At 29.0% G+C, this 60,741-nt stretch overlaps 7 protein-coding genes across 18 annotated transcripts in view; 3 read left to right on the forward strand and 4 right to left on the reverse strand.

Annotated features, from left to right (window-relative positions):
• LOC114179688 (L10-interacting MYB domain-containing protein) overlaps nt 1–1,110 on the reverse strand; it is a 3,245-nt gene extending 2,135 nt beyond the window's left edge. For 3 of the 4 annotated variants that reach the window (XM_028066127.1, XM_028066118.1, XM_028066104.1), the window contains exons 1-2: nt 897–1,110; nt 2–336 (exon numbers count right to left, since the gene is read on the reverse strand). In XM_028066127.1, coding sequence (XP_027921928.1) covers nt 2–316 — 315 coding nt within the window. In that variant the 5' untranslated portion in view covers nt 317–336; nt 897–1,110. Of the gene's footprint in view, nt 1; nt 337–630; nt 678–896 lie in introns of all 4 variants that reach the window. The other variant, XM_028066110.1, reaches the window with a different exon arrangement.
• Nucleotides 1,111–1,739: 629 nt separating this feature from the next.
• LOC114179731 (transcription factor DIVARICATA-like) lies at nt 1,740–3,519 on the forward strand. Of its 3 annotated transcripts, XM_028066165.1 has the most exons (4): nt 1,742–2,051; nt 2,200–2,239; nt 2,318–2,639; nt 2,762–3,519. In XM_028066165.1, exons 3-4 carry the CDS (start codon nt 2,407–2,409, stop codon nt 3,210–3,212), a joined length of 684 nt encoding a protein of 227 aa, XP_027921966.1. In that variant the 5' UTR covers nt 1,742–2,051; nt 2,200–2,239; nt 2,318–2,406; the 3' UTR covers nt 3,213–3,519. The 3 variants fall into 3 exon arrangements, with proteins under 3 accessions (XP_027921959.1, XP_027921973.1, XP_027921966.1); XM_028066158.1 differs by having other exon boundaries at nt 1,740–2,051; nt 2,200–2,639; XM_028066172.1 differs by lacking the exon at nt 2,200–2,239 and having other exon boundaries at nt 1,741–2,157.
• Nucleotides 3,520–8,019: 4,500 nt separating this feature from the next.
• Nucleotides 8,020–12,575, reverse strand: LOC114177071 (coronatine-insensitive protein 1). The gene is made up of 3 exons (XM_028062306.1): nt 11,948–12,575; nt 9,891–10,362; nt 8,020–9,057 (listed from the first exon to the last, which is right to left on the reverse strand). The coding sequence occupies exons 1-3, from the start codon at nt 12,424–12,426 to the stop codon at nt 8,239–8,241; spliced, it is 1,770 nt and encodes a 589-aa protein (XP_027918107.1). The 5' UTR covers nt 12,427–12,575; the 3' UTR covers nt 8,020–8,238.
• An 8,641-nt stretch (nt 12,576–21,216) lies between these two features.
• On the reverse strand, nt 21,217–26,159 carry LOC114196053 (peroxisomal nicotinamide adenine dinucleotide carrier). Its single transcript, XM_028086553.1, has 11 exons — nt 25,795–26,159; nt 25,607–25,684; nt 25,430–25,504; nt 24,466–24,596; nt 24,092–24,146; nt 23,338–23,445; nt 22,989–23,057; nt 22,831–22,923; nt 22,641–22,709; nt 22,279–22,333; nt 21,217–21,867 (listed from the first exon to the last, which is right to left on the reverse strand). Exons 1-11 carry the CDS (start codon nt 25,873–25,875, stop codon nt 21,674–21,676), a joined length of 1,008 nt encoding a protein of 335 aa, XP_027942354.1. The 5' UTR covers nt 25,876–26,159; the 3' UTR covers nt 21,217–21,673.
• Nucleotides 26,160–30,216: 4,057 nt separating this feature from the next.
• LOC114185957 (wiskott-Aldrich syndrome protein family member 2-like) lies at nt 30,217–32,964 on the forward strand. 4 transcript variants are annotated; one of them, XR_003604950.1, is made up of 3 exons: nt 30,217–31,253; nt 32,276–32,409; nt 32,506–32,964. XR_003604950.1 is itself a non-coding variant. In XM_028073951.1 (2 exons), the coding sequence occupies exon 1, from the start codon at nt 30,294–30,296 to the stop codon at nt 31,221–31,223; it is 930 nt and encodes a 309-aa protein (XP_027929752.1). In that variant the 5' UTR covers nt 30,217–30,293; the 3' UTR covers nt 31,224–31,253; nt 32,276–32,488. The 4 variants fall into 4 exon arrangements, 2 of the variants coding, with proteins under 2 accessions (XP_027929752.1, XP_027929763.1); XR_003604953.1 differs by having other exon boundaries at nt 32,311–32,409; XM_028073951.1 differs by lacking the exon at nt 32,506–32,964 and having other exon boundaries at nt 32,276–32,488.
• An 881-nt stretch (nt 32,965–33,845) lies between these two features.
• Nucleotides 33,846–38,403, reverse strand: LOC114185977 (C-type lectin domain family 17, member A-like). 4 transcript variants are annotated; one of them, XM_028073972.1, is made up of 7 exons: nt 38,272–38,403; nt 36,740–36,817; nt 36,365–36,442; nt 35,995–36,072; nt 35,619–35,696; nt 35,241–35,318; nt 33,846–34,062 (listed from the first exon to the last, which is right to left on the reverse strand). In XM_028073972.1, the coding sequence occupies exons 1-7, from the start codon at nt 38,354–38,356 to the stop codon at nt 33,983–33,985; spliced, it is 555 nt and encodes a 184-aa protein (XP_027929773.1). In that variant the 5' UTR covers nt 38,357–38,403; the 3' UTR covers nt 33,846–33,982. The 4 variants fall into 4 exon arrangements, with proteins under 4 accessions (XP_027929773.1, XP_027929779.1, XP_027929793.1 ...); XM_028073978.1 differs by having other exon boundaries at nt 36,034–36,072; nt 38,272–38,402; XM_028073992.1 differs by lacking the exon at nt 36,365–36,442 and having other exon boundaries at nt 36,034–36,072.
• Nucleotides 38,404–54,443: 16,040 nt separating this feature from the next.
• Nucleotides 54,444–56,385, forward strand: LOC114185953 (uncharacterized acetyltransferase At3g50280-like). Its single transcript, XM_028073938.1, has 2 exons — nt 54,444–55,125; nt 55,482–56,385. The coding sequence occupies exons 1-2, from the start codon at nt 54,459–54,461 to the stop codon at nt 56,225–56,227; spliced, it is 1,413 nt and encodes a 470-aa protein (XP_027929739.1). The 5' UTR covers nt 54,444–54,458; the 3' UTR covers nt 56,228–56,385.
• Nucleotides 56,386–60,741: the final 4,356 nt, after the last annotated feature.

Below are 60,741 nucleotides of genomic sequence, written 5' to 3' on the forward strand. Positions count from 1 at the left end.
CCTTTATATAATTTTGCCAGTCTTCCTCAGAAGCACCAAACGTCCGCGTTTCTGGATCCCACTTCATGTTGCTATCATCAATCAACTTGACCCAGACTTTCCATAGTTTTCTGGTAGAATCATAGTGATTCTTAAATTGCTTTTTGTCATATCTCACACCAGTCTTCGCATAAAAGGATCCAACAATGTTCCTCCAACCCACCTTGGTAATTCGCGTTGACCCGGGTTCATTCTTCAACATTTCTCCAAGGCACAAATCAACAAATATACCATGGAACACAGGTGTCCAAGTAGCTTTAGAAGTCGGACTGGACATTCTTGTATAAAGAAAATGTTCTGATAATTTTACACGCAATTAACTAGTGAGAATCAAACCAACCAACTTCAATTTCATAAAATACAACAAGCTCCTATCCTAATTGTCAACTCTCCCATCTGAACCCCTACCAATCACACCGCAAAGAATAATAAGAACAACTTGCCAAGACTAGCATATAAGGAAATAACTATTAACAAATGAAAAAAAATGACATTAAACTAAAATAACTCTTGAGAGGGTACAATTGCACAGGCCTTTGCTCCTAAGATGAATAATAACACAAAATTGACAAATCAAGATATTTTTACAACCTCAAATGGAGAGACTCTGAGCCGTGATATCTATAATTCACCTTCACCTACATGCACGTGCATGCTTCGATTATAGAAGGGATCAAGGATGGGGAAAGGGGGGTTTCAGTGATAATGGGACTAAAATTGAAAGGAAAAAACGAAAGATTAATTAAAGACGATGAATTGGTACTATCTTTGCATGCGCGACGAGGTATAAGAGCCGAAAAATATTTGGGGGAAAAACGGGCAACAGTTAGTGAGAGCGAAGAGGCGAAGTGTTATACCTGTACTTCATCGACAATGCCGCATTCGGAACAAACGCTAATTTGATCGTCGTAAGTGCTTCGGAAACTCAAGACTCGAGATACGTATGTTCTTTTTCTCTGGGATTATTAGCTTCTGAAACCTTCTCTCATTGTTTCTTTTTTTTTTTTCTCATTAATCGAAGCCCATCAGTAAATGGGCATAAAGCTAACTCTATTCAGGACCTAAGTTGAGAGAGCCCAATATCTATTTTCAACTTTCTACTGAAAAAAAAAAAACATATTCTTTAAGTAGACACGTCTGTGTTTATCTATCTTTTAAAATTGGACTTAATATCACAAGAAACATTCAGTTTAGCATGTGTAAGAGAGTCATAGCATTAAACAATTGGAAGACATATGCGAATTGGGTTACGCACTTAGGGTATTTTTATCAAGGATACTTTCCGTATACCAACTTTTATATAATATAAGGACTGGTTTTTTATTTAATATAAAATTATTTCAGAACAAATTAAATTAAAATGATTTTTTATACTTTTTCCTTTAGCTATCATCGTCCTGTAATTGATTGTGAGAAGTTGAGTTGCTCTAACTAAAATATGAGAAAATATTTGAGATTAGGAAATTGTCCCCGTTTTCAAAATGTTGTATTCTTGTAGAATTTTTACTTGTACTTATTTATTATTTGTAAAATTCGTGATCATATTGATTACAATAATATGTTCATGGGTATTTTAATACTGACATTATTTACATATATTTATTATACGGGATGAAGAGAGAATAGATAATTCCCCTTTCCTTGGAAGTAATTTTTTTTTTGTTTAACATAATTAATCGGAAGTTTATAAAAGAGCGCTGAAATTTGTGACCAGTTCTAATTGCTAGCAAATGATTTACATTTATCCCAAGCCATTTCTCTCTCACACCAGTTCCACACAAGAGTTACCAACAGATGCAAGTCTAAACCATTGAAACTCACTCACCTCCATTGTTCTAGTTTCTTCACCAGGAAGAAATAACAAAAGAAAACACCTTCTTCTTGGTTTTCCTTTTCTGATTGTAAAGAATCTCTCTTTTCTAATCTGGGACTTCACTGTTCACTATCTTCGTCATCTTGCTGTGGATTTATTATTTATTTCTGCTATCATTCTACTATGATCTCATTTCCAGGTACGTCATGATATTTCCAAGATTCCCTTCGATTCTAAAGGGTAAAAGTAGAGTGCTGACAACACTTGAAGGATTGTTAATATCTTGCCCCTTGAATCATAGTTGCGTAAGTTCTTTGTTGTTGTTGTTCATTTTTATTTTTTTTCAGTTTCTCGTTCGTCTCGAGTGTAGGGGAATTTTGTTGTAAGGTATGGAATTCGAGACCCCATATCCATCTTGTTTTATGTCGAATTCGAATTGGTTTGTTCAAGAGGGTCACTATACAGAATGGAGCAGAGAAGAGAATAAGAAGTTTGAAAGTGCCCTTGCCATATATGACAAGGATACCCCAGACAGATGGCTGAGGGTTGCGGCCATGCTCCCGGGAAGAAGTGTCTGTGATGTGATCAAACAGTACAGGGAATTGGAAGAAGATGTTTGTGAAATAGAAGCAGGGAGGGTTCCAATTCCTGGATATCTTACCTCTTCTTTCTCATTGGAAATGGCTGAGAACCAATGTTATGATGCCTGCAGAAAGAAGCCTGCTACTGTCAAGACTTCTGATCAGGAGAGGAAAAAAGGGGTCCCTTGGACAGAAGAGGAACACAGGTCATCACTTTCATTATCTTCATTTCTCTTTCTTTTTAATGTTTTACTCTGCATCAAAATGTAGTCTGTTTAACTTCTTATGCAGTTTTAATCTCTGTGATTTTTGGGTGTTGAAATTTCAGACGTTTTTTGATGGGACTTCTAAAGTATGGTAAAGGGGACTGGAGAAATATTTCTCGGAAATTTGTGATCACAAAGACTCCCACCCAAGTGGCAAGCCATGCTCAAAAGTATTACATAAGGCAAAAGCTTTCTGGAGGGAAAGACAATAAGAGGAGGCCTAGTATCCATGACATCACCATTGTTAATCTTACATCAGACCAAGAGAAGCTCAATGAATCTCACATTCCCTCTCAGAAACTGAAGCTGAATAGCATGTCAAAATTACAACTTGAATGGATAAATCGCCACAACAATATTGGTTCACTCATGGCTTTCAATCCAAATTATGATACGTTGATGTCACCTTCATCTGCTCAGGATTTCTATGAATGCGCCTTTCATGAGACTTATGCCAACCTTAAAAATCCAGGTTTCAACAAGGAAGCTATTTTTGGTATTCATGCACTGTAATGCCCGCTCTGATCATGTGATGAACCACACACCAGTTCTGCTACATAGATAATATTAATATATAACCCTGAATGAATACAAGTATATATGAACTAAGGGTACTTGTTTTATGTTATGAACTTAAATAATGTTTCATTCCTTGAACTGTTTTGGAGTGAACCCTTTTCAAGTTTTCTTGTCTATCACATAGTCAGACAATTAAGGTGTCTATTTGTTTGTATAGACTCAATCTGCATCAGACGATGCACCATTCTGCTATTCTAAGCCTCGGGCAACGAGACAATGTTTATTGAACTCCATTAGATCACAAGTGTGTAAATATGAAGGTTTTAAAATGTAATTTATTTTGGAAGCTTTTCATTCCTGTCCAATAAGCTACAGATTAAAGCACATAATGGTATCAATGTTCTGTCCTCAAAACCCGAGACCAATATGCTGCTGTTGGTTTTCCACTCAGACCAATATGAAAATATTAACCCCAAGTCAAAATAATGGACTTATTAGATACTTATTTATATAAAATGTACCTTCATAAGCATAGGTTGTAATAGTATATTTTGGTACCTTGCTGATTTGGATGACTCAGTTGAGCACTTGAATTGAAATTTTGGGTGTAGATTCTGATGATATAGTAAGCTTTTATGTCTTTAGAGACTTTCCACCATCTCTAATCATATGCTTTGTGAGAGCAAGTTGACCAGATTTGGTAGTAGAATCTGAGTTTGCATTCCACTTAACCAGAATCCCATGCTCATTGGATCAGAATACAGGCATATTCACGTACCAATTCCAATGTGGCTCACACTATCATACTCATCTTTTGTTGATTTCAATTTTCAGCAAATCCACCTTTTTGTGGTGACAATACTGTTGTGCCAGCCACCATTTTTTCTTCTTTTACTGGTCACTGGAACAATCATGCTTTATTTTGATTCTTTGTATTACTTGGGAACCCAATAACATATTATAGATAGCCTTGTGCATTATGCGGATTTTTGTTTTCTCTACAACTATTAGTAATAGTAACAAAGGAAGAAGCCAACTTTAGATACGTGCTGTGTATGTGTATTATATATATGTACTATATATTTAGATGTGGAAATAAGTTTCAGGTTTCGATATATGATCCATATATTTGTTTGAGTATTTATTATTATTTTTTAAATTAAATACTTAATTGATTAAACATTTATGCTGAAAAAAAGGAGGAATGAAAAAAAGAAAAGGACTTAACTTGAGTTCCTTCCCACCGTACAAAATTGATGTTAGGAATAAGTAGTTCTAGTTATGCATTTTTATATATGTGATCTATTGATATGAGTATTTGATTATAATTAAGCTATTTACATTCAAGGAATCAAAATTTGTATAATTAAATAAGATATGAATGTACTAAACTGTTGAGATTGTTTGAATGAAAAGTGATTTAGTAAAAATAGAACATTCACTTATCATTGAACAATCAAATGTTGTTTTACGTAATTATTGAGTTAATTCTTTAAAATTTGGTACTCGAACATATTTGTGAATTTGATATATTTTCCGAAAATTATAGCACCTAAAAAACGTGATAAATAATGAAGAGTTACTAATTATGTTATTTTAAATTTAAAATGCGTGACTTAAAAGATTATTAGGGAAATAAATCAAGTTATATTTCAAAGACATCTACTGAGTTCTCATATAGTGTGTTTGAATAAGGTATTTTGAGAGTTTTTTTTTTGGAGAATTTAAAATGCTTTATGATAAAAGTATGTTGATTGAGTAAGAAATTTTTGAAAGAAATTAAAACTTTATGATTTCCTTAAGTAATCAAATTAGTTAAATTAAAAAAATTTAAATTCCACAAAAAAATAAATAAGAATTTGAAATTTTGGTCAAATACATATTTTGGTTTTGAATAGTTTGGATAAAGTTCAACTTGGATAAATTTGACTCAATCTTAAATGAGATCGACCAAAGTTAATCTGAGATGATTTTGACTTGATGTTTAATTCAATTTTAAATTAATTCTTTGCTAATGTTAGTACATATATAATACATCATCATACATCTTAATGTTAGTACATTGATAGTTAATGTTAATTCTTTGGTCAAATACATCATCATACATTAATTCATCTTCCTAATTCACAAATTAATTATTATTTTTTATTCATAATAAAGATTATTTTAGATACATAATTTTTAGTTTATAAATTAATATTTAAATTAATTAATATAGTGACTAATTATATTTTGTTTCTAAATTGGTTGTCATTTAATGATTTTCTTGTAATATTAGACTCAGACCAACTTAGCACGACCTAAACCAACTCAGCTTTCGAGTATACTTGACTTAACTCTTATCTTAGCTAATTTTACTCAATCTTACATAAGTTCAATCAAGTATTAATTTACTTGTATCTAGCTAGATTTACATTTTATAACTTTTAAAAAAATTAAAATATAAAATAAAATATTAAAGAACTTTGATAAAAAAAAAGAAAACAATATCAATCAAGATTAATTAAAAAAATCAATATTACTATTTTTAATTTTAACAACTACTTTATGTTTAAATAATTTTTTGAATTTGGTAATAATTAAAATATTTTATTCAGACAAAAATAAATAAAACTACTCAATTTAAATTATATTACCTAAATAAAAATTTAAAAAATAAAATAAATTTAAATTTAACATATTAACATCTAGATTTTAGAAGATAGTTGCTTAAAATATGCAAATGTAACATAAAATAATTGTCCTTTAAACTTTACAAAAATTAAACTACAGAGAGTTATTAAAGTATAAAATTATCAAATCTGTATATGATAAAAGAAATAACACGACATTGAGACTCACACATCGTACTTTGCTTTCATCGAATCTAAAGAAAGATGAAAACGTATTAGTTATCTCTTTATCGTTCTTTTGATATCTCAAAAGATTTAGGACAAATCTTTTACTTGGGCAACTTTATTGGACTCAACTTTACACCGAAGATGCATTCCCCTTCTTAGCTATCACCATGCAAAAACCTCTCTTTTTCGTACACTTTGTTTTGGTTCACCATCTCCATTATTCATCTTTTCACACATCATCGTACTTCTTCGCTAATTGTTTTTATCAACACCAAATTGAATAAATGTACACTTCAATAATAGTGAACAATTAGATCAGAAAATGCATTATTATCAACTCTTTGAATTGTTTTATCATTCAAAATTGGAGAGTAATGTAATGATAGATTTTATTACGATTAATTTTGTTCAACGTATACGTCAACGTTTGTTTTTTTAATAAGTTTGTATTTTCATCATGATTTTTTTTTACCCATACAATTTTTGTCTTATCTATTTAATATATTAACTTCTAAACATTTCGGTGATATTATTTAACTTTAATGTCATTCGCCGTATTTCTCTTACTATTATAAATAATTAATATTTCAATAAAAATATTTTTGTCATGGAAAAATTCTATCCTCTAGTTCTTAAATTTCAAAATAGTAAATTGTTTTTTTATTATTTCACCTAATATTTAATTTTTTAAATATGAAAAACAAAATTGAAAAATCATAAAATAGAAATATTTTAATTTTTTCATTACAGTCAAGAAAAGTTATAAAATTTATTTCTTTATTTTAGAAAAGAAATATTATTATAGTAGTAAAATTAGAAATATTTTTATATTATTATATATTTAAACAATACTTAAGGATTATAATTTTTAGTCGATTTCAAGGGTTAAATAGATTAAGATGAAACAGCGTTCACGTACAGTGGCCGAATAGCACGATATTTTCACTTTAACTCCCTACAATGGCCACAACATTATAGTACGACTTAGTGCCCTGCTTCAGCCATTGTGTCGCATTGTGCCTTTTGCGCCTTATATGGGCCACAACATCATCATCATCCCACAACATATTACGACATTTGCATCTTACTCCTAATCCAAAAATCTTTTATAACAACTCTTCATATCAAACAATCTTATTTGCTCTTAACACCTAATTACAGGAACAAATTTATATTAGACAGATCATAGTCCCTAATCCTAGTAATTTTACCTAAAAAATTAAGATAATAATTAGTAAAGTCGGAAAAATAGTTAATAAAAAAACATAAATTAAGACACGTGATAAAATCTCTTAACAGTTATAAATGAAGCCCTTGAAAACCAAGATGGAACAAAACTTCAATGTTGCAAAGGATCACAGTATCTTTTGGTTAGAAAGATAAAGATAAAACTTAGAAAAATGTAATTTATCTAAACTAGGATACGGAAAAACTTCAGAAAAAAAAATTGTATCCCTTTGGCGCTACAGCCAAGTGAAACAGAATAAAATGAGTGAATAAGATTGGCAACTCGGGGAACTCCGGTGCAGAGGATCATATACACGTTACAAAGGACAGTTTCTTAATAAGATTATCATTTCATACCATTTTTTATAATTGACGCGCACTTTGGATAAGAATGAACGAGCATCGTTCAATGAGGAGACTACCTTCGACAAAATGACAAATGTGCCAATTGTAAATGCCAATTGGTGGTGATGAGATGTGTGATAACAGATATTTTTATTATATCCTAATGTGACACTAGCCAAGAAAGACTTCGTAACTAAGTAGTTTCGGGGAAGAAAGGATTGATTTTCTTTAAGTTTCCACTTACAGTTTTCTTTGTGGTCCGTATCGAATTAGTGTTTTGCTTTCTGTGTGTTTTGTTTCTCTCTGAAGGGTTAAAGTTGATGTACCAAATCAAGGTCATGATAGTGACTAAAGAATGCAGATCTACCATTTAGTTTGATGGGAAAATATGAAAAAAAAAAACTACCCTGGCTTTTTATTCACAAAATTGAGAATGTTGAGTTTTAAAGGGAACCAACTGCGTTAGGGGAAGCGTTTCTGAATGACAACAGGCTTATTACAGGAGTAATGGTCTAAAATGAACTAGAAATAGAGTAAGAACATACATAGATAGAAGCACATATGAAAGTGGAGAAGAAAAAGAAAAGAAAAATGGTATATACAGAAGTCTAGGCGTCAACAACACGCGTGGCAGCTTCCAAAGGCACGACAGTATCTGGAAAATCTGATCTCTGGCCTGCAAGAGAATAATAGGCAAGAATATGAGCTGGATGTTCAACAACTACAGTCTCATCCTGATGGTTAGGCACCTTTCTAGAAGGAATCAACTCAATGTTCCAAAAGGGGCGAGCCATTGCCAAAAGATCATGCCCAGATGAAGATGCTCCATACCCTTGCACCCACAAGTACCTCAGAGAAGTTAATCGCGTTGCAGCCACAGCAAGTGCACGCTCACTGAAAAAAGAACACCCTCTCATTTCGAGTTTCTGAAGATTAGGACACCCATTTGAGAATTCCAAAAGCCCTGCATCAGACTCCCCCACATACCCCAGCAGCATCCATCGAACATTTGAACTGTACTGTCCTATGTAACCAAGACCTGCATCAGTCAAACCCCCCCGCCTCAGATACAGAGCAAATCTTTTCAGCTTCTCGCAGCCCCTCAGAAGAGCCCTCACTCCGTTGTCAAGTGGCAAATCAGTTATTTTCTTTTCATGATCAAGTAACACTAGGCGAAAATCGCATAGTTTTTTCAAGTGAGTTCCAATATGTTCCAGAGATGCATTTGTTATATCGGACACGTAAACAGCCATGTATTCAAGCTCTGAACAGCCCTGTGATAAGGCTATTAGCCCTCTATGAGACACGGTACCTTCTTCATCCTCCATTCCTTGATCATCATCACCCCTTTCAATCCTAAGCCTTTTTAGCCTCCTACAACAACGACCAAGAACTTCTAACCCTCTATCGCCAATTACATTCCTCGTCTGTCCATAAAGAAAGCTATCAACCATAAACGTTTCAAATGTAGTTCTGTTAAATTAAAAAATATTGTATATACTCCTCCATACTCAAATTTAAAAAAAAAAAAAATCATATATTATCATTCCTAGGAACGTAGTACCATGAATAAAAAAAGGGGTCTCCAGAAACAGAATCACAATTAAATGAAAGGTATTTTGGGGCTGGTATCATTATACAAAGTGAAATTAATTATGATTACTTATATTTGGACAATTGTGTGTGAGTGTGTGTATATATATTTTTTCATGCTGGAGTGTTTTAACAAATTTCCTTCAAAAGACAAATGAAAGTATATTATCAAACCCTTACATAAAACCTTCGATAGACACGAGGTTTAAATATGTTCTGGTTTTTATAAAATGAGTGTATTTTAATTTTAGTTTTAGTCTCTCTAAAATTTAAAATCATTCCTTAATTTATCTGGCACCCATATACGTTTTTGTTGAATCATGTCAATTGATTATTTCAAGTAATGACTATTGGTATAGTGATATAATTTCACTATAGGATGTCTTCAAGAAAATTTTCAAAATTTATGAAATACATACTACGTATCTATTCTAATATAAAGGTTAAACACTAATAATTTTGAAAAGGAGGGAAAATAAGAAAAGAAAGGAAGATTTTACAAAAAGATGAATATATATATATATATATATATATATATATATATATATATATATATATATATAAGAAACAAAATCAAAAACCGCTTGTATAGGAGTAAAAACGTGTTGAGCAAAGAGGAAAAGCGGTTAACTTGAAATCCTTGACAAGTACAAGTTGGGGAACTTACCTCAAGGACTTCCAGATTTGGACACTTTCGGATTAAGGTACAATGATCCTCCGTGTCCAGCATTGCATAGAGGAGATCCAATTTTTTTAGTACGCCTGCAAATAAGAACACTATGGGCAACTCATTCTTTCCAATATACGTTAAACCCAATCGACATAACTTTGCTGGTAATGATATAGCAGAGTAATTTTCTGGTTCCGCGTTGTAGGTGCCTCCACAAAACTCTTCTAGAGCAGAAGCATGCTTAAAGAAGTTCACAAGATCAAGTATTTCACAATCAGTAAGTTTCACAGACACTAAGTTCGGGCAATTTTTAGCCAGGAGTTCAAGGTCCTGATTCCTTATACAAGCAATGTCTGTCAGATAAAAATTCAGATCCTCAAGAACTGTATTATTCGAAGCAAGTTCGTGTAGCCATTCTCCGTCCTTCTCAACAATAGAACTTTCCTCCAGAAACAAAACTCTCAAATTCCTGCCACAGAAAAATTTACAGTCAGAGCCACCAAAATTTGATTAGCTGCAGGCATAAGTTCTAGCTTCCAATGAACAAGGTACATCGTACCAATGTACTTATAAATTGTAATATGCCTAGAATTTATTCCCTAAAACAAAGATGTCTGTTATCATGTAATTTTTATTCTAAGAAAACAAAATGAAAACTAAAAAAGTAATAAGATTCTTTCTCCTTTAAATGAAGCATAAAGTACAAGAATGGCAATACTTCAGTTTAAAAAGAAACGCATATACTAAGAGAAGAAGAAGACTCATATCTTCATCCTCTAAGTTACAGAAACTGATGACCACAGTTTTAGTCAATAAATATACGAACTCCATCCTCTTAACTTACTCCATAAATGACTAATCACCAGAAGAAATACAATCAATTTGAAGATTCGAAACTTCAGGAGAACGAAATTCAAACCATTTAATCATTTGAAACTGTTAGGAAAAATAAAAAGCTAGTAACCGACATTGAAACAAAAACGAAATTAAACCAGCTACCTCTTCCCCAGGATACACCAATAAATAATGAATGTAGCTAATACAAATTCGTACCTTTTCTTTCATCTTATCTTTCATTCAATTTCTTTCCTAAATATTTTTCTTCACATCATATCATTTTCCCTAACATCCTACATTTTTTATTTTCATTTTCTTTTTACCTCTTCTCTTTTTCCCCTCATACACTCATATAATGGGTATGTTGGTCATAAATTTAGGAATCCTCAACAGTTAACAGTAACTGATATCGTGACACAGAACAATTTATTACCCAATGTCATTAAAACAAAGCTTCTTGCCAGACAACTGGAACGGATACATAGCAATAAAAGCAGGGAGGATTAGCAAAACAAGTAAGAACACTTGGCGTTTCTGGTTAACCATTCAGGGCTCTGTGAATAGTAACTAAACAGTCATCATCACGCAAATTCGAATAAATAAAAAGCATCATCCACAGCTCTAACTACACACGAATCTTAGGTCAAAGAATCCAACTCCTCAACGAAGAATAACACACAACTGAACATATTCAAAGAAAAGGAACTCAAACTGCTAAACCACTTCAACAAAACATCAGTATCGGAACATTATATATGCAAATTTCAAGTCAATGAAATTTAATTACTGCATTTTTCATCACTATGTTTGGTATTAATCCAATGAATTTGACATGAACCTGCCAAAGCCATGTTATTTTTTGGTGCATGGAAAGAGATAAAAAAGGGATAGTTAACTTTCAAAGAAAATTAAATGATTTTAAACACAACAATAGTTAGGGCAACTAAGCTAGTCACTGTTAAACCCCTTCATCGATACATAACTTTCCAAATATCCGTCATAAATTAACCCTTTCGTGCAAACACAAACCAATTACTTACTAAATCTAAACAATTCACAGATAAATTTAAAAAGTTCTGTCCCCAAAGTTAACTCCATGGTTAACAAGAGAAAATCATATTTTGGTCATTAATTTTTATTACAGGATGCTTAATTAGGAAAGAAAGCAAACTAACAGAAGTAATAGCAGTTATAATAAAGGGAATTAAGTTAATTACTTGCAAAGGCGACCAATATGAAGAAGTCCATCTGTGGAGAAACCGGAGCACTTGTCAAGCTTGAGAGCGTGCAGCACGTGACCTCGGGAGCGAGAGAGGAGCAGAAGATCGGAATCAGTGACAATCATGCGGCGGAAGTGGAGGCTCTTCAGGCAATCAAAGTACTGAGAGATTTCCTCAACCCAGGGGGTGACGTGGCCTCCCCAATCCTCGGGAATCAGGTTGAACATTGCGGCGCGGGGTTTCCCCTTCAGTTTAAGTGACTCCAGATGCGGGAAGCGACGTCGGAGGCGTGCCGGCGTTGTGGTGTAGCAAAGGGCGATGGTGACGTGCTTCCGGGTGAGGGAGTCGAGCTCGTACCAGCGTCGACACACTTGAGAAACGGCGTCCCGGTCCTTAGGGTCATCGATGTAGGGTATGACGCAGTCGAGAACCACGTCGACCACACGTGTTTTCCGCACGTGTTTCTCCTCCGTCATGGGTTGCTATTGGATCGGAACCTGAGGAGTGAAGAGAAGAAAAAGAAAGATGGAGGAGGCGAGAGAGATGACGAGAGAGTGTATGTGTGTGTCTGAGAGCGAGAAAATGGTAGGGCCAATAAAAATGGAATGGGTGAAAGGACAAAACTTGTTGTGAGCTTATTACCTATATTTACGTGATGTGATGTAACACGTCACTGCTTCAAAGGTCTTTCTGTTATAACAATGTTTGATATTTTCATCTCTGGACGAGGAACACAGTTTCCGGTTACCGTGTGAGTGGCTGTGTGTGACGTGTGTTGTCTTGAAGCAAGAGAGCTGTAATAAATGGTGCGCATAAAAACAAATAAATATGTAAAAAATGATTATATAATAGAAAAAAGAGGTTCAGAAAAGACAAATAAATGAAAAATGATAATGTTTGAAATTGTTTAGTACGATGGAACAAATTAAATTAAGGAATAAATTTAGGAACAAATTAATTTAAGGAATAGATTTTTTTATCATGATTTGTGAATCAAGTAAGATAATGGATTTACATTTGAATTTTATTCACTTCTTGACATACTGTGATTTACTGATTAAGATTATTTTTATAGATGATATATATATATATATATACTAAAATAAATACTTCATATAAAAGAAATTGTGAGACTTCAAATTAAAAAAATTATCTTTTTTATTTTTATTAAAAGTCAATTTTTTTTTTGTTTTTCTCTTTATCCGTATTGGAATGGATAGTTTCCTTAGTCACATGTGTATTGCATTTCTCTCTCCCTTTCCTACATAATTTTAATATGTAAAACAACATGTATTCACATTTTTTATGTTATACTAACCGTTTTCTTTGTTAAGGTTTCATGAAATTATACAAATCCTATTAGAATTATAATGTAAGAATAAGAATGACAAATTATATGAGATGACTTTGGCACATGTTAATACCTCAACAACATCTACTAAATTATCTCACATGATCAATGACTATTTTCGAACTATTTTTGAAGAGTATTATAGGAAAGTAGTTGGTCCTCACCTAGTTAACTTGTCCAATAAAAATAATACAAATAGGTACACATTTTAAGGTGAAATATTAGGTTCCTATAAAAACTATATTTATAAAACTTAATCCTTTTTTATAAAAATCTTTATAAAAAGAATTTTAATTCGTATAAAATTATTTTTTTATATATAAAAATTAATGGTTAGCATTCTTTGAAATCAAGTCCTAAAACTAGGATAAAATGTCCCATAATATAAAATCCGTAGAAATTTTTATTCGGGACATAATACAAACATAAAATATTTATAGAACATTTTTACATTAAGTGTTTTATAAATATAAATAAATAAGTGTTTTCATGTCATTCTTGGATTGAATGTACTTGAATGGTTTCCATCTTTTAAAACACTTTGCACCTTTATTTCAATGATCTTACCTACTTTATTGATTATATATTTATTACATATTTATATTGATGAGACTTATAACATATCTATTATATATGTTCTATAGGCAAGTGAAATTTTAAGGTTGTTACATCATATATTTACTTATATATCCTAGATAAGAGTATACATTGGGTTTTTAATAAAATAAAAAATAATCAAACAAAATAAATAAATAATTAGTTGAGACTTAATATTGTGTAATATTTGAACAAAACACTTAATCTTGTAAAAATCTTCTTTTCCTTTATTGCTATGCTCATTTAAAACAGTACCATAAGAAATTATAAACTTTTTATAATTAATTAATTTCATATAACTTTGTATAGTAAAAAATAAACAATAAAAACATGTTTGAAAAAAATGATTAAAAAATTATTTCTACTATTTAACTTTTGTCACGTTCAAAATAAATCAGGTGTAACACCAAAACGTATAGGTATAAATAAAATGCAACCTCATCGTAGTAATTGAAATCTTGTTAGGTCGAACAAAAAAACAGATAAAATTTCAAAAAACTATGATATTTAAGTATCTTATTTGATCTGAAAGTATATATTTGATTGTATTTAATACTTTTGGAGTAAGAAAATAAGTTAGGATTACAATGAAATAGTACTTTTCTAAATAATTTTTTTCATATAAATAAGTCAATACTAACGAAATTATATAAATAATAGGCGTAAAGATTAATACTTTAATAGTTTAATCTTATATAGTAAAAAATATAGGTTAGAAGAGATACAAATTATTAACATGATATTTGGTGGTAGATATTGTATATCATATTACTAATAATAATAAAGATAAAGATTGACATTTTTTTTTTCTTTCAAAATATACTTTTTAGAGTTTATAATTAATATATATATATATATATATTTAATTATAAATCTATAACTAATTACAATTATCTTGTTTATATAATTTGGGATATACACAATATAATTTAAAAAAAAAAAAGATTACCTCATACTCATACCGTTATGATTAGATGAAGAGTTAACTGAAGAATCTAACATATATTGATAAAGTAATATTATTTGAATTGTATTTTCATCCAAAATTGCTAAAAGTTATTTCAAGTTAGATGATTTATGGCTCATGTGGGTATGTAAAATTTAATTTACCATGTATGAGGGAAGATAGATGTTCCAAATTTTATCTAAATAAATTTTTCAAGTTGTACTACAATTGATGAAGAAAGATATTCCTAATATAGAAGATGTGATGATGGTAAATTTGTTGGAAAAAATGGAATTAACTAAGATTGAGACAATTATCTCTCTTTTAAAGTGAATATTAGTGGAGTCGCTCAAGTAGTGAAGTGGTTGTGGGCATGTAATTTTGAAATGTGTGGAATCATAGAACTTCCGTATTAAGGTTTAAGCAATAATATGATCTTTCAATAATTGTTAAAGCAATGACTAGCGATGTTGAAACTTATTGAGTTATACAATAAGTGATATTTGTCAAGTGTTATAATGATGATTAATTAACTATCAGACATTATGTGAGTATTAAGTCAATCATATGTAAAACCATTTTTTTATCTAGAGTTATATTACTAAAGTAAAGTTGCTTAAGCAATAAAGTCTTCGTCGTTGTCGTTTTAAGGAAGTAAAATCATTAAAGTTGAATGAATACGTCAAACGTGTCTATATAACAATAAAACAATAAGGGTGGTGGTAATGAGGAATATGTGATGTTATATGTTTATATGCGTCAACGATGTTTAAATGTGTGTATAGTATGATTATTTATGACGATGAAATACATGCATATGTAAACATTGTATTTTCTAGGGTCAAATATGATTTTAGTCCCTTAACTTTCGGTAAATTTTGGAATTAGTCTATTTCAAAATTTTGAACTAATTTAATTATTGATTTTTCAAAATACATAAATTTAGTCATTTTAATCAAATTTTAATCGTAAATCTCACATTAATTTATCGCGTTTTGTGATGGATTATATACACGAACAGTTAAAAGAAAGAAAACAAAATAAACTCGGAAATTTGCATGATGAGACAGAAAGAATAGTTGAGAAAAGAGACGACATTGATTTTTAAGCAGACTTTTGGTGTTTGAGTTAGAGGAACGATTTAACCCTGTGTAATAAGAGGAATTTTTGAGCAATAATAATAATCATCATCTAGAAGGTGACACTGTTATTTTGAAAAGCACGTTAAGTTTACTTCAACTTTAAGAAGATGGAGATTACGGGCAGTGGCACCGTGTTTGGCAATAATGCAACTTAACCCGCCGCACCTAATTAAACCATTATTTTATGAAATCAAACGTAAATTTGGGGCTCTAACCATTGAATTTTGCTCTAAAGGATCTATCATCGCAAGTAGATCGTACTTTATCATAAATAAATTATATATTTCCATACCAATCAATAATGGAGAATATATTTCTTGTCCATAAGGCATTTCTAATTCATCTTTTGACATTTTAAATCTACTTTACATAAACTATTTTTTTTCTTTTGGAATCTAATTTAAAGTATAATCTTTTGTTGCATCTCAGGGTCCACTATACAACACGACTCAGCGGTTTGTCAGCTAGATCCTCTATACCCTAATTTTTTTTTGGATTATTACTTTATCAAAAATATTACACACTATCAATATAAAATAATTTTATATTTTTCTTAATTGTAAATCACGAATATATACTGAACTTACTTTAAGAAAATGCGCGTAATAGTTTATAGTTACTTAGCTGTAAAATTATTTTTCTTGTATCATCGTTAAACTCTTCGTTTTGTTAATTATTGCCACTCCAATTTGTTTATTTTATTTTATTTTTGTGGCGAAAGATATTTATAATTTAAATGAGGGCAAGTTGGTGTTTGACAGATCATTATAAAAACTTGAGCATATTAAATAGATTTGTTACTGTCATGTAGCTCTTGGTTTTTTTCTTGGTGGTTGGCTTCTATTTTGCAAGTACATAAGGGAAGAAACTCTAGCTAGATAAGACATTATTTTCACATTCTGAGCATGTCTTTATATAATAATGGCAAATGCAAGTTTGGATTTCCTTTGGTTAATACATATTTTGTGCCAACTTGTATACTATATTCTAGTTTTTGAATTTGTTCTTATTTCTAGAAAAAATATTTAGAGGTTTAGAGCATCTATCGATTTTTATAAAAGTTTTAAGTGAAATTTGATATTTAGTCGTTATGTTTTAATTAAATTCACTTTCTAAATAAACGAATTAGAAAATTAAGATTTTTTAAATTTAAAATTATTAATTTGGGAAAATTTTACCATGAACTTAGTAGTTAAAATAGTGAAATGTGTAGTCAAAATACATATAAGCCCAATATTAACACATGCATCCTGAGTTAAATAAAAAATACACTCAAAAGTTTCAAGTTGGAAATTTTTAACACAATTTTTTTTCCAAACTTTAATAAAAAGTTGGTGATTAAAATTTAAAAAGAAAGAGATATAGTCTTCTTGCACCAATTATATTAAATATTTATCTTTAACATATCAAATTGCATTCTAGATAATGTTTCATTTATTTACTTGACACTTTATATTTCAAATCTCAGTTTAAAATCTCAATTAATACATACAAAAATTTAACGATGTTGAGTTAAAAAGATTATATTTATCTATTTTAAAAGCTTAAAAATCAAAATATTTCAAAAAAATTTAGCTAAACAAATTTTAATTTCTGCTTCCAAGTTTCTGAAATACAAACATATTTAACTCATTGTTTTACTATAGTTGTATGTATGGGATAGGACCGAGATTATGTGATCCTTACATATGAATATCATACAAGCCAAGTTAAATGCGTCATTAAGATAATTAGATGATCAAACACTCACATTAAGATAACCTAATCAGACTTAGCTTATTTGGTGCGGAAAAATCCATAAAAGTTTAAGAGGTTGTCCTGTTTAAGATTTCACTCCATTAGTACTATATCTACTGTTCCTGTAAAATTTATAATTTGAGCATTGCGCGACTTAAGTACGAACTAAATATTAATCTTAAATACCAAATAAAAAGGTGAAAGTCATGGGAAATTTTCACAATATTGTTGAAGAGTCAAAATACTGTAATTATAGAAGTTAAAGAAAAAACTAATCTTTATTTTCACGTTCGTAATAATTCTCAAAACGCGACATCTTTTTATGGAGAAATTTGAATGCAGTTTGTAATATAATACATCAACTTATTATTTAATGTATCATGTATGTTGAATATTCGTATTCAACAATAATTAAAGTTAAAAGCACGAATTTTTATTTTTTATTAATTTAATAAAAAAAACAAATGTTGTATCATTCATTCAGCATGCAAACTCATGAAGAAAAAAAGAGAAGATGCAGATTTATTTATAGAAGGTTCATTTGAATAAATTTAGTTAAAAACTCCCAACATAATTTTGGTAGAGTTTTCCTCTTTTATAATTTGGAAAAACATGTTAATGTGTTTTAAAAAATAATATATTTAACTACAACAACAAAGAGTTGAACATATTTTAATGAAAACATTTTAAAGAAATATAATCAAACTGTCTTGAAACGACTTATTAAAGACTATTTTAATATTAATTTTGTCAATAATATCTTATCAATGTAAATTTGTCTGAATCATTAACTAATTAGATAACTAACATATTATTTTTAACGTGATTATTTAGCAAGCCAATCACATTTTTAAATGCAATAGTCCAAAATTAAGTGCCTTTTTTTTTATTAGTTGAAAAATCTGCCAACTGTTTATACGCACCAAAAGAAGAGAGTTCCTTGATCCATCATTGTCAACAGAGTTACAACTATCTCATCTAATTTTCTAAATATTACATACTTGATAGATTCACATCATTTAATTGATCCAATATAAGAAGTAAATTTTCGTTGTTCATAACGATTTTATCCTATTAAAATAATATATTTTTCTTGAAAAAGTAAAATTAAAAAATAAAATAAAAGCATAGCATGTTGGAAAACCAAGATAATTAAACTGGTGACAGTTTGAAAGTGGAAGACATGAGTTCCGTGGATGACGAGCTTCTTCCACAAAGAACACTGAAATGATTTTTTTTATAATAATATTTTGATTATTTTTAATTTATTATTTAATTAATTTTAAATGATTATATTATATTATTAAAAATAATGCATTAACCAACTCCATGTGGGACACCCCATGGGAACAATTGGACAAAGACCTCACTAGTGTATGAGTGGTCCTCCACCTAAGACACCAAAGCACCACTTTTTATATATACCTATGTGTCTCGATAACAATTACCTTTATCTTTTAACCCATTAGGGACGTGTTTGGACACCGATTAGATTAACCCAATGTCCGTTCAGTGAGATGAAAGAAATGATAATCACTTTCGTACATAAACGTGAGTTTGGGGCCATGAAAAAGTAAACGCATTAATTACAGGACATCGGAACTTGTCTCATATTTTATTCAGGTTTCTTACATACAAGGGTTTCCACTTCACTATCCAACCTCTATAGTAAGAGTTTGTGCTTTTCTCTTATAATTTGTCTTTTTTTTTTTATTTCTTTTAACTTTAACTTTAAAAATTTGCTATATAATAAGGTTTTTATTTATTTATAAATAATATATTTGTTTTATTTTTAATCGATGTTGATGTTTTATATATAGTAATTTTATCGATGCATTATATATAATAAATTTATCATATTTTTCATCGATGTGTCATATATCCTAAATTTGCTATATAATGTAGATCTTTAACACACTTGCTTCTAAATAATTTTGATATTATATTAAAAATTTGACTTTAAACATAAAGTATAAATTAGTTTACAAAATATATATATATATATATATATATGATAAATTTATCATATTTATAATTTAAGTTGACATCCAACAAATATATTTTAAGTGCGTAATTATATATTTGTAGATGTTCTAGCAAGAGATACAATAAAAACAAAAATCTGGTTAGAATAAAACTCTAATTCTATATTAAAGAGCAAATTTTAAACGTAATTTTCTTTTTTTAAGATGATGTTTACTTTTAGTTATATATATATATATATATATATATATATATATATATATATATATATATATATATATATATATATATATATATATATATATATATATATATATATATATATATATATATATATATATATATTATATATATTATATATATATATATATATATATATATATATATATATATATATATATTTGCGGTTTCTACACTGGATGATTGAATCCGGGGGCATTCCATCAAGGTTTTGCACTTTAAATATCTAAATTAAATGGGATTTCATTTCACCATTAACTTCTCATCCACTTAAACTATTCCTTCTATCATGACTAGAGTCAAATGATATGGCTACGTACTATTGCTGATTTTGAAGAAAAAGGTTTATTTATTATACTAATTCGTTTAGTTTGATTATTCCTCTTGGATATAGTCAAATTTTAATTTTAGAATGAAACAATTTTTGTCTCATTATTATCTCTGCCTCACTATCCAAACACTACAAAACAACCAAATTTAATTCAATTACTCTCAAGTTTCCAACATTATTAATTCTCAACATGACCTAATTCGTAGAGGTACAACTATTTGAATTGATATATAGTAACAGTAAAACCCATTTTTAAGTTCAATTAGGTTGATCAATTATGATGAGTTAATTTTATTAATTGGGTCCAATGTTTAAATAGATGCGAATTAAACAGGATAAGCTATAAAACGTTAGTCTTTTTAAAATAAAATAAAATAAAAATAAGTTAAACTTCAATAAAAAAATATAGATTGTTATTTTATTTCAGTATAATAGAATACAACGTGTAATAGTAAATATAAAGTAGAGTCCATATATAAACTTGAAAATGAACGTCAATAACGTTTAAAATATTAGATTTATTGTTTATGATTTTACTAATGGTATGAACAAACAAATAGGCACAAAGTAACAACATGATCTGAGCTAATAAAAATTCTAGTCAAACTATAAGTGTAAAGTAAAGTAAACCATCCTGCGGAATAAGTATTTACTCTATAAACGTTTGAAGTTTTCAATATATTAATTGTTTATTCATTTAGTTCCAGCAACGAATAATTCATAATTATATCATTATTTGAGAACTGTATTCTATGAGACATTAAACTAATCCTTTCACCACCAACTTGGTGCTGAAACAGTTATTAATTTATGACCAGCAACTTCCACTTCCATGGTTGTGATTCACCCTAGAACTATATAAAAACACGCCAATTATGAGTAGTTGTAGTCAGCCACCATGACAGAAACGTAACCATCAATCATTATTACACCAACTCCTCCTCGCCTCCAGCCAAGAAAATCCATAAGCATCGTACATTGTATTGGGATACCAAGGAACATGTTTGGTGGGCTTTAGGGTTTTTGGTTCATATTGTTCCCAGATAATGAACGAGAATAGTAATTTTGGTTTCAGTTGAATTGAATTTTGATAAAAAAAAAAAAAAACTCAACTACCAATGAAATCATCAAAAGGTGATACTCATTAGTAGAATGAATACTCGTTTCACCAGCATACTTCAAACCCACAACCCTGCTTTGTTCATAAAATGAACCATGAATCCAGGTTGTGATTATGGCATGAATTTCCTACCTGGAAACTACCCTGATAAAAATAATGAAGATGCAGCAGCCATATTCTAATATATTGTTTGAATCACTACCATTTTAGAGCTATTTTGCTAACTGAAGATGGTAAACGAAATATTGATGAAGCTAGTGAGTGACCTCCAATCAATCACACACGCTTTAGCTTTACAGGTTTGGCAGCGTCCTTGGCAAGCAAGAAGTGAATTCCCCTAACCAGTTCTTCTTTCATCGTGAATATAACAGCAGCAGCAAGCACACTTTGTACAATTTTTGTGCCCATACCTTTGTAAAACCCATTCAACCCTTCATACCGGATCATTTTTATAACAGCATCCCTAGTACCTGGATTTAAAGAAAATTATGTAACTTTAGAGAGGAAAGGACGAAGAGTAATATTTCTAAAAGTTGAGTTCACGTTGCTTTTAAAGAGATTTTTTTTTTTTTTTGAACTTATACTTTGTGGTGCAACTTATTTGAATTTGTTTTTTAGAAAAACTAAATTTATTCGCACTAATATTGTAGTAAGCAGTTTTATTTGGATTATACTTTCATATTAAACTTTTATTTGAGATTATGTTTTAAAGAATTGTTTTGAAATAATATTATTTAATTTTTTTAAAATATCCACAAGTATCAATGGTTACTTTTGTATAAAAAAAAAAACTCATTTTTTATTCAGGTAACAAGACTGGCTCACAAGTCCAAAAATTTCTAGATCAACAAGGTAAAACAAAATATCATCATAACTTATACCTTTGTAATGGTGCCTCCTGTCTCCTGTTTTATCCTGTCTAGCCTGGAGCCTCGCCTGGGGGAACAAGATATCATCAAGTAAGAAATTGAGAAAGCCATTTTTCAGAGATAGTATTCTCAGTCCTCCCCATTCACTATATCTAGTGAATAATGGAAATCATTGTGACAGATCAACAACATGCTAACACAATTTTAAAAATAAGGCATTTAGTATTATAACAAATTGTCTACTATATCTAAAACAAGTTATCTGAATTAAATTTAAAAATAAAGTGACAGATTATTACAATGCCAAACACATTAAATCACGCTATATGATATACTTTCACAATCATAACCAAGAGAAAGCTAGTATAGTATACCTTCACAACAAGGAGTGGATAAGTTACAACAGTAGCTCCAAGCTTAGCCAAAGCTCCAAGAAGAAATATCTAGCCTCATAGGGAAGTTTCAATAGCAATATAGTAACAAGGCAATATAAGAGAAAATATATGGAAAGGACATCACTGAATGAAAAGAGATTTTATGCAGAGTGGCGAAATGACATAATACCTCTAAAGCAGTTACTCTGTTGCTATTACGTCTTTTTCTTATCTTTGACAACATGGCTTCATACAGCATGAACTGTATGGAAGGATTGCTTACCTGAGTTAAAGAACAAACGATTAGTAATACTCCCTCAGCATGAAAGATATTCACTTTCAACATACCATGATCAGTGATGGTAATACACCTTTCCAGAAACCCCGAATACCAGCTTCATCAAAGATTTCTTGAATCTGAAAAATTGTATTTAAAAATTAAACAAATAAAGGAAACAAGAGGGTTTGAAAAGTATAAAGCATTATCAGGACTAGTTAAACTCTGCATATTATAGGAGGGGGGAGAATCATCAATCAATTTGTGTGAACACTTTCAGACAATCTATTCTAACTGGAATATGAAAACCCGGTATATGAAACAAGACTGTAAAACGAGTTTTTCAAATATATCATATCAGAATAGCCGAGTTGAATAACTTCTCTAAATTACTAAGATTCCAATACAGGCTTTGCTTACCACACGGCTAGTTCCATAAGGAAGAGGCTCAACTGCAGAAATAGTTGCTTGCTCAGTGGCAACTAACAAACCCTGATCAGGTGCATGGTTCGACTCTTTTCTATGTGCCTGAACAGTAAAAAAGGGTTTTGAAATAAAATAGCAAAGTCAGAATCCAAGACTTACTTGGGCAGGAGAAAATCAAAGAGAGAAAGACAGCTTTTGTTTATCATTTATTCTTCTAAATTACAAGAGAACACAATTTTGATTACTACAAGAAAAACAAATAGTAAAACGAAATCAGTTACAGACCTTGTATTATATATTATATACTGAAACAATTTAAAGCAACAAAATAATCTTTTGTGCGTGATACAATATTCCCAAATAGTTCCCCAATCCATGAAAGCTCTAAACTTTGTGAAGTCGAGACCAGCATTCAAAGGTATCTTTGACAACTTCTCTTCCAAGTTTATCTACTTACAATTCTGATTACTTATGGAAATGTTTTAGCTTGTTAGAAAGGAAATAAAATCCTCAACAATAGTCTTAATAATTTATTTACATTCTAATAATCATATACAAAAAATAAAAAATAAATAAACAAAAAAAATTAGGAGAAAAGGAAGTTCTCCCAGGAGTTAATCAGTATTAACTATTTCATTATAATTAGTGTATACCAAGAAACAAGACAAAAAAGGGCTAGGATAAGCAACAAGAGAAAGGAAAGCATAAAAAACAGAGAACAATAGATGAATAACAAAAAGCAAATTACCTGCATACGGGTAACAACTACCCATATGGGATTTGTCAATAGCACGTTAACACACCTACACAAAGATTTATCTAGCAATTAGGTAATACCACTACACATGAGTACGGAGACAGTGAGACAATTCATAATCATTTCTACCAACATAATCGGCATTTAACAGTTTGCGCTTTTATTAGAGGAATGTAAATTCAGCTGTTCTTTTACGAAGTCAAATTTGAAAAATGTCGAAATAGAGCCTTCAGAACTAAACGATGATGTTAATATGCCAACTTAACTGCCGTAGCTGAAAGAAAAGCTTAACAATAACTTATATTTGTTGGGGTGATAGCAGAGTAGAACCAAATGGGTTTGTACACTAAGAAAAAGTAAACTACCCGGATAAAGCAGCAGTGAGAAGAGAGGAGAGCATGCCAACTGATCCATCACTGACACCCATTTTCTTTTTCTCTAGTGCAGCTGCTTCAGCCATGTTCCTGAATATTTGATAGAAATAATAGTAAACACCCTGTACAATAAAATTGAGATATTAAAACATTGAAACCTAAGTCAGAACATTGCACAAGCAAGTTACCAGAGAGTATATCACGCAGGAACCAATGATAGTTGGAAAACTTCCATCCTTTTTTAAAAAGATAGCAAGCTACACTACAGACCATCAACAACATCAAACACTAGGATTTTGGTTTACAGCAATAATCAATTTCCCGTGCAGTGGCATATGGTTAAATGTAGAATTCGTGGCTAAGATTAATTTGGACGCACGTTTCAATCATATCCAACGGATTAAAATTAATGCTATCAAAATCAATTGTACCATATATCTGAAACAACTGGGTGTGAATTCTATTAGTCAATAATTATACGAGATAGTTGATAGTTGAAGAAGTAACTAGTTTTTACTTGCCTATACTATCAAGCCTCCAAACAATCAAACTGAGTGTTTGACTACTCCCATTACATGATTACATCAAAGTTTGGAACACAATTAAACTGCTTTCAATTTTATTTGTTTGGCATTAACCATCAAGGTTTCAAATTTTGGTCACAGTCACAGTTTTTATCATGATCCTTGATATTGCAGCAAATGCAGTCACAAGTCGTAAAGAGCTCAAAAACATAAAAGTTGCAGCCAAAATCAATGTCAAATACAGATGTTCAAGACCTTGTTAATCTTGTAGTCATCTTGGGTATAAACACACATGTGATGACGATACCATCCTCAAAATAAATCCACTTCAATCATTCATAACTTTAGTTTACTCACGGATTCAGCAATCAAATCCAGAACTACAAAAAATAAATAGCAATATTACCAAACACGCGCTAAAATGAGCTCACCTGAGACGCAGCGGTACCCACTAGAGATGGCATCAAGCCTCCATACAACCGTTCCCACCCTTCTTCTTTTACAACCTATACATAAACACGACCACAATCACCTTCTCTCTTTCCATCACCGCAGCAAAGAAAAAACAAAATTAAATTCAGATAAACAATCGTGTGATCCTCGCTAACCTGGCACATTCGTTCAAGGGCACTTTGGCTCCTCTTCTCTCTCTTCGGATCACGCTCGGTTTGTTGACGAGTGTTTACCTATAGATCACGTTAGACAAATTAAATCTTAGGATCCTTGCACGACGACCCTGACGAAATTTTTTCAACGAAAAGGTAAAAAAATGCGATTTTTGACACCGTATTCGTACAGTTGAAAGTGGGTATGTGATGAGCTGAGCAATGATCCCGCCTCCAGCTCCGGCCAATCCATTGATCAAAGCGTCCGACATGTTCGTCTTCCTCACTTTTTTTTTCTGTTTTCCCCACTGGGGGGAAACGAAAATCTGAGTTTTAGTGTAAAGGGGTTTACACTATAACTTCGGTCTCAGGGAAGAAGCTGGAAATGCACCCACTCCCTCCTCGTGTTTGCTACTTGTCTGTGTTGTAGTAATGGCGATCTCGCCGTTGGCACAAGAAAAATGGTGTTGGATTGGTACCAATCAATGAAAATGAATGTGATGTCCCCCACGACACGATTCGACTCAACTATAAAGTTTCACTTCGGTTGTTGCGTCTGGGAAAAGAATATGTCAAAATTGTGAAATATGCACAGACCATTCTACCCTTCACTCACCTAAACCTATTTATTATTACCAGTATATCCACTTCATCTTCTTCAAATGCTTACTTGTCTCTTTCGCGCATTTTTCTTATAGTTTATTTAGTTAACCAAATTTATTATATATATAGAGAGAGTAATTTAATATATTATTTAAAAATATGTTAAATTACAATAAATTAAATTTAATAATTACTTTTTTTTATACTGTAAAGAGCCACGAGTATCATGTGCTTCGTCGTAATATCGCTTACTCATTTAAAATGATAAACAATTATAAATAATTAAATTGGAAATTAGATTAAAAATTAAAATCATAAATTATTAAAAACTAAAACACTTAAAATTAGAAAAATATATTAAAAGTCAAAATTACACATTTTACAAAATTAGAAGAAAAATAGTGACCTCAAATTTATTGAGATAACATCCACAATCTAATTAAATTAAAATCATTTATTAAGTTTAACCTCATATATCCACAAGCTATTACATAGTAAGATTCATTAAAACTTAAAAATATCTACTTAAATGTTAAATCAAAGTCATTTAGCATATTTAACTAATCTCGAGTACAAGTCATGTGATGTTTACTTAACATCTTAAACTAAAGTTCTTTAATATATTTCATTATATTTAAATCGAAGTTATTCGATGAATACTTAAAATATGTTAAATAAAAATTATTTAACATGTACCGTTAATCAAATGACAGTAGTTTAAGATAAATACGTGAAAGTCATTATTAAATAAATTGTCACTTAATGTAATGAAAGTAATATTCAAAAGTCATTTTAAAAATACAATTAATTATCCTTGTTAATATTTATTGAATGATAAAACTCGTTCGTTTGATCAAATTGAGGTGTACCTACTATCTGAATAAATATTAACAAATTGTATTTCAAATTTCTGGATTTCAAATTTAGGAGCTTATGTACCTACTATATGACTTTAGGATATTCATAGATATATTTGTAATAGGATATATCAAACAAATTATTTGTCAGATAGTTTTAAAACAGCTGTGTAAATAAGATATTATAATATAAGATATATTGGTTAAAATTATGATATCTTTCGTAGGTACTTAATAACGAATCTATCTCATATTTATTTTGATTATTTTTCCAGCTTTATTGAAGGGTCAAAAATATCCTTTCCACATAAATTACTCACCAAAATTATTTGTTATCATTAAATATACTAACATATACAATACTATTTACTAATTTGATAGTCGGAAAAATCTTTTACAAATAAATCTATTAGGATGTGTTTGTATTAGAGTATGATATTGTTAATGATGTTGTGTGAGAACAAATGAATGAATTTGGAAGAGCAAATTTGTGAAGGAAGCTTTTATCCATCCATACAATTCGATTAAAGGAAAAAAATTCATCTGTTGTATGAAATTCTGTGAGTTTGAAAGGGGCTTCATGTGTGGAGGGATATAATTAATCATATACCAAAAAGTTGAATAAATTCTTTCCTATGTTAAAGAAAAGAAAACCAATTCCGGTGCATTTGAAATGTTGATGAAATCGATTTTGGGGTGCTTGATACTGGACGAAATTGATTTCACACGTCTTCAAAAAAAACTTTGAATCGGTTATGGGCTTCTTTGTGATTTTAACAAAAATCAAATTTTGGATCATTTAAATTGAATTCGAGTATGTTCGTGATTGAAATCGATTCTCAATGTTGAGTTTGGAGCTATAATATTTATTCTTTGGTAATTATGTATATACACTTTGATCGCAAGAAGGGGTCTTAGGTGATATGCATATTTTATATTTTTTTTAGAATTGAATTCATGCATTTTAGTATATTTCATTGTAATTCTTTTATTTAGTAATTTAATTTTATTAAACATATAAAAACAAATGGTAATTATAGTTTAGATAAATTTAGTTTAATTAGAAAAAGAGCCTAACTTCACATTAATTTTGTCACATGTATTGTATTTCATTAGAATTATATTCAATTATTTTAATACATACAATTTTAATTACCTTATTTTAGAATTTAACTTAATTTAATTTATGTATAAAAATATAATAATCATAATTTAGTTAAATTAAGTTTAAATAAATGGTATCAAATTGAGTAAAAATATACAAATTATTATTTAAGAAAATATATTTAAAAATTATTCATGTATATTTTTTTATAAATTTTATTTTTATTTTTCCAATTTTATTTATTTTTATTATAAATAATACATTTTATTTTATTTTAATACAATTTTCACGGCATACATTTAAATTTATATCACATCTCTGTAAAGTGTAATGATAATTATATATTTTTATCAATTAAAATAATTTTTTTATCCATCATACTCTTCACCTATATCCAATCCAAAGACTACATGTGAAATAGACTATTCAACTCTTGAAAATCTTATATTTCATTTCGGAAATATTCCTTATTAAGAAACGAGGTGCCTTTTTTATAACACGCGAAAACATGTAAATTTTTTATTTTTTCTTACTTTCTCCATATTGAGAAACGAGGTGCCTTTTTTATAACAACATAAAAGAATACTTTAATTTTCATTTTTTTATCTTATTAATTTGTTGATGGACCGTTTTATATGTAATTTCCTTTTGGTTAAATTATACTTTTAGTCTCCATTTTCGTAGCAAAATTTGAATTTGGTCCCTCAATTATTTTTTATCTCAATTTGGTTCCTATTTTGGGAAATTTGACCCAATCAAGTCCTTTCCGTTAGGGGTGGAGTAACGGTGTTAAATGGGGTGTCACGTGTCAGCTTCTGGATTTTTTGAATTTTATTTTTATTTTTTATTAATTTTTTTAAATTTTTTTAAAAAATTAAATTTTGCCACGTGTCAAGCGGACATCGTGCCACGTGGCAGTGACAGTGCCACATGTCACTATTTGGGAGTTGTCATTTTCTCATTCTCAATTTGATCATTGTATTTTACTTTTTGTCTTAATTTAGTCCCAATTTTTGTAAAAATTATGCAATTTTGTCCCTTTCCAAATTGAAACCAAATTTAATTTCTATATAAATATACACAAATATTTCTATCAAAATTGATATTTCAAGTAAATATTTTTAACAAGATTAAGTTTATTTTAATTTATATTTTACGTTAAACTTTATTTAAAATTGTTTTAAAGTTGTTAATAGAAAATAATGTTAATAAAAATATTCATAAATTATATTGATATTTTATTACATTATACTTTAATATTGTTTTTTATTTGAATTTATATTTTAAATAATTGCATATTTTTAAAATGTGTAAAATTCAATAATTTCTATACAAATATTTTAGTTAGTATAAAAATAACAATTATATAATTTAAGAAAAATTAACTAGTTTATGTAACAATAAAAAATAAATAAATTTAAAATTTGAAAACAATTTTAAGTAAAATTTAATGTGAAACAAATTTAAAGAAACTTGGTTTTATTGAAAATATATAATAAAAATATCAATTTGAATAAAAAAATCAAATTTAATAAAAATATTTGTATAACATTTTATAATTTTTGTTTCAATTTGGAGGGGGACGAAATTGCATAATTTTTACAAAAATTGAGACTAAATTGAGACAAAAGATAAAATACAGGGACCAAATTGAGAATGAGAAAATGACACCTCCCAAATAGTGACACGTGGCACTGTCACTGCCACGATGTCAGCTTGACACGTGGTAAAATTTTTATTTTTTTTAATTTTTAAAAATATTAATAAAAAATAAAAAAAATAAAAAAAAATTTCAAAAAATCCAGAAGCTGACACGTGACACCTCATTTAACACCGTTACTTTACTACTAACGAAAAAACTTTGGGTCAAATTTCCCAAAATAAAAATTAAATTGAAATAAAAATTAATTAAGGACCAAATTCAAATTTTGTTACAAAAATTGAGATTAAAAATATAATTTAATCTTTTCCTTTTTTATGTTGAGCAAGTGGATAAGGAATGATGAACTAAAAGTTAAAAGGAAAATAACATAAACAATATCATATTTAACAAAACTTCTGTTCTGGTTGTTTTCTGAGTACTGAAAGTTGTAGCTCTTGAGAAGCGCACAGAGAAGAAAGAAAGATGGCGTCATCGCGTCCCCCACCGTCGAAATCAGTGGATCTGGACCTCACCATCGTGGCGGCGAAGCACCTCAAGAACGTCAACTGGAAGAACGGCGATCTGAAGCCCTACGTCGTTTTCTGGGTGGACCCCGAGCGCCGTCTGGCCACCAAATCCGACGACTCCGGCAACACCTCCCCCGTCTGGAACGAGCGCTTCGCCCTCCCCCTCCCTCTCCCACTCCACGACTCCTTCCTCACCCTCGAGATCTTCCACTCCAAACCCTCTGACACCCTCAAACCCCTCGTCGCCACCCTCCGCCTCCCTCTCAAAGACCTCCACGACCTCCACGACTCCACGCGCCTCCGCAAGTTCCCCCTTTCCCGCCCCTCCGGCCGCCCCCACGGCAAGATCCACCTTAAACTTGGCCTCCTCGGCCGCCCCCAATTCCAATCCCTCGACTATCTCAACCCTAACCCCAACCCCAACCCTAACCCTAATCCTAACCCCAGTCCCAATCCCAATCCCAACCCCAACCATAACCCTAATTTCGTCTTCTACAGGGGATATTCCCACTCGCCTTCTCCACCACCCTCCCCATACCCATCGTACCCCTCTTACCCCGATTCCTATAATTCTTCTTACTACCCTGGTTACTATTCTGGTGCTCCTCCTCCTCCTCCTCCGAGACCCTTCTTCGACCGTTACGCTGGGCCCAGTGGGCCTTCCGCTCCGCTTGATTATTCCACTTCCTACGACCCCAAGCCCAGACCTTCCAAAATGGGCCTAGGTGCTGGCCTCGCTGTTGGCGCTGTTGCTGGAGCGCTCGGTGGGCTTGCTCTTGAGGAGGGGCTTAAATACGAAGAAGACAAAATCGCGGAGAGGGTCGAGAACGACGTCGCTGCTAGTATTGCGCGCGACGATTACAGCGATTATCGAGTGGATTACTGAACCAAACAACTCCTACTGGCTTGTGTTATCGTAAGGTTTCAAAATTCATAAGCTATCTCCGTTTGGACTCGCTCTAATACTATTCCAGTATAGATTATAGATATATATAACTATTACATCTCTGTGTATATAGTTTGACTGGGTGTTGGATTGATGAATGCATCAGTGTTGTTTTACTTGCTGCTTGTCGTGATTTGCTACCGTTCTTGCGGCTTTTTATATTTGAAGTGAAATAAAGCTGATTTCGTCTGATAATAGCAACGGGTTCCTTTCGTTTTCGTTCAGATATTCGGCGTAGTTCTGTGTTAATTACAAATTTAGCGTTGTGGGTAGGGGATAGGCTTGCAAAGTACTAGTATGTTTATTTTTGTTTCATTTTAGTCAATGAATTGGTGAATTTGTAATTTTCTTCGGCCTCTATGGTTATCTGGATTCAAATAGGTGTGTAGAATTATGTTTTGATCGTATCGTCTATTACAACTTGCAAGCATTGTAATGGGGGAAGTAAAACAATATGCTCTTTTTTGAGGTTTGTACTAAGTTGAATGGTGTATAGAGTAATACGGGATTGTCTCATTTCACAAACTCTGTTAGTTGCTTCCTTCTGACCTTCTTTGGATTGAACTTACAATATAATGAAATTTTAAAAAATTTAAGTTCATCGGATAAGGACAATTTTATTTTAGTTTGAGAGGGATTTACATTTTTCCCCTTTTTATTTCTCTGTAAGTGCGTATAGAAACTAATTATCCAAACATGGCCTTACTCATCATAAAACTAGAAGTGAATTATCTGGGGTTGATGAGCAAATTGTCCCACTACAGAGTACCTCTGTTTAGTGCTATTGGATCAATCATTAGGACCGTGTAAGGGTTGTCAGCGTGTCTTATTATGTTCGCCTTTCGGTTTTAATGGATACGTTATCATTTTTTAAGAAAATTAATAACCCTGTACGTGAATCCTTCCAATGACCTTTTTTTTATGAGTCCTGCACTAATTTGCTGTTTTGGAGTATGTGAAAAAGAACAATTTTTCTTTATTTTGTGATCTAGATTTTTTTTGTGGGGATGACTTGGAGCGTGCTCAGGCATCCGTAGGTGTTTCGTTTTTCGAATTTGGTGGTTCAGCGAAATGGAGAGTCGTATGTTCGGCATATATGCAGTTTTTCTGCAGAAATTCTCAGCAGGTGAATGCATGTATTATATTTTCTTTCGAATTTATAATTTCAAATTTTCTGTCAATTGAAAAAAATGTTACTTTTTCGACCCCCTTTTTTTCTCAGAAACTAGGCTAGAGACTCGTGATTCTCACGGTTCGAGAGAGAATACCAGAAAAAGAGAAAATACAAGAGAAACGGTAGAGGAGAAAGAAAAAACTAGAAATAAGTGTGCTCGTCAGAAAAATAACACGGAGGGAAAGTTGTACCCTTTTTTATTAATGTATAAAATATATAAAACATCACACACTCCTATTTAGTATGAAATCGTAGCTGTTGTTAATTCTTCACTAATCTTTAGATATAAAATATTTCCTCCATTTTATTTTTATTAATGTGTAAGGTTTTTTAACACGAGGAAAAAAAAGTTGTTTGTAGACTAGTGGAAAGGGAAGATGATTCCGGAACAGGGTTTTTCTTTATGTGGAAAGTGAAAATAATGGACAATAGCCCCTCAACAAATACAAATGCTACTCTGATTTCAGAGTTAACATATTTAATTGGATGCCGTTTGTTTTAATTCTCCATCGACGATGGTCTTATTGTAGTTTAAGTCGATGCTTCCATCAAAGTAATGATGCGTGCATGCACAATGTCTCATACAAAATAGTTACAGAGAAATACAGACATCTGTGTCAGTAATCTACCCTCGTCACCTTCATAAAAGAAATCAGTTTTTGTACTCCATAAGTTAACAAGCTTTGCACCAACGGTAAAATAGCTTATGCTGCTGTAGTTTGAATTTCAAATATCTTACCCATAGGCTAACGGCTCACTAAGTTCCTAATCTTTTTTATTAAGCATATCCCAATGCTACAGAAACCCCACAAAAGAACGTTACACTATCAATATGCTCTAGCTTCAGCTTCAACAGCTGATTTTTTTTCTTCTTATATTCTTTACCATTCGTGGAGTTGTGATTTCTACCCCACTAGTTCAAAACAAATGCGACGCACTGTTACAGTTCTGTCCTATTTTGGTGGATTAAAGAATAAAGGTGTTTATACTTTTCACCATAATTTCTAATTTTTAAGTGAAGTAAAACTATGTAAAGGACAAGTTGTCAACAGAATCTTTTATTTGATGAAAAATATCATGGCTGCTAAAAACTACGGAATGATTTATTCATAAAAGAGAAAAGATAAAATCTTTGTTCTTACACTTTTCATCATTACAAGATAAATATTAAAAAGTTTAGCTGCTAACTAAGCACTAAAACTAAAAACTTTTTCATGCGGACTATTTCAAAATCTAAATATGAAAAAAATAAAATAAAATCATAGATTCAAAAGTTCTATTTTTTTTTTCTTTAATATCAAACTCTTGCTCGTATGAGAACTGTTAAAGTTATGATATCCTTTTAAATTTTGCAGTAGTTTTATTATAATCTATAATCACCCAAATCATGAAGTATAGTAATTTGTTTACATAAAATTGTTTATTCTTTATAGGTGATAATTTAATATCACTATAACTCACTATAACACTTCATGAAACATGATTACAACTCAATGAGAATTTGGATAGTTGTATTACAGGATATTCACTCATCAAATTTGGACAGTTTACGTTTAGGTTTTGTTACTTCAAAATCGTCTTCGTTGATCTGCATCTTTCCGAAACCTGTAAAAGGATCACCCCAGTTACATTACATTACACTTTTATTTCCCTAGACTAATGTACTAAAAAAATTGCTAAAATAATATAAGTGAAAGAGAGCTTTTAGAAAAACACGGTTTCAATCGATCACCTAACTTCTTTTTTATTTGTTTGCTTAGAAACGTTAATGTTAATATTTTAATAGTAGGACTTGATTAAAACATAAAGAAAATAAGAAAGAGAGCACGACTTGGGGTGAAGACGTATACTTAGGATTGAACCCTGTGCTTGAATAATTGTCTACTTCATAGTGGTTATTTAGGTTCTCTATTAAAATTAACATAAAATACGTAAATAATAAGAATTATGTCAGTGAAATATATAACATTTTGTTAGTATAACGGTAAGATTTCAATTAGGGATGGTAATTAGGACCTGACCCGCGGGCCCGGCCCGCAGAAAAAACGCGGGGCGGGTCAGGGTAGTGACCCCGCAGGCCTACGTGGGCCCGACCTGCATAGGCCCGTAGCCCGCATGGGCAAGCCCGCGGTCCGTGCGGACCGGCCGGCAAGCCCGCATAAAATTAAAAAAAAAAATTTACACTTGTGTATATTAATTACTTCTTTTGTGAAATCTTGCATTAACGTTTCAAATTCTTGTATAACTGGAAAAAACAAGTATTATGTAATTTTTAATGTGCTAAAATTTAAAGAATACATTGTGTATGTCATAGTATGAATATGATGAAAATGTTGAATTATCAATTTATCATCTAATTCCCCAAAGTCTTTACTTAATTTTGTGAACTTCTTAATGTTTCCCAATTTTTAAACATTGAAAGTTTTATCATAAAAAAAAATTAAAAAAAATTAAAAAAATTTTAAAAAATTTTAAAAAAAAGGGGCCCGCGAGTCAAGAAGTATGTGAGGTTTTGGGCCAGTGTTTTCAGCCCGCGCAAAGTATGCGGGACGGGGCGGGCCAGCCCACGTTGTGCGGGCCTTATGCGTGTCGGGCCTAAACGGGTTGGGTCGGCTCGCATTGCCACCCCTAATTTCAATCAAATATAGATATATGGAAAATGTTGGCTTTTTATTTTTATTTTTTCTTATTTGTTTGTTTCAAAATACTAATGTTATATGTATAAGATATTTTAACAGTAGAACTTAATTAAAACATAAAAAGGTAAGAAAAATAACACTGACTTGAGGGTGGAGGCTTATGCTTAGGATTGGCTCCTGTGCCTGGATAATCATCTACTTCGTAGTGATTATTTAGATCCCCTGTTAAAGTTAACATAAGTTATGCAAATAATAATAATAATAATTGTTAGTAAAACAGATAATTATGTTAAAGTTAACATAAAATATGTAAATAATAACAATTATGTTAGTGAAATATGTGATATTTCACTAGAACATATGTAAGATTTCAATCAATTATGGATAAAGTATGTAAAAAGTCATGTTTCTATTTTTTTCTTTCTTATTTGTTTATTTAAGAACATTGATGTTATGTGTATAAGATATTTTAACAGTAGAACTTAATTAAAACATTAAAAAAGTACGAAAAAGAGCACCAACTTGGGGGTGGAGGCTTATGCTTAGGATTGGATCCTGTGCCTGGATAATCATCTATTTCGTAGTGGTCATTAAGATCCCCTGTTAAAGTTAACATAAGTTATGCAAATAATGATAATTATGTTAGTAAAATATATAATTATGTTAAAGTTAACATAAAATATGCAAATAGTAACAATTATATTAGTGAAATATATAATATTTGAAGAAGTATAACTGTAAGATTTCAATCAATTATATATAGTGTATGTAAAAAGTCGTGTTTCTATTTTGTTTCTTTCTTATTTGTTTGTTTAAGAAAACTGATGTTATGTGTATAAGATATTTTAACAGTAGAACTTAATTAAAACATAAAAAAGGTAAGAAAAAGAACACCAACTTGGGGGTGGAGGCTTATGCTTAGGATTGGATCTTGTACCTGGATAATCATCTACTTCGTAGTGGTTATTTAGATTCCCTGTTAAAGTTAACATAAGTTATGCAAATAATAATAATTATGTTAGTAAAACAAATAATTATGTTAAAATTAACATAAAATATGTAAATAATAACAATTATGTTAGTGAAATATATTTCACTAGAATATTTGTAAGATTTCAATCAATTATGGATAAAGTATGTAAAAAGTCGTGTTTTTTATTTTTTTTCTTCCTTATTTGTTTGTTTAGGGACACTGATGTTATGGGTATAAGATATTTTAACAATAGAACTTAATTAAAACATAAAAACGTAACAAAAAGAGCACCAACTTGGGGGTGGAGGCTTATGCTTAGGATTGGATCCTGTGCCTGGATAATCATCTACTTCGTAGTGGTCATTTAGATCCCCTGTTAAAGTTAACATAAGTTATGCAAATAATAATAATTATGTTAGTAAAACAGATAATTATGTTAAAGTTAACATAAAATATGTAAATAATAACAATTATATTAGTGAAATATATGATATTTCACTAGAACATATGTAAGATTTCAATCAATTATGGATAAAGTATGTAAAAAGTCATGTTTTTATTTATTTTTCTTTGTTATTTGTTTGTTCAAGAACATTAATGTTATGTGTATAAGATATTTTAACAGTAGAACTTAATTAAAACATAAAAAAGTAAGAAAAAGAGGACCAACTTGGGGGTGGAGGCTTATGCTTAGGATTGGATCCCGTGCCTGCATAATCATCTACTTCGTAATGGTTATTTAGATCCCCTGTTAAAGTTAATATAAGTTAGGCAAATAATAATAATTATGTTAGTAAAATATATAATTATGTTAAAGTTAACGTAAAATATGTAAATAATAACAATTATGTTAGTAAAATATATAATATATCACTAGTATAATTATAAGATTTCAATCAATTATAGAAAGACTATGTAAAAAGTCGTGTTTCTATTTTTTTTTCTTATTTGTTTGTTTAAGAACATTGATGTTATGCGTATAAGATATTTTAACAGTAGAACTTAATTAAAATATAAATAAAAAGAGTATTGACTTGGAGGTGGAGGCTTATGCTTAGGATTAGATCCTGTGCCTGGATAATCATCCACTTCGAAATGGTCATTTAGATCTCCTGTTAAAGTTATATCATCATTTTTATATATTTTTAACTTTGCTATAATAATCGAATTTAACGTAACTTTAAACCGAAAATAAAACTCAATTCTATTTATACAATTTGCATCTCCCTTTAAGCTCACATTATGCATTTTAAAATTACAAATATAATGAAGAAGACATACAAAGAAATATCTGTACCAACTTAAATCCTTAAGCATTGGAAATAGCACGACTAAAAGAGGGATGTACAAAAAATTATTATGTAAAATTTACCAAAATTTTCTTTTTTTTTATCTGTGCTGCAACACCAATTTGATTTCCGATAATAAATTATTATAATTAAGAGAAGATGATTTTATAATAATGTTTAGTTTGACTTATAATGACATCAAAACATCATAAATAATGTTATTAAATTTGGAATAGATAGGTGAATTTGACCGATTGATATATACTTGATTGATTTGGTTATAATTATTGTACTTAAAATTGATATTTAATTCCTAAAAAAATATTAAGTTATTACGATTTGATATAATATTTTGATTCAGATATTAAAGACGATCGTAGCATAATAAATTTTTTAGGGTCATCCAACAAAATTATTAAATCGCAAGAATCATTGATTTTTCTAAATTGTCTCCATTAAAATAAAACTTAAATTTAATTAAAATTTAAATACAATTAAAAATCAGTTTTAATATATAAAAGAAATTAAAATGTGTTATGATTAAACACCTAATTAAAAATTAATATTATTTATTTTTCAATTAAAACAAAATTCAAACCGATCTAGTTAAAAGTTAAAGAAATTTTCTGTTGCTTCCTTCATCTTCTTAATTAAATAAATTTTAATTAAAATAAAATAAAATGTAATTAATATATATTTAGACATGTATATTATACTTTTATAAAAAGTAATACCGATTTTAAGTATCTTACCATCATATGTCTACCAAATTAGTTATAAATTTTCTTTCACATGATAATCCAGATCTATCAAACAAAAAGTACTATATTTTCATTGTAAGAATAAAGTAAAAATACTTTAAAAAGGAGATGTTTTCAATCATTTAAGCAAAGAACTATATAAAAAAAATTACCTTTGGGGCTGTTGATTGCAGAACACATCACTGCAGATGTGAGCAAAAGGAAGAGCAAGCACACGCGTGTCTCAAAAGCCATCATTCTCAAACTCTAAAAACTCAAATTTTTGTTTGTGTTATTGAAGAAACTACTAAATTATTTGTATATATAGAGCAAAAAATTACTTAGGGCATTTATTACTTTGTTTTGTGCCATGAATGCTCTAATTAGTTTTCAGCTATTTATTAATGAAAAAACGGTAACAAGTGTTTTAAGGTGTAAGATATAATTAATGATTTTTTTGTTTTAGTGTATTTAAATTGAAATCTGAAATAATTAAAGTTATTAATTAAAATAATATAAATTTATGGATTTTTGCTAATAAGTGTCCTAATGATATTGGTTAAGGATAATTAATATACACGGAATCCTACAAAAATACATAATTAAATGTGATATTAAATAAAACCGGACCTAATAACCATTAATGCAATATTAGTTTAATTAAAGGACAAAAATGTCCATAAATATTGTATATGTGTGTTTAATATTTTATTTAATGCTCATCAATAAAAATTAAATAATAAAATAAATATATTTTTAATGTTCCTAAAAACTAAATATAATTAAACATAAGAAAGTTTAAATTAACAGAGAAATCAAAAAAAAGAAAATAGTGTTAAACATATAAAATTATAAAAAAAAAGAACAATTAAAGTATCAATTTGAGTAAAGACTTTAAAAATTCCAAAATTTTTATTTTTGTATCAAAAAATTATTGTCTAAAAATTAAAAATATATTTTTGTCTTGAAAAAGTATATTATATACATTTATACTATTTTAATTAATGTATTTAATTATTTTAGTTTTTAATGTAAAAATAATGATATTAATGCATATTAATTATTCTTTAACCAGTATCTAAAGACACTGATCAATGTTCTCCTAAATTTATAAGTGTTATATAAATATAATTGATTCTGATAAATAAATTCTAACATCAATAATTATTAATATAGTTTTACTTTATTAAAAAAGTAAAAATGCCTATAAATATATTATAGAATTCATTATTTATTTGATGCACACAAAACATTAAATAATAAAATAATTTTAGATGTTTAACACTTTACTATTTGTTAATTGATATATGAAATTTCTTACTTTCTTTGATTTTTATTTATTGTTTTCTCTATTAATTTAAGTATTTTACATATAATTATATTTTAATTTTTAGTAACATCTATGAAAGAAAAACGGTACAATAATGTTGTTTTTTTTATATTAAATAAATTATGAATTAAATTTTTAATATTTATAGATATTTTTTTTAAATAAAGTAAAGTAAAGCTGCCTTAATGCAAATATGAGAAAAATAAAGAGCTAGGACACGCGTGTCCGAAAAGCCATCTACGTTCATTACTTTGTCTTGTGTCATGAATGCTCTAATTAGTTCTCAGCTATTTATTAATGAAAAATTGGTAACCAGAGTCTTAATAAGTAAGATATAATTAATAATTTTTTATTTTATTGTATTTATATTAAAATTTAAAATAATTAATTTTATTAATTAAAATATGATCATGTTAACCGATGTTCTAAAAACACCTATTAAAGATAATTAATATATATTAAAATATACAAAAGTTTATAATTAATAATAATATTAAATGAAATATGATCTAATCAAAATTAATATAGTTTTATTTTATTTATATTAAATACAAAAATATCCATAAATATAATACAATTGTTATGATATTTACGGATAAAATTTAAAAAATAATTAAAAAATAAAATAATTATATTTTAATATTATTAAAAATTAAAATATAATTAAATATAAAAAAAATTAATAAAAAAAATAGTATTAAAAATGTAAAAAATTTACAAAAAATTAAAGTATGAATTTTAGATTTTATTGAGTTTTGAAAATACTTTTTTTTTATTGCTTGGAGATTTAAAAAATATTTTCGTCTTTAAAAATTTAGATATATACATTTATATTATTTTAGTTAACAAAATTAATTATTTCAACTTTTAATATGTGAAAAAATAAAGCCAATGTACATTTATTATTTATTAAAGAGTGTTTTTAGGACACTGATTAACATTTTTTATTAAAATAATATAAATTTATAAATGTTATACAATTAGATGTTTAATGCTTTACTACTCAATAATTGATATATTAACCTCATTAATATTATTAAGATAAAAATTCATTTAATGTCAAAATGAAATATTTATTAATTATTCTATTAATACACCCCGTTAGCAAAACCTTTATTAATGAAGCATTGACGTTTTGGTTTGTAAACCCTCTCAGCACATTGTTTTGCATTTGGTACAAAAATAGCAAGAACAAAAATTTTTCAATTCAGGTTAAGAAGTTAATCTTTTAATTAAAATCACTAATTTTAAATCTGTGTATATGCACGAGATGTATTTTTTTGTTTTTTTAATGTTATTAAATATATATTACATTAAAAAAATATTTAGATATACATTATGTTAAAGATATTTTTAAAAAATAATAATATTTTTAAGTTTATAAATAATTTTTTATTTTTAATAAATATATAATATTTTTTAAATAATATTATTTTAAGAAATTAAATAAAATATATTTTTTCTAAATTTAATTTTATTAAATGATTGATTAATTAGAAAGTAAAAAAAATAAAATGAAAAATGAAAAAATAGAATAGAAAATAATTAATACTTTAATGTAAGTTATTATTTAATATAAGAATAAAAAAATAATATAGGCAAATTAGTTCAAAAAAAAATAAATTGATAAAAAAGTAAAATAAGTTTTATAAACATGTGACACCAAAAATAAATATAAATAAAAAATAAATTATAAATGTGAAATGACTAAAATACTAACTTTTTAGACACTTAAATGAATAATAAAGTAAATCTCTTAATAAATTATTTTCTCATATTATAATAGATAATATATATTTATTATAATGGATGACTAAAAAACTAGCTTTTTGAAAATTTGTCAACATAATAAAATGAATAATAAAGTAAACTTTTAATATCTTCATTTCTTATATTACAATAGACAATAGATTATAATAGAAGTGATTAGATATCACAAAAAGGAAAAAAAAGTAATATATAAGAAAATTTATGAATTTAGATATAAATTATTCTTTAACATATATATATATATATATATATATATATATATATATATATATATATATATATATATATATATGTTATAAATAAGTTAGAAAGAAATTTTAATAGTCGTTAAAATGTGTGTAAAAATACACCTTAAAAGAATTATTTATTTATGATTAAAATGAATCTAAGAATACAAATTAAAAGAACTAATTATTTTTTATTTTAAAAATCAACTAATTTTTAAAATAACTTTTAGTGATGTCAATCATGACTTAAGTTGATTAAAAAAAATAAAATTAATAAGAGAGATAATTTTTTGTATGGCACTTGTTAATAAATATATATTATTTTTTAAATAATACTATTTTAAGAAATAAAAATAAAATAAAATTTCCTAAATTTAATATTAGTAAATGATCAAGTAATTAAAAATCATAAAAAATTAAAAATAAAAATGAAAAAAAATAAGTATAGAAAATAATTAATACTTTAATATAAGTTATTCTTTAATACAAGAATAAAAATAATATAAAGAAATTAGTTTGAAAAAATATAGATGGTTAAAAAAGTAAAATAAATTCTATGCACATGGCAAAAAAATAAATATAAATGAATAATATTAAGAAATAAAATAAATAGATAAAAAAGTAAAATATTTTTTATTATCAAATTGTAATTTTTAAATTTTTAAGTTTAAGATTACTTTAATATATTTAAATTGTAATTTTTTTTATAAATGACTGGTTTTAACAGAAAAAATCGTACAAAAGTTATTTATTTTTATTTGAAATAATTTATTTTCCATTATCAAAATTTCATTGAAAACAATAGTACGATATATTTTTTTAGATGCATTTACATAAGATGTTACTAAATATATATATATAACTCTTCTTTGCGTGTTTTAATACAATTTTGATGAAATTTATAGAATGGAAACATATTTATGTTTGTATCTTTAAGAAATGTGGCTTTACATGAAGAACTTATGTATCATTAAAGGCCTTTTGCATCTACAACCAAGCAGCAGGTCTTAATTCATCCATAAATACAAATTAAAAATGAATATGAAAATCGTAACCCAAACAATCAAGGAATTAAGCACTAAATTTACAAATTTAAAAAATGTTAGGATGAAATTAACTAACATAGGGATGAGAATAGAACTCTCTAATTACAAAGCCCATAGGCTTGGTTGGTTGGGCTGAAGAAAGTTGGAATTTTTGGCTAAGGAAATGCGAAACCAAATATCACAATTCATTTGAGGGAAGAGTCCCATATTTATGCTATACATTCCCTATCTAATTTGTCTTCACATTTCCTTAATATCTGAAACAATGTTATGGACCATAACACCCACTTACATTATTTCATATATTTCACTCAAAATTAAATATCTGAAAATTTTATTTCCCACCCTTCCTCTTAAAATGGAAAATGCCTGGTCAAGGAAATAACAATTTTTCAATTCCAGTTCTCATCTCATAATAGTAATGTTGTGTTAACTCGGACATATTTATTGATTATAGAGAGGTGATATAAATGATTTGTAAGTGATGTAATTATTTATTTCAACATATTTGAGAGAGATGAAGGGAGAAGAAATTTCTCTATTTTTTAATTATTTTTCCTATGCTATGATTCTAGGAGATATCAGTCAAATTACATTTATATGTTTAGCTTATTTTTTTTAATTTAATTATGATAATATTATAAAAATATGACTTTTAAAATTATGTTTACAAAAATAATTAATACTGACAATCTAAAAATTATAAAAAAAATTTAAAAAGTAATTATTAATTTTAATTTGTTCATTAAAATTTTTTATAATTTTTTTATTAAAATATGTTATTTTAATTTATTCATTTTAATATTTTTTCTAAATTAAATATTACTCATCTAATTATAATTTTAAATTACTTTTAAAATTAAAAACAATTTAATAATTTTATTTTTTTTTCTATTAAACTTAATTTTTAATCTATCATATCCATCAAATCATTCATAAATTTTCACAAACTTTATTTCTAAATCTTCTCATTTTCACCTCTAAATCTTTTGAAGTGAATAAGGTAAACTTCACTTTCTAATCGACTCAAATCTATCTCCTCCATCTCCCTCAAATCAATAATCAGAAATAAACACATATAAAATTTTTTGGACGAGACATATATGCTCATGATACATCGCTCTCTAATCTATATTTTAGTCAAGTAAGGAGAAAACCAGTTGAGTGCAGATTAAATTCCGACTAAACAATAAACTATGATAGTTTTAACTACCTCTATTCTCTTCATGTTCCTTTATTCTCTTAACTTTTCGCCTTCATTAAATACTACCAAAATAGTTTTAAAATGTTAAATGTATCAATAAAAAAAAATATGATTACCTCTCTTTTCTTATATTTAAAAAAATAAAGTGAAACTTAGAAATTATATCTCAAAGTCTTTAAAATATATGAAATAAAAAAATATTATACTTCATAAATATAAATAATATCAAATATGAATACTTTTAAATTGTCTTCTTTATTTAGTAAGAAAACATGTTAGGTGATGATAATGATAATTTAAAGGCATTTTTGAGATGGAATCCATAAATTACATTTTTTAAATTGTTTGTACTTTAAAATTGAAATATATATATATATATATATATATATATATATATATATATGTATATATATATATGTATATATATATATGTATATATATACATATATATATATGTATATATATATATATATATATATATATATACACATTAAAGTTTCTCATTTATTTTGTTATATGCATACAAAATGTAATGACCACTATGGTGCACTCTATAAAGACAAAAGCGTTTTGAGAATCTCAGAAAGAGAATAATGCTAGCTAGCACATATCATCCTTCAAAGTAGTAGATAATATTTTTGTTTTCCCCTTTATATATCTAGATAAGTTTAAGTTACACAAGTAGACACTTTACGAGAATAAGCCAGGAGTTTAGGGGTTAGATCGAATTTTAGATAAGCATTATATATAATAGTTCATAAATATATTATAGATATGATAGTTTATAAATAACAGTATAAAAATGATTTATATAGATATATATATATATATATATATATATATTGTTGAATAATATTGGTAGTAGTTTTATGAAGTAAAATCTGCATGCATGGTGCACCAGTGGAAGTGAAGAACAACGTGGAATTCCACAGGATATGGTTGTGGTAGGAGCTAGTCTTAAAAGGTTACCGTACATATATATGGTGGTGTAATCTTTCTCCGATACGACCATGTTCTGGCAACATCGGTGGTGGAGATCACATGAAATATTATTGATGGTCCACACCAACATTTCATTATTCCCACCACAAATACACTTTCCACGTTTTGGAGATATATGTTCTCCCTTGCTGAAATATTTTTCACATGGAAACAAAATACGAGAATGTCTCTTATTATAACAAAATCTTTTGTATACAACATGAAATTAGACAATAATTAATATTTTTAAGAATGTATTATTTGTTAATTTTGTTATTGATTCTGCAGCTCCACAACACTGAAATAACGTGCGATGTCTGTTTGGTGCAGTTGCTGTTCCTGTAGGATAAATGTTGTGATAATGAGCATTTTGGTGTTTTAAAGAGAGTGGAATGCATGCATCTTGACATCTTTTTCTTAAATTTACTGTTATGTTTTTGTCCTATTCTTTGTCGAATCGCTTGTATGGCATCTTATCAGAACAATGGCAATAATAAGAAAGATAGTTATAGGCCTGCAGTTTCTGCGTCGCACTTATGCTCGGCTAAGAGAAGTAGGTAAGCAATTCTCACCAACTTCACATGCTTTGCTCCTACACCACTAGATTACACCAGGGATCATTATCATGCATGTAAATTCTATTCTCATAGTTTTTATACCTTTTCATTCAGTATTACACACTTGGTAGTCACTGTATTTATACAGGATTATCCTATATCCGATAATCATGGATTCTTTCATCAACAAATCATCATTCTAAACAGGCTTCTCAAAGAACCTTCTTCTACTGGCTTTCAAAGATAACTATATTTTCAACTAAATAAAGCCCTTGTGAAAACCATCAATTAGGTTTAGTTTCTAATAGACTGAATTGGTAACAGAAAGACATTCTTAAAATCAAAATTAAAAAATTTCTGCAAATCTTTCAAATTCAAGAAGTTGAGCTTTTTTATGTAACAAGTGATAGAGTTTCTTGTTTTCTTTTGAGATTCTTTAATCTGTATTCTACACTGGTAGTGTGTTTGTTAGGCAATTGATAATTTCATTGTCTTGAGTTGTTCTTTATATCTTGAAAGAGTCTTTCAAGAATATTGCGTAATGTTTTAGTCTAGTTTGTATTGGAGTTTCCAGTAAACTTAGTTAATTGAAATTTTTACTGATATTCCAACTAATTTAAACTAAAATTTCTGAATAATCCTGACATAGATTCTTAAAGAATTCAACTAATATAAAAATTCATGTGATGTTCTGTTATTTTTTTTTAGAAATTGTTGCTGAATTAAATATTGATATTACGAAACATTAATCTAAACTTATCAATAACTTTCAAGAAAAATCAATTAATTCATAACTCTTAATTTAATATTAACTAAAGTTTTTTATACGTATAAATTTGTGAGTTGTAGTTATAGTGTTTTACTTTGATTAATATTATTTAGAATTGATAAAGTTGTTTGTGGATGTCATAAAGTAAAATGTATGTACTATATATCATAATATTTTAAAACTTCATAAAATTTTGTCCAGGATCTAAATATGACTAGCATTTATATATAATGTTAATGATATTAGAGTTAATACTCATGTTTTAAGAATTGTACTAGTTGTAAGCAGTATTAAAAAAGGGTTTTGATAATAAATAGGAATTATTAATATATGGCTCGATTATATATATATATATATATATATATATATATATATATATATTTATTTATTTATTTATTTTAAGATATCAACGACGCTTTTAATTTAAAATCTTAAAATGATATATTTATTTTTTTAATATGATGTTCATCTAACTTAAAAATTTGATACACATTTTCATTATTTTCAACAAATGCAACATTTGATACGGTTAAGAAAAAGTATCTCCCCTAAAATAAGTAAAAGAAAAACAAAATCTAATGCATATAAAAATTAATGATACCAAATTAAATTAAGATACAAAATTAAATTAACAAATAAATATTTTCAACGTGCTGATATCTTTTTCAATTTTATATAAAATATAGATTTCATACATTAAAGTATATTAAAAATAAAAATTAGATTAGTGTTTGGATTAATAGTTAATTAGGACATAATCTAACATATAGTAACTAAGACGGATGTGTGAACTAATTTAGAGAAATAACTTTGAAGGTAAAATAAAAGTTAAGAATCACATACGTCTATCTTGGGGAACAATAGAGTAAGATAATAATTTTTTTTTTGTTCAGGAGAATAAATTCTATTGATTTGATACAAAGAGATTTTTTTTCTTCAATTCTGTTACTGTATTTGACAAAATCTTAGATTTTGAAAAGGAATGTGCTAGTGGTACAATTTTAAAAAAGTTGGAAAGGAATAATATAAATAGAGTAATATAATAGAGTAGGAATAGATAATTTCTTTTAATTACATATGAAATAAGCAATTGTAACTGGGTATATGTTGATGAGAAGTTGTCCTTATAACTAGCAATAACAAATTACAACATGCAGACTAAAATATTTTTCCACGCTAATTTGAATGTCAGCGAACAAAAATCATTTTAAATAGGTATATTTTCTCCATCATCGTATCGTTTCTTTTCGCCATATTAGTATGTTTGCATTAACTTATAGGCTAAAAATACTATACTTTTAATATTATTATTAATATAAACTATTGCATAAAATAAATGTAAACATCGAGTTTGATCTAAATATAAATATATTTAACCACAATATATTAAAATAGACATATCTATTCAACAAAAGATAATAGAAAAACTTAAGATTTATTTAAATATCTCATTAAAACTTGTATTGTTAGATATGTGTAAGTCATGAGAAAAAGAAGAAACGATGCGTACAAAAGAAAAACGCACAAGAAAAGTTTTGGTGAAGAACAATTCAAAGAGAGCTTGCTTACCTCTTGATTTATTAGAACCTTTGTTCAATATATAGAGTACAATGTCCCAATATATAGAGAGAAAAATAAAAATAAAATAGAATATTTGATAATAATAAAAGAGAATCAAATATATGATATCTCTATCAATATAAATAAAAGCAAGAGATATATAATATCTTTATCACCCCTTCTCAAGGTGGACATGAAGATTGTAAAGGCTCAACTTGGAAGTAGCAACCCGGAAAGTAGAAGGATGTAAGAACTTAGTAAACATATCAGCAAATTAACTTCTAGAAGGATCATGGACAAAGTGAATAAGACCATCAACAAGCTTTTGTCGAATAATGTGACAATCACATTCTATGTGCTTGGTTCTCTCATGAAAAGTGAAATTCTTGGCAACGTGAATAGCAGAATTGTTGTCACAAAAGGCAGTGTAGGGAGTAGGAACAAAAAAATGCAAATCCTGAAAAAGGTATTGAATACATTGTAGTTCACATGCCAGGGATGCCAAGACGCGATACTCAGCCTCAGAAGAAGACACTGAAACAGTGATTTGTTTCTTAGACTTCCAAGCAACCAAAGAGGTGCCTAAGAAAACACAATATCCAGAAGTGTCGGGTAGTGGCACATGTTGCCCAATCAGAGTCAGAAAATGCCTGAATTTTAAAAGAGGTGTTGGATTTATACAAAATGCCATATCCACGAGCATTTTCTAGTACCGAATGATCCGTAAAGCCTGCTGCATATGTGGCTCACGCAGAGAAGAAACAAACTGGCTGAGTTGTTGGACAACAAAACTAATATCAGGCCTGGTGTTAGTCAAGTAAAGCAATCGTCCAATCAGATGCCGAAAAGAAGAAGGATTTGGTAGAAGAGCTCCCTCGTCAGCATGAAGTTTGATAGAAGGATCAGATGGTGTTGGTGCATGTTTACATCTAAGCATCTTTGTCTCTAAAATGAGGTCCAAACAATATTTCCTTTGATTCAAAACTAATCCATCAAGGGAACAGAAACTTCAAGGCCCAAAAAATACTTGATAAGGCCAAGATCTTTAATATGAAATCTAGAATGAAGATGAGCTTTTACAACATTAATTTCAGCAATGTTATTGCAGTGAGAACCATATCATCGACATAAACCAATAAAGTAGTAATATTAGAGGCAGATTTCTTCACAAAGAGAGAGTGATCAGCAGAGCTTTGTGTGTAACCAAGAAGAAGTAATTCTAAAGTTAATTTTTGATTCCAATTATGACTGACTTGTTTTAAACCATATAGAGACTTAAGCTTACAAACAAGATTTGGCTGGGGAAGAGAAAGACCAGGTGGAGGCTTCATATAGATCTCTTCATGTAAGTATCCATGGAGGAAAGCATTGTCAACATCCAACTGATGAATAAAGCTCTACTGCCTATCTTCGTGCCGGGAAGGATGACAACAATTTTGCTATTCACATTGTCAAGAATCTCACTTTTCATGAGAGAACCAAGCATATAGAACTTGATTGCCACATTAATCGACAAAAGCTTGTTGATGATCTTATTCACCTTCTCCATGTTTCTTCTAGAAGTCAACTTGCTGATATATTTACTTAAGTCCTTACATCTTCTACTTTCCGGGTTGCTACTTCCAAGTTGGGCCTTTACAATCTTCATGCCCACCTTGAGAAGGGGTGATAAAGATATTATATATCTCTTGCTTTTATTTATATTGATAGAAATATCATATATTTGATTCTCTTTTATTATTATCACATATTCTATTTTATTTTGTTTTTACTTTTTCCTCTATGATGGGACATTGTACTCTATATATTGAACACCTCTTTGAGTTGTTTTTCACCAAAATTTTTCTTGTGCATTTTTTTTGTACACATCCTTTATTCTTTCTCTGATGGCTTACACATATCTAACATGGTATCAGAGTCAGGTTAGAGCCTATCCTAGCGAACTTTCTTGGACATTCTGTTCCACCCAATATCGGACCGCTAAACGGACCACCCACTAATTTCTTTTCCCACGCACGAGATGAATATACCTCGACGTGAGGGGGTGTGTTGGAAGTCTCACATCGACTAGAGATAAGGTCATTTCATAGTATATAAGTGAGGTGCAAACCTCACCTTACAAGCCGTTTTTGTGAGGTTGAGTTAGGCTTAAAACCCACTTCTAACATGTATCAATATTGGTCTCATTTAATAAACACAATCATAATAGAGAATCAAACAAAACACAAAAATGTGACCTAATTAAAAATTAAATTAACCTACAACCAAACAATATAGATTTAAAATAAACTTAATTATGTTTTGTACTTTGATAAATTTGTAAATTTTCATTTGAGTCCCTATTATATTTTTGTGGTCTATTGAGTTCTTAAAATGTTAAAACTTTTCAATTGAGTCTTTCTCGTTATATTTTTCTAGTACTTGTATATCGTGACATTTATCTTACACTATCACACTGTTTAGATATTGTTATTTAATACATCATTACAAAGTATCATAATAACAAGGATATCTAAAGAATTTGTTAGTGTATTTATCTAAAATTATTATTCGACAACTAAAACCATATATCTATACCTAGTAAAAGAAACTATTACAAAATTATTTCACAATGGTCAGAGATGATAACTATCAATTACTTTCATTAAATATTTGTGTTTATATCCCGTAAAAGTTGAAACAGTCAACTGAACCCTGGACCAAATGGCTTGCAATTTAAATCACATATTATGATGCACAAATATAATATGTGTCCAGATACGATACTTACTAATACGTTGATATATTTATTTTGAAAATAATAAAAACACAACTTGTGATATATGTATATTAAAAATATATAAGTTTTTTTTTTAAAAAAAAGAGAAATATATGATTATTTTTGTGTAAATCCAAATTAAAATTAAATATATAAAATATTTTTAACAAAAAAATTATAAATTATTGTCATCATAAAAATATTATTAATTTATATATTAGATATTTTATTGGTATAAATATCCTAAAATATTAGATATAGATACGTATCAAACACAAATACGTAACACAAATTAAAATTGAAGTATAAGTAACGACTCATTTAGGACGTACTAGATTGAACAAATACTACTTATAAGCTACTATAATGTTGAGTGATTGCATTTGTCTTGTTTTACTGTGAAACAATTCATTTATCAAGAAATTCATTTTTCATCATACAATATTCTTTATGACAGTTACATATCGACAGATACAAAAATATGTTAATAATATAATCTTATACATGGACGTAATCTTATTAAAAAATAAAGAAAATAAATACTATTTATTATAATTATAACTGTCTTGGAATAATAAATTTGACAAAAAAATTAAGAATAATAAATTTAAATAATACTTTGAAGAGACCCGAAAATAAAGTTTAATATATTTAATGACCAGAACATATTTAACATTGTGCTATATTATATCCCGTATAAAAAATATTTGTTACAAAAAGATACGCAGTAAGGAGACAAACAGTATCGATCCATGCATTATATCAAATATCAATCAAGTCAGGTTAAAGACGAAAGGGCCCAAAAAGGATACTTCTCTCATTCAATTTCAGAAAACAAAAAGCAAATAAAATCTCACAAAGGTTCTTACCAATCTCATCACTGCTATATGCATAAACAGTGCGATGATCATAAGTCGACAATTAAAATTTATGTTTCTATTATTAATTAATTACAAAATTTAATTATAATGATTTTTAGGATGATAAAGCTTATTTATCCCTTTCGTTCATATACAAATTTAATTTATTTTACATAATGTCCCGACAAAAGAAGTGCTCCCACTTACAGAATACAGGGTCATATGTAATGTTACTGAAATTAAATATTAATATTCCATTGCATAAAAATAATACAAACCTAAATGTGCTATATGAAAATATAATATATTACAATATTATGTCTCTTAAAAATATATATATATATATATATATATATATATATATATATATATATATATATATATATATATATATATATATATATATTCTCAATTATATTAAGAATTTTTATAAAAGACTTTTTCGATGGAAGTTTTATTTTTTTAGAATGTAATGTATTGTGTTCTTGTTTTTAAGTGTTGCTTACTAGATTTGTGTTGAATTTCGTGGTGAGTTGGCCAATCATTATACATCATCAACACTAGATATAGAGACATCTGGTATAGTGTTTAGATCCAATCAAGTATTCTAATCCTTGACATATACCAAATATGAATATGCATATTTAGTTGGTTTAAGAAATCTTGTTCTCAAAGCAATGATCCCTCTACTTGGATTGAAAAATATTGCGTCTGATACTCTTAGGTTCTAATTCTTAGACATGAGGTTAGATCTACAAATGAAGTGTACTTCCAGGAACACTAAAATAAAGAAAACAATTGATAGATAATTAAGAATAGTACAATGAAGTTAAGGAGTTAAGTTTAACCCCAACACCTTAATGAGCATCACTTCTCTCAATATTAGTTTTAATCTATTTTTATGATACCAACTCAAATTTTTGTTACTGTTTTATTGTCAAACTCAAGTTAGATTATAAATTACTAATTTAGTATACTTGCCGGAAAAGTTAGATTCCAATGGACAGCAAACAACAATCTTTTCATTTCTATTATATTATTTATGTGTTTCATGATTATTTATCTCCCTGATGAAATTAAAATTAACCGAAAAATAATCCATTGAAACAAATCTCTAAATAATTGTATATGTAACAATCGTTAAAGTTGGTTGTGAGTACTACTGAATATGTTTTATTTAATTATTTCATTAATAATTCAGGTAAATTTACCAATTTCACAAATATTTTTATTTCATCAATACCTCAATCGAAATAATCTTGAACTTTAAAATATGAAAGTCGTAAGTATGTTATCGAATATTGAATAGCGGATCCTCTTGTATACAGCTCACATGATCAATTTGATGTATATATTTTAACCAAACCCTATATGTAGTTTACTTTAACGTTCTTAATAGGTGTAGACGTACATAGCCTTAAATATAGGCCAATCTACCCTTACAAAACTTTAAACGTTTTGAAATAGAAAAATAACTTTTTGACTTGGTTTGACAAAGTTAACAAATTACCAAAAAGAGTAATTTTTTTATTTTTTAAAGGAAGTTAAGATAATAAAATAATAAAATTTTAGGATTTTCTTTTTACCAAAATTGGTTATTTATCAAAGTTTGTCAAAAAAAACTGTCAAAATATCTATCTTCCTTTGATATACTGAAAAACACAATACTATATTTTCATTGCCGCTGAGCCGCCACTTGCATGCACGTGCACCGCCGCCGTAAAAAATCCAACCAAGATAACGTGGTCTCAAACAAAAAACCTATATATCCTCTGAAAAAAAAAATTACCATAGATGAAAACCTCTCTGGTAGTTATAATAACCTGGCCGAGAAAGTCGTCACCTTGAGGATCCTACGTTGTGGACTTTGAAGTAGGTTAACTTACTCCAAAAATTAAGTCAAAAGGCATGACAGCTATGGCTAATTCTTAGTCATGTTAGGGGCGGCACCTTTTAACATTTATTTCAAACTTTCATTCAATCACCTTATGACTTATGACTTGAGGTTATCACAATTTAAATGCATATTACTCTCTCTCAACATTTTGATACAGCCGTCACATTTAAGGTGTAACATCTTCATTAAAAATATCACTAATGCACTTGTACCATGATTTTTGAATGTATTCTTTAAAGGTCCTTTCTTTTTTTATTAACACATCCTAACGTTGATTTTTTCAATCGATGTTTTTATCGTATTAGTAAACAAAAAACCTGGACACACCATTCTATATTTTTTTAATCTCTTATTTGTCAGCACCTTCTCTTTTAATCGTGATTTATTATATAGATGTATGTATAAGTTAACAATATAGTTAAAGGGCATTTGCGGTCTTAATCTAACCACACGTCCATTGTCTGAAGAGCTACATAACTGGCTCTGTGGAAAATACTTGGAACGTCTAAATGCATGCATGTTCCTTTTTAATATTATTCATTTTATAATTTTTGGCGACTAATTTTGTTTTATCCTTTTTGGTCACTATCATTTAAAATTTTACTGAGTTCACAAGTTTACATTTGAAGTTTCAACTTTAAGTGATCAAATGATAAATTGAATTTCCTGTCATCAAGATACATATATAACACCAGATGGTATGCTCTTTTATACCACACTGATATTGATATACTAAATAACATGTACAGCTGATCATGCAAAAACAAAAACAAAAGTCCAAAGGATTAAAATAGTTAAGATTAGGACCATGAGTAAATACGATGTAAAAGTTATTTACATGTTTAGTATACAAGTATTATTCATTTGATGTCATTTATTTTGTATGCATAGAATGAATGAGTTATTATGATTTTTTTTATTTACAATCAGTAAAAAATATAAAACTATGTAAAGTCTAGTTTTCAAAATATAGATACATATATATGGAGAGAAAGAAACTAAATGAAAAACCATGTCAAGAATAGTGTGTTTAACGGAAAATTTAAATATATGCTATATATTTACCTTGATTTAAAGTCAATATATTATTGGCAAAAGAGGTTCCACATGTGATATAATAAAATGAAGAAAATACGGCATGTAGTTATGCAAAAGTGTTTAGAAAATAAATATTTGCAATAGTTGTGAGAACAGTGAGGAATATGGTTCTTGGTAAGCATTAATTATGTGGGATATTTTCTTCTTTCCACGTATATAAAGAAAAGTACGTCTTATTTCTTAATGGAGGCTGCAGAACCTGAACTTGTGGAGCATGAATGAAGACACTTGGTGTGGCCTATATAAGTAGGACATATCCTGTGTGCTCTTTTCAAGAGAAGCAACCAAAGTGGTGCATGGTATATGTTATCTACAACAATGCCTTCTTCTTCTTCTTCTTCTTCTTCCTCTTCTCATGATGCAATTACTGTCCTCTCAAAATGCACTGTTGTGCCTCACCAAAATTCCACTCTAGGAGATCTCAAACTCTCTATCTCAGACCTTAACATGCTCCTCTCTCACTACATTCAAAAGGGCTGTCTCTTCACCACCCCATCTCTCCCCTCTCACGCTCTCATCCCTCACATCATCAACGCGCTTTCTCGCACGCTCTCCCTCTTCCCTCCCTTCGCTGGCCGTCTCAAAACTGACCATCATGGCTACGTCTACATCGCATGCAACGATGCTGGCGTCGATTTCATCCACGCCACCGCCGATCATATCTCCGTTACCGATCTTCTCTCACCTTCCGATGTTCATCCAACCGTCATGCACCTCTTCCCATTCCACCACAAAATTAGTTACACGGCGCATTCCTCCCCTATCATGGCCTTTCAGGTCACGGAGCTCGCTGACGGTGTTTTCATAGGTTGTGCTGTCTGTCACGCCGTCACCGACGGCGCCTCCTTCTGGAACTTCTTCAACACTTTCGCAGCAATTTCTCGAGGAGAAACCTCTTGCCTCTCTAGGCTCCCGGATTTTCGTCGGGATTCCATCCTCACCTCCAAGATTGTGCTTCGGCTGCCAAAAGGTAACTATCGTATTAAAAAGAAATTAGTTTCAATTATTCTTTTCGTTCTGGAACCACCGTTCAGTCATATATTCCGTTCATAATATATAATTTACTTAATTAAAGGAATTGTCAGAATATTATTCTTTCAATTATATATATATATATAAGCAGTAAATAGATTAAACATTACTCGTATAAACTATAATAAAATGTTTTTAATTATCGTGATTAAAAGAATTTATTATACTCACTAGGAATTAAATAGGTAGTTAAACCACGAAAAAGTAATATATTGTCGATAAAAATTAAATCTTATGTATGAAAGCAAAAAATATTACAAAAAATTGTTAAGTTGCTGATTAATTTTTAAGTAGAAATCAAGGTGACCTTCAACGTTGACGCACCCTTTCGCGAGAGAATTTTCAGCTTCAGCCGTGAGTCAATTCAGAAGCTGAAAGCCGCAGTGAATAATGGTGGGAAAATTTGTTGGTTGGAGAATGTTGAGAAGAACGTTGAGTTGATGGGGAAGCTGAGCCACGATACACAAGTGAAAACGACGGAGATTTCATCGTTTCAATCGTTGTGTGCGCTGATGTGGCGGTCCGTTACAAAGGCGAGGGATCTGGAAGAGACTAAAGTGACGACGTTTCGAATGGCAGTCAATGTTCGGAATCGCATGGAGCCCAAGTTGGGAGACCATTACTTTGGGAACGCGATTCAGAGCATTGCCACGTGTGCAGCGGCGGGTGACGTGGTGTCTAGCGAGCTTGGATGGTGCGCGGAGCAACTGAACAAAAGCGTGAAGGCATTCGACAGCGCTACAGTGTGCCGCAACGTGGAGAATTGGGAGCGTGAGCCGAAGTGCTTCGAGTTGGGGAACCACGACGGCGCCACTTTGCAGATGGGAAGCTCGCCCAGGTTTCCGATGTACGACAATGATTTCGGATGGGGGCGGCCACTCGCTGTGAGGAGCGGTGGAGCCAACAAGTTTGATGGAAAAATGTCGGCGTTTCCCGGTAGGAGTGGCGGTGGTAGCGTTGATTTGGAGGTGGTTTTGGCTCCTCACACCATGGACAAACTTCACTCTGATCCCGAGTTCATGTGTTATGTCTCCGGTTAGTCTGGATAACACTTTTAGAACGCACTATTACTGGTTTCGTTTCGTCAAAATATATAATAAAAATCCTTTTCCGTCTTTACATTTCGTAAAGATCTGATAAGGAAAAAGCTATCATATTTATTTATTAGGAAAATTGATATTTGGGTTACTAAATTTTTCACAATCTTATTTTATAATATCAGCTGTGATATTTTAAGTGATTTTTGAATATTGAAAATGAAAAAATAAATAAAAAATTACTTAGAAAATGATATATAAGATTGTAAAAAAAAAGTTATCAAAATTTAGTAGTTAAAAATTTATTTTCCTATTTAATATATGGAAATGATTTTTTGACTACTAGATTTTGATAACTTTTTCTTATAAACTTAGGTATTATTCTCTAAATGGTTTTCTATTTTTTCTTTTTCTCATTCTTAATATTTCAAACCTACCTAAGAGATAACACCTCATGTTGTAAGAGAAAATTATCAAAATTTAGTAGTCAAAATATTATTATCCTTAATATATATTCTGCTTAGAAATCACTGCAAAATGAATATCTACAAATTTTATTTCCCAGCATTCAATTCTTATGTCATCATATTAAAAATATTTGAATGTATGAAATATATGAATTCTCCTTCAGCTGCTATCACCATATATGCTCGAATGCTTGATTCAATATTGGACATATGTATTATAACTTGAAAAGGGAAAAGGTTGCAACTTTTCTTGTTACTACAAAAACACTATAATATGTTTCTTTTAAACATACTTGTTGTCGAATTTATTAAAAACTATAACAATACAAATTATTTCTGTTCGTCTTTAGGAACTGCTGCAAAACTTTTCCTAAGTTTAGCTGATTTAGAGTTTCGCCAATATCAATAACCCTTATATTAAAAGTATTGTTTTCTAAATGTGTTGATTTGCAAATGATAAATGAAACAAAAATAAATGAAATTACACTAAAAACAGAAATTTACAAGTAGGAAAATATGTGGATTTTCTAGTTGTTTTCTGTTGTTTTTTGTCTGTATCTTTAAAATACATTAATAAACAAAAATTTTGATATTTTAAATTATATTAAAAAGAAAACCTTTTTAATATAGTAAAAGTAATGTATTTTAAAAACACAATATAAAAAAAAAAACTTAACAGACAATCTAAACTGAAAATCTGACATCCATACCACCAATCAACAATATGCTGGATGGTTTAATCTTCAACGCTCTCCAATGACCTCATTCATTTTTTCGTCTCATTCAAATATTTTTGCCACCTCTTCAATGACATGTTTTTATCTACCAACATTGTGAACACAAAGGCGTCAAACAATACAAGGAAGGAAGAGAAAGATGATAATAACAATTATAAGATAGTTTAACATTGAAAAAGAAACTTCAACCATGAAAGATATATACAGCAGTTAAGAAGGATTGCGAGACAAACTCAAACTAATTTCACTCGTCATCTTATTTATGTTTATTTAATAGTATTTACTTTGAATTGTTAACTAATTTCACTTGATCCATTTTTAAAAATAAATAGTTAAAAAAATGACTTTATTTAAATCATTATAACCTACAGTCTAGTTTACAATGACAACTCACTGAATCCTAAATTCATGAATTTCAGCCTCAATATCAAAAGAAAATATGAATTCTAAAGTCATAGAAGTACACCACTTCTACATGTACCGAAAAAGAAATTAATTAGTCAAAATTGTGTTGTATTACGCAGTCTCCTCAATTTATTTTAAAATGATTAAAGTCATACTTAGAAGTAGGATTTTTTTTTTCTATAAAGTTGTAGTTTTAAACAATACTTATAATTTAACAAATAAAAGAAATCCACATTTCCGTACATGTTCAAACAGATTATCCAATTAATCGTGGTCCAATCTTATATCTTGCCAAAAGCATGAGAATGTGAAACATAGAATTCCCCTAAAACAAATCCTTCAAAGTAGTAGATATTATTTTTTCCATTGATGAGTTGAACTTAAATACATCGTACACGGTGATAATATATAAATAAATAATATAATTTTATTATAAAGTAAAGAGTGCATGCGTAAAGAACATGGAATTCCACAGTAACTAGTGTTGTACATATAGTTTGATAATTAGTTGTGATGCCTTTGCTTTAGCCTCGATCTTCTTTAACTCGAATGTTCTGCCAATTTTGGTGGTGGAGATTGAACGTCACTTCATGCATGGTGAGACACAGAATAATGGTCTCTGTTACATTCTATATACTCCAAATGTTAATGGTTCCAAACAAGATTTCATGTTCCCACCACAATAGAGGCTTCATTCACACACAATCCTCCTCTTCAAAAAAAAAAAAGTCATCAATTTGGCCAGTGCATTATTGTCATGTTAAAAGTAGATTAGGGTGATTTGGCTCTTTTATACTAAAATAGGTCGACAATTTTGAGCTAAAATAGGATAGAAATCATATTCAAGGTTGTTCCTATTAATATACTTTTTTGTGGCTTTTTTTTATTTCAGGATTGGTTAGAAGTCTAATTTGTAAATATAGGTTTGTTCATTTTTTTTTCTTTTACCAAACAGGGTCAAGTCATCATGGTGGATAACGATATTGTAGGTGAAGTCGTTCTCTATCTGACCGATTTCTCTTTTTTTAGAGAAAGCAATGTCATCATCAGAAACTAAGGTTTATGTTAATTGAAAAGTGAAGTCGTCTTCTAACATTACTTCACTTTTTAGGTTTTTTTTTCAATTTTTTTCCTTTTTTCAAAATATTAAGTTTTCATTATTTTTTCTTTTTTTTTTCAAAATTTTCAGTTTTAATTATTTTTCCTTTTTTTTTCAAAATTTTCAGTTTTCATTATTTAATTTTCAATTTTCGTTAATTACAAAAATAAATAAATAAACCTGAAAAATGAAGTCGTCATGTACGAAGACAACCACATCTTTTCCTTAACAAAACCGTAGTTTTCAACGACTACATTTTTAAAAAAAAAAAAAAAAGAAATCGATTGGGTGGAGGATGACTTCACCTGTAATGTCGTCCTTCACCATGACGACTTTATCCTATTTGGCAAAAAAAAAATCAACGGATCCATATTTACAAATTTGACTTCTAAAAGATCCTGAAATACAAAATAGCCACTTTTTGTACCAATGAAAGAACGAATATTTATATTTATTAGACATTAAATGATACGGGAAATGAAATTAGACAATAGTTGATAGATTTAAGAGATTCTATTATTTGTTAAGTTTGGTATTGGTTCCACTGTGCCATAACATTGAAATAACATGTCATGTCTATTATGTGCAATTTCCTGTGTGAAATTCTGCTGATTAGCATTTTCCTGTTTTAATCACCTTCAAATGCATGCATCTTAACATCTTTTATCCTAAATTTAACAATTAAATGTTTTGTCCCATTCTTTATCCAAAGACTGTATGGTAAATGCCCTCAACAACCAACGTGTATTGCTTCCGGACCACTACATATAGACCAAACATCTTTTCGAAATAATCAAAATCTCCCTTAACATACGATCTTATATATAACGAGTTAAGATTAATTTTCTATAGTATCGTGCCTATTTTATTTTGTTACATGATCATGATAAAAATCATGAAATTTTATTTTATATTATTACATGATCAAAGCATATGTATATATCCTCGGAATTGATTTTTTTCTGGTTAGATATGGAAAAGTTTAACATAAATAAAAATATGAAAGTTGTAGAACTACTTTTCTTTTTACTTATCTAAAAAAAATTATTTTATTAGATTCAACTCTTGTTTTTAACTTTCTAATACTTAACTTTTTGAATAATTATGAACATTTAATATAAAAAAATGAGGTTAGATTCATTACAGGAATTTGTTTAATTACTGATAGTACTACAAAAAAATACTGAAAAACAATCAATTTTAAAGATAAAAAAATAATTGATCACTATAATTTAAATATTAATTTATAAAAAATATTATTGGTCTCTAAAAGAGTCATTGCTATGAATAAAATATTATAACTAGTGATTAATTATATCCTAAATTGGCCACTAATATTTACTATCAAAGTTTTGGTTACCAAAATAATTAGTGACCAAATTGGTCAATACCATATTAATAAGTGGCCAATTTAGACACTAATTTCTTTGATAACAAAAATATTGATAGTTAGTGTTAATTGTTCATTAATTATAACTTTTTAATCATAACAGTGACTAGTTTAGATATCTATAATTATAACTTTTTATTCATAATAGTGATTAGTTTCTAAATTAGTAATTAAAGTAGAGTTGTCAATTTGACTCAGTCCCTAGACGTGGATTGGGCTTAAAAAAGTTCACAGGACCAAAAAGTCTCCGATTAAAAAAATTCACAGGACCAAAAACTTCACAAAAGCCTTGTGAGTTAGATTATAACTCATGTATTTCCTTTTTAAACATTAAAAATATATTATTTTATTAAATATATTATTATAGTTTCGGTTTAGGTTGACATCTCTCGATAATCAACGTTGACCCACCTATCTAG

Source organism: Vigna unguiculata, chromosome 1 (assembly GCF_004118075.2).
Source record: "Vigna unguiculata cultivar IT97K-499-35 chromosome 1, ASM411807v1, whole genome shotgun sequence".
NCBI lineage: Eukaryota > Viridiplantae > Streptophyta > Magnoliopsida > Fabales > Fabaceae > Vigna > Vigna unguiculata.

What these genes read in the sequence shown, in the direction of transcription:
- LOC114179731 (XM_028066158.1), top strand. Translation starts at nt 2,242, where the DNA reads ATGGAATTCGAGACCCCATATCCATCTTGTTTTATGTCGAATTCGAAT. An exon ending in TGGACAGAAGAGGAACACAG is followed by an intron (nt 2,640 to 2,761) that starts GTCATCACTTTC and finishes TTGAAATTTCAG; the next exon opens with ACGTTTTTTGATGGGACTTC.
- LOC114185957 (XM_028073951.1), top strand. Translation starts at nt 30,294, where the DNA reads ATGGCGTCATCGCGTCCCCCACCGTCGAAATCAGTGGATCTGGACCTC.
- LOC114185977 (XM_028073972.1), bottom strand. Translation starts at nt 38,356, where the DNA reads ATGATGGCTTTTGAGACACGCGTGTGCTTGCTCTTCCTTTTGCTCACA. An exon ending in GCATAAGCCTCCACCCCCAA is followed by an intron (nt 36,073 to 36,364) that starts GTTGGTGCTCTT and finishes TAACTTTAACAG; the next exon opens with GGAATCTAAATAACCACTAC. An exon ending in GCATAAGCCTCCACCCTCAA is followed by an intron (nt 34,063 to 35,240) that starts GTCAGTGTTATT and finishes ATCCTTTTACAG; the next exon opens with GTTTCGGAAAGATGCAGATC.
- LOC114185953 (XM_028073938.1), top strand. Translation starts at nt 54,459, where the DNA reads ATGTTATCTACAACAATGCCTTCTTCTTCTTCTTCTTCTTCTTCCTCT. An exon ending in TGTGCTTCGGCTGCCAAAAG is followed by an intron (nt 55,126 to 55,481) that starts GTAACTATCGTA and finishes ATTTTTAAGTAG; the next exon opens with AAATCAAGGTGACCTTCAAC.
- LOC114177071 (XM_028062306.1), bottom strand. Translation starts at nt 12,426, where the DNA reads ATGACGGAGGAGAAACACGTGCGGAAAACACGTGTGGTCGACGTGGTT. An exon ending in CATATTGGTCGCCTTTGCAA is followed by an intron (nt 10,363 to 11,947) that starts GTAATTAACTTA and finishes TTTCTGTGGCAG; the next exon opens with GAATTTGAGAGTTTTGTTTC. An exon ending in CAAATCTGGAAGTCCTTGAG is followed by an intron (nt 9,058 to 9,890) that starts GTAAGTTCCCCA and finishes CTTTATGGACAG; the next exon opens with ACGAGGAATGTAATTGGCGA.
- LOC114196053 (XM_028086553.1), bottom strand. Translation starts at nt 25,875, where the DNA reads ATGTCGGACGCTTTGATCAATGGATTGGCCGGAGCTGGAGGCGGGATC. An exon ending in TGGGTACCGCTGCGTCTCAG is followed by an intron (nt 24,597 to 25,429) that starts GTGAGCTCATTT and finishes TTTATTGTACAG; the next exon opens with GGTGTTTACTATTATTTCTA. An exon ending in ATCCACTCCTTGTTGTGAAG is followed by an intron (nt 22,334 to 22,640) that starts GTATACTATACT and finishes TTGTTCCCCCAG; the next exon opens with GCGAGGCTCCAGGCTAGACA.